This window comes from Schistocerca gregaria, chromosome 2, assembly GCF_023897955.1.
Source record: "Schistocerca gregaria isolate iqSchGreg1 chromosome 2, iqSchGreg1.2, whole genome shotgun sequence".
In the NCBI taxonomy this organism is placed as follows: domain Eukaryota; kingdom Metazoa; phylum Arthropoda; class Insecta; order Orthoptera; family Acrididae; genus Schistocerca; species Schistocerca gregaria.
The window spans coordinates 864468136-864540224 of NC_064921.1; the positions used below are offsets into that span (position 1 = coordinate 864468136).

At 41.9% G+C, this 72089-nt stretch overlaps 1 protein-coding gene across 1 annotated transcript; it reads left to right on the forward strand.

Moving 5' to 3' along the window:
• Positions 1 to 15164: 15164 nt before the first annotated feature.
• On the forward strand, positions 15165 to 58150 carry LOC126336027 (uncharacterized). The gene is made up of 2 exons (XM_049999507.1): positions 15165 to 16119; positions 58098 to 58150. The coding sequence occupies exons 1-2, from the start codon at positions 15165 to 15167 to the stop codon at positions 58148 to 58150; spliced, it is 1008 nt and encodes a 335-aa protein (XP_049855464.1).
• The last annotated feature ends 13939 nt before the right edge of the window (positions 58151 to 72089 follow it).

Below are 72089 nucleotides of genomic sequence, written 5' to 3' on the forward strand. Positions count from 1 at the left end.
ATGCCTATTCCAGGCTACGTTGGGTTTTTTTCCCTCCTGGCTTTCGGGACATGCCCATACAGCTATCTCAATAGTATAATGTCAACTATGACGATATAAACGTGTTGAAGACAACACAACGCCCAGACCCAGAGTATAGAAAAGTATCAGAATTGGACAAGAACCGAACCCGAGACCCTTAGGTTAGCAATCCGCCACCCTGACCATGCACCTACCGAGGCGTCAGGCTATATCGTCTTATCAAAGCTTTCGACTGTGTATTTGTCTGCATGCAAAAATAGTAGGAACTGTGTCATCTATTTCTGCTTCATCATTTTTTGCACACAGACATGTACACCATTTAGGAGAAGTTAGACATGCTACTTTTAATTGGCGAATGGTGACAAGAGACGAGTTGCCACAGAATTTGGGATCAGCCAAAGGAATGTCATTAGCATCTAGCACTGACATTAATTCCACACTTAGCAGCTTTACTATATTAGGCACTCGGAGGGGGCGATTTCGAAAATCGTATGGAATTTTGTTGGTTGCTGTGCATCGCTTGGGAAACGACACTAGGTTTTTTCCAACCTGTGCTCTTTAGCTAAGGAGCAATGTTTATCACGATAATGTAAAGTTACGTACAACATGCAGCAGTGCTATACTGAAAATCCACGCTGGCTTCGTTAAGTAGAACAATAATGGCCGTGAAGCTTAAATGTATGATGCGGCATTATAGGAAACTCCATTGTGCGACCTTACTTCATCCCAAGAATGTGGAACGGAAATAGGTACTCATACTTTGTCAAGAGCATTCTATATGTTCTTCTACTAGAGGTACCACTGGATAGTCGATAGTGTACCTGTATGTGTTTCCGTCACGCCGACTGCCCTGCTCACTCTTCCCCTGTTGCAGCGCAGATATTGAATGAAACGTTTCCTGGCAGTTGAACAGGACGGAATGCTGTAGTGCAGTAGTTGGCCAGGTCTCTTGTTTTGAGTTCTCCTGATTTATTTCTGTGGGGAGCACTGAAAAATACAATCTAGCACGAAGCCCCAACTACCCCAGACGATTTCCGCCGTCGAACGGCCATAGCGTACAACGTCATATCATCCAAATCTGTGGCTTGCACACGATGGAGACGATTTGAGCACTTACTTAAGTAAAGTGTAAAACCATGTTTCGTGAAGAGCTTTTCATGTAACTTTCTATGTAACGATTTCTTTCCTTTTGAATGTAACTCACTAATTTAAAATGTGAACACCCGGGATAGTTGATCCTGCATTGTCCTTCCCGTCAACAGATGGCAGTACTTTTGGCACCCTGGTTTGTCAGTTTGCCGGCAGCTGTGGCCGAGCCGTTCTCGGCGCTTCAGTCCGGAACCGTGTTGCTGCTATAGTCGCAGGTTCGAATGCTGCCTCGGAGATGGATGTGTGTGATGTCCTTAGGTTAGTTAGGTTTAAGTGGTTCTAAGTCTAGGGGACTGATGACCTCTGATGTTAAGTCCCATAGCGTTTAGAGCCATTTGAATCATTTTGTTTGAAAGTTTGCTTCCCCCTTCGTGTTCGCAACTCGGTGCTCTGCACTCGCTGGTGGTACATCGCGTCGTGTCCTCGTGCAGCGCGGCGCTCGGATTCACAGCACAAAGTGTTAAGTGTCCTGACGTTCACTGCATATTTCTTTACCCAGGCAGTCGTCCGTAGTATTCGCTGTGTCGCTTTGCCACTGACTTAGGATTCACCGCACCTACCCCGGCCGTTGTTTTTGAAAATGGAAATTATCGTATGGCATTGTTGGCCGGGAGGTCCCATTCGGAGGAGTTCGGCCGCCGTATTGCAAGTCCTGTGTAGTTGACGCCACTTCGGCGACTTACGAGCCAATGATGATGAAAAGGATGATGAAGGACACACAACACCCAGTCTCCTGCCGGGAATCTAACCCGGGCCCTGTGTGGTAGGCGGTAACGCTACCGCTATGCTGAGAAGCGGACGCTGTTTTTGGGAATTTGTGGTGGTAAGTTCCCATGGGACCAAACTTAACTAACGTAAACTAACCTACTCAAAGGACAACACACACACCAATATCCGAGGGAGGACTCTAACCTCCAACGGGAGGAGCCGCGCGAACCGTTGCAAGGCGCCTGGGACCACGCGGCTACAACGTGAGGTGCTGTTGTCTAAAATGTTATATCGAACTTCGTTTTCCCGTTTGTACATGTACTACTGCTTTTAAAAACTATTTTTAGCTCCTATCTCTTGTTTATTTTCAGTATGACACCTGATGATGGGCATGTAAGAACCCGAAAGTAGTCGTGTTTTAACTACTGAAAAATAAAAAGAACCTTACAATTGAAACGGTACTTTCAACCTCTGCTCTAAAGGTGAAGTTGCTAATGTTGCAATCTGGTATAATGCATTAACTCCAGTTCGATTGTTTAATTCTCGTGATTCGAGGCTTCAAGGTCCTCGTGGTATACGACGGGCCACCGCAGACGTGCGTCATCTGCAGTTCCACAGGACACATAAAAAGCGAGTGTCTGCGTGCCAAACCGCAGCGTCAATGAAGCACGATGAGTAACTAACATACACCCAGGTAGTAGATCCGCCTTCACCAGGCGCAAAGCCGCCAGGGCCGAGTCGAGATCAATGGGGCCACTCGCACTCAACGAGGAGGTAAACAAATTAGCAAGAAACTGCACTCTGGCTGCCTCTAGTGAGAATACGAAGTAGGCAGACGGACTAGTCACACAAACAACAATTTTAGAATGAAGACTCAGGCCTATAGCATACCGTACACAGACCTTTGAGCGGAAGGACGTCGATCGCGTACGATGCGTGGCGGAGGGTACCCTAGTCATGCCCCCTCCTGTTCCACACGCAAATAAAGCGAGGGAAATACGACCGTCTATATGCTTCTGCACGATGCCTAATCTCTCTGACCTTATCTTCGTGGTCCTTACGCGAAATGTACGTTGGCAAACATCCTCACATTGACGCTCACCCTGTCCGCCACATCATTTATGTATACATAAAATAACGGCGATCCCGTCACACTCCCATAGAGCACTTCTGACGATAGCCTCGTCTCTGATGAACACTGGCTGTCGAGGACAACATACTGGGTTTTGTTACTTAAGAAGTCTTCGAGCCACTCACATACCTGGAAACTTATTCCACAAGCTTGTGCCTTTGTTAACAGTCTGCATTGCGGCACTAGGAATATGAAATCCTCCTGTTGCCCTTTATCTATCGTTTGCACGATCTCATGTGAGGGAATGACAAGCAGATTTTCGCACGATCGGTGCTTTGTAAAACCATGCTCATTTGTGAACAGAAGCTTTTCCCTTATAAGTAAATTTGTTATACTCGAACTCAGAATAAGTTCAAGGATTCTGCAGGAAACTGATGTTAAGGATAACGGTCTGCAATTTTCCCTATATGCTATTTTACCCTTTTTATATACAGGTCTCACCTGCACTTTGACGGCTGGGGTGGCCGAGCGGTTCTAGGTGCAACAGTCTGGAACCGCGCGACTGCTACAGTCGCAGGTTCGAAACCATCCTCGGGCATGGATGTGTGTGATGTCCTTAGGTTAGTTGGGTTCAAGTAGTTCTAAGTTCTAGGGGAGTGATGACATCAGAAGTTATGTCCCATAGTGCTCAGAGCCATTTTTCACCTGCACTTTTTTCCGTTCCCTTGGGTCTTTGCGCTGGGCGAGAGATTTGCGATAAATGCAACCAAAATAATGAGTCAATGCTATACTCTGTAAAACCGGGGGAGATCTAATAATTGTAGTTAAATAACGCATAACCCATAGATTATGAATTCCTTTCTATCAAATGTGGATTATTAAACATTACAATGATTTAGTACAATATAACTATTCCCCCAACTTTAGTGTTCTAGGATTAAGAAAGACAGCACAAGAGTTTCCGACTTAGGAAAACACCGGGGCCGAATTTGTTAAGATGAGCGTAGAAGAAAAGACCGATGACTTTATGAACACAGCAAACAACAACCTTCCTAATAGTATAACAGCGTGACCCGATGAGATCGTTGAAGAATAGACGCCTCACATTTATGCAACCATATAATATAGTTACTATTGTCAGAACTGAATGGTGGAATGTCTACGGTAATACTTACGTGTAGCACATGCGAACGTAGCAATACTTCAAGACGTGATCACAGATAAAGTCTCCAACGTTTATGGGACAGTAATAATATATAAGGTGGGCATATCATCACTCGAAAGTGGGAGAGGCAGTGCGGCAAAAATACACGACCTCTTCTTGGTAAATATAGGGTTGTATCAATACCTAAACCGGAAAACTGCCGTATGGATACCCAGTTTTACAGGGATTATGTTCAGACTGTGCGCTGCAAGATTTACGTTGTCAATAGTGTCAGTGTCACGACTTGCTGGTAGGTGCTGGTACTGGTACGGCCTTACAGCTGCAGACCGTCAACATGAGTCTGGACATGGCGAGCAGGACTTACTCGCAGTTTTATCAAATTAACAGCAATAGTTCTGCGGCTCTTCGCCGTTATTGACCCTTTCCTCGTGAGGTGGCCACTGCATCACAAGATCTGAACCCTTGTGACTTCTGGCTGTGGGGTTCCCAGAAGGAAACGGTTTATCATCGGAACACTATCACACATCGGAGGTTGAAGCTCAGCTTGGCGAGGAAGGTAGGCAAAATCCCATGTGATATATTTCGGGCAGCAGTAAAGCCATCTCTAGTGCAGTCCCAGACTATCGTGGATGCAGGTGGTCGTCATATTGAGCAACGTTTGCAAGCCTGATAAGCAGCTAGCAAATGTTACCTCTCGTATGAAAGTCAAAATGTGTTTCTTTCATCGTTTAGCCGTTATTTCTCTTCCGCGCGTCTTTACAAATGTTTCCACAATGTTTCCTTCTCCTACGATCACTCGTTTCTCATGTGGGCTCTCTCAAAGAGCAAAAGTTTAACTATAATTGGTATGTATGCTGGTAAACGCTGCGACTCGCTCCACAGACAAACATGGCAGAAGCGTTTTGTTTCGCGACGAAATAGTGAATCTATTAACGGAAGTGCGAGATAATGCAATTTTAAAAGGAATTTTAATTGTGTTTTGCGTCGGTAAGATCTGTGCCCTAATTTTAATTTCTGTGAAGAAATTTTCAGGGCTATCGTGACTACCACATCACGGCTCACTACTACAAACAACAGCGCCTCCTGGGACTACAGGTCTAGCAACTAAACATGTCGCTCCTAGATGACGAGGTATTGTACCAAACAGTCGCTGAAACATGGACACGATGTCTCCAGAACCAGTCAAGCCAGTCAAGGCATATTATCGGGTGGATTCAAACTGCAAAACCGCAAAGAAGGTAGTGTATTGCCCAGACTGTTGGATGCAATGCTGAAATACTGTTTCTTATGCCTACCCGACCCGTACAATGAACGAACGAATTTGGTAGCAAACAGTTTTCGAATGACACACCAAACCAAAAATTTCTGCTTTGTGACTGCATTCATTGGAAGGCAAAAAAGTGCGATCACGTCTCACAACTTGTATCAGTCAAGAAAATATTACGGTATACCAAACTATAACGAACAAGGACATAGTTACGATCACCAAAGTGCAATTAAGCTTAATACTGAACGGTAGTATATGAATCTTTATCCTGAATCAGAGACCCAACTATGGACGAAGCTTTCCTCTTTAATTTACAACCCATAGTTAATGCGGAGGATATCGAAGGGTTTGTCGAAACATCTCGGAAGAAGAAAGAGAAACAATAGTTACAGAATCTCCACGTAACAGATCAGTTGAGTGTCGTTCAAGATTTTGGAACATTATTGGCTATAAACTGACAATAATTTATAACGAACTGTTGGCACACGATGCATTGTATAGCTTACATACGCGGTTCTTCTATGGGTCGTGATATCTACATCTGCATCTACATCCATACTCCGCAAGCAACCTGACGGTGTGTGGTGGAGGGTACCTTGAATACCTCTACCGGTTCTCCCTTCTATTCCAGTCTCCTATTGTTCGTGGAATGAGAGATTTTCGGTATGCCTCTGTTTGGGCTCTAATCTCTCTGATTTTATCCTTACGGTCTCTTCGCGAGACATATACGTAGGAGGGAGTAATATACTGCTTGATACCTCGGTGAACGTATGTTCTCGAAACTTCAACAAAAGCCCGTACCGAGCTACTGAGCGTCTCTCCTGCAGAGTCTTCCACTGGAGTTTATCTGTTATCTCCGTAACGCTTTCGCGATTACTAAATGATCCCGCAACGAAGCGCGCTGCTCTCCGTTGGATCTTCTCTATCTCTTCTATCAACCCTATCTGGTACTGATCCCCCACCGGTGAGCAGTGTTCAAGCAGTGGGCTAACAAGTGTACTGTAACCTACTTAGTTTGTTTTCGGACATCATTTCCTCAGGATTCTTCCAATGAATCTCAGTCTGGCATCTGCTTTACCGAAGATTCATTTTATATGGTCATTCCATTTTAAATCACTCCTAATGCCTACTCCCAGATAATTTATGGAATTAACTGCTTCCAGTTGCTGACCTGCTATATTGTAGCTAAATGATAAAGGATCTTTCTTTCTTTGTATTCGCAGTACATTACACTTGTCTACATTAAGATTCAATTGCCATTCCCTGCACCATGCGTCAATTCGTTGCAGATACTCCTGCATTTCAGTACAATTTTCCACTGTTACAACCTCTCGAAATACTACAGTATCATCCGCAAAACGCGTCAGTGAATGTCCGATGTTATCCACAAGGTCATTTATACATATTGTGAATAGCAACGGTCCTACGACACTCCCCTGCGGCACACTTGAAATCAATCTTAATTCGGAAGACTTCTCTCCATTGAGAATGACATGCTGCGTTCTGTTATCTAGGAACTCTTCAATCCAATCACACAATTGGTCTGATAGTCCATATGCTCTTACTTTGTTCATTAAACGACTGTATCAAACGCCTTGCGGAAGTCAAGAAACACGGCATCTACATGGGAACCCGCGTCTATGGCCCTCTGAGTCTCTTGGACGAACAGAGCGAGCTGGGTTTCACACGATCGTATTTTCGAAACTCATGCTGATTCCTACAGAGTAGATTTCTAGTCTCCAGAAAAGCTATTATACTCGAACATAATACGTGTTCCAGAATTCTACAACTGATCGACGTTAGAGATATAGGTCTATAGTTCTGCACATCTGTTCGACGTCCCTTCATGAAAACGGGGATGACCTGTGCCCTTTCCCAATCTTTTGGAACTCTACGCTCTTCTAGAGACCTACGGAACACCACTGCAAGAAAGGGGGAAATTTCCTTCGCGTACTCTGTGTCAAACCGAACTGGTATCCCATCAGGTCCAGCGGCCTTTCCTCTTTTGAGCGATTTTAATTGTTTTTCTATCTCTCTGTCATCTATTTCGATATCTACCATTTTGTCATCTGTGCAACAATCTAGAGAAGGAATTACAGTGCAGTCTTCCTCTGTGAAACAGATTTGGAAAAATACATTAGGTATTTCGGCCTTCAGTCTGTCATCCTCTGTTTCAGTGCCATTTTGGTCACAGAGTGTCTGGACATTCAATTTTGATCCACCTACCGGTTTGACATAAGATCAAAATTTCTTAGGATTTTCTGCCAATTTAGTACATAGAACATTACTTTCGAATTCTTTGAACGCCTCTCGCATAGCCCTCCTCAAACTACATTTCGCTTCGTGTAATTTTTGTTTGTCTGCAAAGCTTTGGCTATGATTAACTTTGCTGTGAAGTTCCCTTTCCTTCCGTAGCCGTTTTCTAACTCGGTTGTTGTACCACGGTAGCTCTTTTCCATCTCTTGCGATCTTTCTTGGCACATACTCATCTAATGCATATTGTTCGAAGGTTTTGAACTTTGTCCACTGATCCTCAACACTATCAGTACTTGAGACAAAACTTTTGTGTTGAGCCGTCAAGTACTCTGAAATCAGGATTTTGTCACTTTTGCTAAATACAAAAATCTTCCAACTTTTTTTTATATTTCTATTTACGGTTGAAATCACCGATGCTTTAACCGCTTTATGATCGCTGATTCCCTGTTCTGCGTTAATTGTTTCAAGTAGTTCGGTTCTGTTTGTCACCAGAAGGTCTAATATGATATCGCCACGATACGGTTCTCTGTCTAACTGCTCAATGTAGTTTTCAGATAAATCACTTAAAAACAAGTTCACTATATTCTTTGTCCCTGCCACCCGTTATAAACGTATGAATCTCCCAGTCTATATCTGTTAAATGAAAATCTCCACCCAAAACTATAACATGGTCGGGAAATCTACTCGAAATATTTTCCAAATTTTCCTTCAGGTGTTCTGCCACAACAGCTGCTGAGGCAGGGGGCCTATAGAGACATTCAATTACCATGTTTCAGCCGTGACCTTCACCGAAATTATTTCATATTTCGGGTCTCCGTCAATTCCCTTCGATACTATTGCACTTTTTATCGCTATAAACACGCCTCCCCCTTCACTGTCCAGCTTGTCTCTGCGGTATACATTCCAATCTGAGTTTAGAATTTCATTGCTGTTTACATCTTCTTTCAGCCAACTTTCCGTCCCTAGTACTGTGTGGGCATTGTGACCGTTTATTAATGAGAGCAGTTCTGGGACCTTTCTATAGATGCTCCAGCAGTTTAATATTACCACATTAATATTGTCATTCCCTGTTGCGTTTTGCCTACTGCTACCTTGTCACTTCTCAGGAGGCATCTTGTCACGCCTAGGAAGGGAATTCTCTAAGCCAAAAAACCCACTTGTGCACTCCATACGTACTCCGCTACCGTTGTAGCCTGTAGCTGTCCCGCGTATAGTACACGCCTGACCTATTCAGGGGCAACCTACATTTCTCCAGCCGATAGCGGAGGTCACGAAATTTGCACCCCAGATCTCCGCAAAACCGTCTGAGCCTCTGGTTTAAGTCTTCCACTGGGCTCCAAACCAGAGGACGGCGATCGGTTCTGGGAACGACACTGCAGATAGTTAGCTCAGATTCCACCCCGCGAGCGAGGCTTTCCACCTTCAACAACTCAGCCAGCCGCCTGTATGAACTGAGGATGACCTCTGAACCCAGACGGCAGGAGACTTTGGTGCCGACATGAGCAACAATATGCAGTCGGGTGCACCCAGTGTCTTCTATGCCGCTGCAGTGCTTCCTCCACATCTCGGATGATACCCACCGGCTAGGAGACAGAGTGAACACTGGCCTTCTTTCCCGACCTTTCAGCTGTTCCCCTAAGGGCCTCCATCACCCACCTAACACTGGAGCTCCCAATCACTAATAAACCACTCCCCCCACCCCCACCCATGTGGCTGCTCGGACCTTTCTGAAGGAGCGGCCCGTGGAAACCACAGGAAACAAAACGTTTCTACAGGTGACGCAAAAATGGCAACACTAATAAGTAGGATAGAAGCAACAGGCGAGCATCAGTGGCAACAAAAAGTTCTTTACGAGCAGAAACTAGCCGAGGACTCAATAGAAGTGAAATTACCTCCAAGGTAGCTATACCTCCTCACCATCCAAATGATATTTTACTCGAAGGCAAGGTAAGCAGTGCTTTTAAAAATTGACATGTTTCCAAACGGAAGTTTGCAACCTTTGTAATGTTTGTACAATAATTTATTACGTCAACGATCACTTATATATATTCACATTACCGGTTTCGGAAAAAATTGTCATCCTCAGATGTGCTTACCCCATTAAAAGCTTCACACATACAAACAAATATAGTTAGAACTTTCAACGTGATACAGTCATTTAACATTCCACAGACTGTACCTATCGTCTCATGACAAAAGACTTGCCATGAAAAAACAGAGAACGTAGTCGCATGTCAGGTGTGTTGTGAGAACGACGTGTTCTGTAATTTCCACCTATGATGGAATTTTAATGTGTTTGATATACAATTCGAACAAGGAGCTATGAGTAAAAATGAAGATCACTCAGACCAATGATCTTTTCTTAATTTGTTTCAATTAACATCTCAAAACTCATTACGCAAATTTGTGCAGGTTGCGATTAGGTATTGGAAATACTGAGTTGTGACTTGAGATCATCACGGACAAAGCTAAATATATTGTGAGTCCTCATTTTCTTTGGCGAAAAAGGCATCAGACGTGAGGACATTCAAATTCTGCTACCGAGATTTCGAAGGAAGAGCACAATGTATAAGTGCATTTTCCTTCGTACGACCACAGTCATAAATTTCAATCCCAGCAGACGGGTTGAAATGTCTGTTGTGTAGAAAGAAACTAGAGGACGATGCCTCGGCCTAACAACATAGACGATTTTACTTTGCGGGCAAACATTTTTGTTTTATTTTGGTGGCAGCAGTAGCGACCTGTCGTTGCCATGGTAACCATGCCACGCTCAACAGCGGAAACTATGGTAATGATTGCTGCAATATTATAGTTGATCCAACTGGATCCATGACATACTTTCACCGAACCAATCATCACATTATAGGGCGCTGATGTGCTCGGCGTTTAGCGCCCGTAAGCTCCAAATACACAAACACATTATCGGATTCAAAAACACCAACTACTTTACTAGAATATTTATAAAACGGAATAAGTAATTCTGTATGACATACAGCAACTGCTAACTTTGCCAGCCTCTGGCGTAAAACAGCATTTTATGGCGTTACCTGAACAAAACGATAGTTGAAACTTCCTGTAGGTTTAAACTGTGTGCCGCACCGAGACTCGAACTCGGGACCTTTGCCTTATGCGGGCAAGTGCTCTACTATTCTTTTTTTTAATATCTCATTTTGTTCTATACAGTTCGTTGAATTTGTTCGTGGCGGACGTCCAATGACACTCGTTCAGGTTGCTCGTTGATCCGTTCACTCAGTTTTTTTATTATAGAGGGTAGCTGAACCCTCTAACGGAACACACTGAGCTACCACGCCGGCGATGAAGGATGATGATGAAGACGACACAACAACACTCAGTCATGGTGGGGCTGGAGAAAAGCAAGCTGAGCTACAACAATCTGGAAAGTTTCCATAGTCTGTGGCTAAGCCATGAGTCCGCAATATCCTTCGTTCAGGAGTGCTAGTTATGCAAGGATCGCAGAAGCGCTTCTGTGAGGTTTGGAAGGTAGGAGACGAGATACTGGCAGAAGTAAAGCTGTGAGGAAGGGGCCTCAGTCGTGCTTGGGTAGCTCAGATGGGCCGGAACGGTAGTTCAACGTGTTCGGTCAGAGGGCTTAGCGACCCACTGTAATAAAAACGGAGTGAGCGGATCAACGAACAACCTGAATTGGTGTCATCGGACGTCCGCCACAAACAAATTCAACGAACAATGTAGAACAAAATGAGATCATTAAAAAAAAAAGATGGTAGAACACTTGCCTGCGAAAGGCAAAGGTCCCCGAGTTCGAGTCTCGGTCCGGCACACAGTTTTAATGATGCCAGGAAGTTTCATATCAGCGTACACTCCGCTACAGAGTGAAAATCTAACTCTGAAAACGATAGATGTTTTGCGTCAGGGAGGTACTGAAGAAATCCCAGCTACCGATTTCCTTCGAAGGTCGCAGCTTGAGTCAAAAAAGTGAGGAGCATAGAATGAGAGCAGTCTTCCAGAAACAGGGCGATATCTTACGCTTAAAGTAAAGCCTCCACTACATTGATGTTGCAGGCTCACAACCACCATCGCATACCTCATGGTCAGTCACGGATGCTTCGAAAACCACCTGTTCCACATCAGTCTTACATCACACACGATGTGAGCACGTGCTTCGTGAGAAAGAATTCAATCATATCTTCATCAGTTGTATTAATCAATATGATTCCGCGAATTGCAAGACCTTCTAAAACAAAATTGTCCCCTGCTAGTTTTCATAACTTCGTTGTTATTGGAGAAAAATTAAAGAGTACGAGAAAGCTGTGACAAAATCATACACATCCTCATTTACCCAACACTCGCTCAGATACACCAAGGACCGCAGGATTCGTCGAGAGGAAATATCCCTTGCTTGGCTAAAAATCACAGAAATACAGGCTTAGTTCTTTCGGTCAAAGCAACGTTTGCCATCATGTCCTAGTTCCCACCGAATTCAGCTCTTGGAAGTCTACTGTACCCGTAGACTGATCCCAGAATACCAAAGGGCTAGAGTAGCATTTACAACGCATGGACTCAGTCATTTGTTGGATATATTCCAATCTCTGTCTCCCTCTACATTGTGTGTCCTCTGCGTATCCCTCTAGTGCCATGGACGCTATTCTACGATATCGTAACACATATCCTGTCACAGTGTTCCTTCTTGTACTGTGTTTATAACATATTACTATCCTCGTCTATTCTGTAGAGGTATCCTCACTTTTTATCTATGTACACCTAATTTTCAATATACGCCTGTAGCACCACATCTGTGACGATTCGCTTCTCTTCTTTTCTGGTTTTTCCACAGTCAGTGGACGGCTTCTATGCAATGCTGTACTCCAGACGTACATTCCCAGTAACTTCTTCCTCAAGTTAAGGTATATGTTTGTTACTAGCAGACTTCTTTTAGCGACGAATTCCCTCTTTACCTGCACTAGTCTGCTGCATACTACAAGTTGCTCACTCTTATAAACGTACCCCGCTATAAATACAACAACTGCATATATTGTTCTGTACAATTTTATGATTAGCGCCATAAAATTGTGGTGGACCGCGTCAATCGAGCAATGCAGTCGTCAATGCATGTGTGCCTGAAGTGCCTAAGTAGTTAAGCAGATACCATAGTGTGAACATTTATAAGGCTGATTGAGAATCTATGAAAATACGTATGTGTTCAGTAGAGCTGAAGGCGATTAAATTAGCCGTAATTGTTAAAAATACGGCAATCCGTTGACAAAACGTCATACAGGAGTTGAAATGATTACCACTAGTATTGATAGTGTATGCATATTCCGTGCTACCTTGCTAAAAAAATGTTGTGCTCAGGATCACACAGTTCAGTACCTCAGTATCTGATACAGAAGTACACAGCAGCTCTACACTCTGTCACTCCCACGGTGAGCGAGTAGGACAAATGATATCTGGGAAGTCGTCCTTTGCTGACACCACCATTGACCTCATCGAACCTAACACGTAATTTTTCTGGCTAGGAGGCTAGGCAACCCATAATGCCGCCCCAATGACTATAATTTTCGATGAGCTGCACCGCGCGTTGCTGTATGTACTGATCCACAAAGCAGCCAGCGCTGAGACGTTCCTGCATTTTAATGACAAGCTATCATTCAAGGGCCTTTCGTTTACTGGTCTGTCATCCACACCATGCGATTCCTTAAGGCGAAAGCACTCGTCATTCTACAAGTCGCAGCTTTTTCCGATAATTCTGCAGACTCCGTTGTCTGCTTACTGTGCGATCCGATGTTTACCTGGCGTCCCAGTCTTATTATCAATTGTACCTTATCACATGCCCTCTACGTGACAAAAGATGCCATTGCGACAGCAGAGCGCGGGATGTAAAAAAAAAAAAGAAAAAAATATTGCAGACAAATTCGAGTAGTAGAACTCGCTCTCTGAGGGTCCCTTACAAACTTAATTGCGTATATAGATAGCTGTGGTGGTTTCCATTAATAATTAACATTAATGTCAGCAGTGGGCTCAACATGATCCACATTAGTTCTTCTATAGGTTTTGATGAGTCAACTTGCGAATATAAAACAACGTATATTTCGATTGCATTGACTCAGAAGCTTAAATTTTTTACTCTAGTGTCTTTGTAATATTTTTAACGCATTATTAACTCGAATCTCATATCTCTAGAAATATATTATTCAGTTAGAAAGTAATAGGATGTTTCGGGGATGGAAGCATTCTTAGTTGACTTAACTAAACTACAGACATTTTCAGAATGATTATAATGTATTCACGTGATCGTCTTTGTCACCTCAGATGTGTGTGACTATTGTGGAAAGATAGCTGTTAGTACCGAGAAAGATAACGCTTCTCCATTTACATGCCTTAAGTTTCGATAAAGGACAAACGCCATTGTTCAGGAATGAACATTCACTGCTTGGAAACATCATATTATATTAACACAGATGACGGTATATAGCGTTAAAAGTGGCTAAATGGAACATTAACACAGTAAAAAGAACAGAAAGCTCCTAATGTCCGATTACAGGATTAGTACCCAGCCTGTAGAACACAGAACATATTTTAATATTTAATAGTGTTAAAGAGCGATGGTATATACATAAAACCAGTATTAGTCGGATGGAAGTCTTCTTGGAAGGGTTTGTGGAAAGAGCATACAACGCGCTACTGTAACGAATTTTATAGCAGTGATCCACTGAGGGGAGTCATTATCAGGTAGATATGACTGTATACGTCGAACGAATTCCGGGACGTTCTCCTAGGATCCTAACATATCGGTATAACGCTTTCGAAAACGTCGCAGGCACCTTGGGGAAATAACATGTGGATCTTTGGGAAAAAAACCGGATGATGTTGTTTCGTGGTAAGAAAGACTCCTCCTGTTCTGTAGGACGGTTATAAAATCCCCCTACAGCCAACTAGATTTAGGTTTGTCATGATTTCATTAAACAGCTTTAGGCGAATTCTGTGATAGTGTCTTTGAAATAGTACGGCCGATTTCCAACTGCAGCCTCGTCCAGTAAACTGAACGTTAAACAGCAATATTCCTTCTTTCCTTTAGAAGAAAGGAATCGTTGTCTCGTGAAACCGCGTTGGATAAATTTTGAGAACCTGTGTTCGAAGAAGGCTGTGCGACAATTCTGTCACCGTCATCATATATGTCACGTAGTAATAATAAAAATAAGGTGAAAGAGATTAAGGTGCGTTGAGAGGCTGTAGAAATTTCTCCCTCTCCCAACACGCGACTGAAATAGGACAAAAAATGGCTAATATTGGCACCAAGTACCCTCCGCCATGCACCTTACAGCGGTTTGCGTAATGTATGAGTAAATATAGATATTGCTACAGAACTTGAACATGCACTTACGAGGAAAATTTTTGCTAATCTTATAATAATGGACAGAAGCTATATGATGAAACAACAATGAGATAGTCGCTTTCCTAGGAAACGACAGCTCAACAAAGCTGCAGAGGGTATATAAAGAAACACGCTGCGACCACATTCAGTACAGTTCAGCACAGGGGAGGTCAGCATGGTCGCTTCCCCGTATCGTCGCCTCCCCGTCTCGCCGCCTCCCCGTCTCGTCGCCTCCACGTATCCCCGCCTCCACGTATCGTCGCCTCCCCATCTCGCCGCCTCCCCGTCTCGTCGCCTCCACGTATCCCCGCCTCCACGTATCGCCGCCTCCACGTATCGCCGCCTCCACGTATCGCCGCCTCCACGTATCGCCGCCTCCACGTATCGCCGCTTCCACGTATCGCCGCCTCCACGTATCTCCGCCTCCCCGTCTCGCCGTCTGCCCGACTCGCCGCCTACACGTATCGCCGCCTCCACGTATCGCCGCCTCCACGTATCGCCGCCTCCACGTATCGCCGCCTCCACGTCTCGCCGCCTCCCCGTCTCGCCGCCTCCACGTATCGCCGCCTCCACGTATCGCCGCCTCCACGTATCGTCGCGCCCACGTATCGTCGCCCCCACGTATCGCCGCCCCCACGTATCGCCGCCCCCACGTATCGCCGCCCCCACGTATCGCCGCCTCCCCGTCTCGCCGCCTCCCCGTCTCGCCGCCTCCCCGTATCGCCGCCTCCCCGTATCGCCGCCTCCCCGTCTCGCCGCCTCCCCGTCTCGCCGCCTCCCAGTCTCGCCGCCTCCCCGTCTCGCCGCCTCCCCGTCTCGCCGCCTCCCCGTCTCGCCGCCTCCCCGTCTCGCCGCCTCCCCGTCTCGCCGCCTCCACGTATCGCCGCCTCCACGTATCGCCGCCTCCACGTATCGTCGCCCCCACGCATCGTCGCCCCCACGTATCGCCGCCTCCACGTATCGCCGCCTCCCCTTCTGGCCGCCTCCACGAATCGTCGCCTCCCCTTCTCGCCGCCTCCACGAATCGTCGCTTCCCCGTATCTTCGCTTCCCCGTCTCGTCGCTTCTCCGTCTGGTCGCATCAACTTCCCTGCAGTGCACCGAGCTACAGAGTCCTCAGTTCCAATCAAGGTTTTTGGGAGGTTTTCCTTGATTGTAAGGCGAATGCCGGAACTGTTTACCTCCTCCCATCGATACAGAGATGTAATTCATGTAAATAATAAATTGAGAAATAAATGCTATAAGCGTACTTTGCCTTGTCTTTAATGAATTTTTATGTAAAGGAACTGAATTATAAATGACAGTGTATAGCTGACTGTTGCTCTGAAGCAGAAAGTTTAGTCTGTTCACATGAACCTAATGGTTTTCAATGGGGTAGGGGAAAAGATAGAAATATAACACAGAAACGAAGAGAGAACAAACATTTGCTCACAGAGCACAGAAAAATGTAGTCCTATGTGTTTTATTTTACATGTAAATGAAAGAGAACTGATGTTTAACTTAGGTGCACGCAGACATTCAGTGTTAATACGTGAAATATACAACGCTAGTTGTATCTCTATCGTTTCACTGCGTAGTGTTCCACGTACACATTAGTTATTAGGTGGACACATTATCAGTTATTCAGCTGTTCAGCATTCGTTAGTCGCAAGCAATATCTCTGGATTAGGGAACCTGTGGCAGGCTGGCTGATTGCGTTCACGATTTATTGCACCTGAAAGATATATGCGTTGCTTTTAGCGTCCACTGTGGTTCTTTATATTTACCAAAAGGCTTAACAACTTATCAGCTAAGCACTATAATCTATGCTGGAACAGTAAGTAGAAAATACCACCAAGATATAACATCGCGGTTAACTGATTAATCATAGTGATCTGGTAAACTACGTTCGATCCATATCAGTATGCTGTTGATGAAAGTCTGTGCAACTTATTTTCAAATGTAGCTTATTTTTTAACGGTAGCAGTAAGAGGAGTCCAAAAATATTGTTAAATGTTGCTCGTTTTAGCTTTTCATTACCTTTGTGAAGATCACGAGATATACACTCCTGGAAATTGAAATAAGAACACCGTGAATTCATTGTCCCAGGAAGGGGAAACTTTATTGACACATTCCTGGGGTCAGATACATCACATGATCACACTGACAGAACCACAGGCACATTGACACAGGCAACAGAGCATGCACAATGTCGGCACTAGTACAGTGTATATCCACCTTTCGCAGCAATGCAGGTTGCTATTCTCCCATGGAGACGATCGTAGAGATGCTGGATGTAGTCCTGTGGAACGGCTTGCCATGCCATTTCCACCTGGCGCCCCAGTTGGACCAGCGTTCGTGCTGGACGTGCAGACCACGTGAGACGAAGCTTCACCCAGTCCCAAACATGCTCAATGGGGGACAGATCCGGAGATCTTGCTGGCCAGGGTAGTTGACTTACACCTTCTAGAGCACGTTGGGTGGCACGGGATACATGCGGACGTGCATTGTCCTGTTGGAACAGCAAGTTCCCTTGAAGGTCTAGGAAAGGTAGAACGATGGGTTCGATGACGGTTTGGATGTACCGTGCACTATTCAGTGTCCCCTCGACGATCACCAGAGGTGTACGGCCAGTGTAGGAGATCGCTCCCCACACCATGATGCCGGATGTTGGCCCTGTGTGCCTCGGTCGTATGCAGTCCTGATTGTGGCGCTCACCTGCACGGCGCCAAACACGCATACGACCATCATTGGCACGAAGGCAGAAGCGACTCTCATCGCTGAAGACGACACGTCTCCATTCGTCCCTCCATTCACGCCTATCGCGACACCACTGGAGGCGGGCTGCACGATGTTGGGGCGTGAGCGGAAGACGGCCTAACGGTGTGCGGGACCGTGGCCCAGCTATATGGATACGGTTGCGAATGGTCCTCGCCGATACCCCAGGAGCAACAGTGTCCCTAATTTGCTGGGAAGTGGCGGTGCGGTCCCCTACGGCACTGCGTAGGATCCTACGGTCTTGGCGTGCATCCGTGCGTCACTGCGGTCCGGTCCCAGGTCGACGGGCACATGCACCTTCCGCCGACCACTGGCGACAACATCGATGTTCTGTGGAGACCTCACGCTCCACGTGATGAGCAATTCGGCGGTACGTCCACCCGGCCTCCCGCATGCCCACTATACGCCCTCGCTCAAAGTCCGTCATCTGCACATACGGTTCACGTCCACGATGTCGCGGCATGCTACCAGTGTTAAAGACTGCGATGGAGCTCCGTATGCCACGGCAAACTTGCTGACACTGACGGCGGCGGTGCACAAATGCTGCGCAGCTAGCGCCATTCGACGGCCAACACCGCGGTTCCTGGTGTGTCCGCTGTACCGTGCGTGTGATCATTGCTTGTACAGCCCTCTCGCAGTGTCCGGAGCAAGTATGGTGGGTCTGACAAACCGGTGTCAATGTGTTCTTTTTTCCATTTCCAGGAGTGTAATGAGGTACAGGAAGATGTGAAGGATGTTTATTGAGCAGATACTGTGTACAGTGCGAAGAAGGATATTTACTGAGCAGATATTATGTGCAGTGTGAAGACGGCAAACGTATGTTGTACTGTAGTCGTAAACTGGCATTGTAGTAGTCTATGTTTCGATCAAATAAGTTATCAACATTTCAGTGTGCTGCTATGAAGCATTCAGAATGCTGTCCTGTAGTAATAGGGTGTAACACAGCATTTCATTCAGCCCTCATTAAACAAATTGTTCTTATACTCACATAGTTAGTAGGCTTTCCCACTATATTAAGCCTGAGATTAAGTAGAATCGCAGTACAACTCTGAAAGAGAAAATTACCTAAATTTAAGGGATCGTTATGGACAGAACACATGTAACATAAATTGATGTGAAACACTGGAATTGTTCTCAAACGCACAAACCGATGCTATGATAAGACTGGTGTAATAACACAGTGACGCATATTTTCATTAAAAAAGTCAATACATTACGTTGAATTTTGTACAGATCGCTTGCTTATCTTTAGGATTTGCGAAAGCAAATTATCGAGTGTCTACTGTTTTATGTACTTAAGCATATGAGCTAGTCCATGACAGTAAAGACGAAGAGTTTAATTTTTGTTATGGTTTGATTCTCGCGCAGATAAAAAAGTGGTTTTTACAAAGGAAGACCAGACAGCGGGCTGGGCTATGTTACAGGATAGGAAACAATCCTGGCTGTCAAAAATTTCGTGCCTGCTGACAAGATTTTTCAATACTGTAAGTACCAAAGAATTTGAGGCGAACCCACTGCTCGTTACAGAATTCGTAATCCAGAGGAAGTATTTTTAAGATTCTGATAATCCGTGAACGAATGAGTGCAAATATTTTGTAGTTATCATAAATATAACTTAATTTGCAAGGACCTTAGAACATCCGCATTTGTTAATTGAGCTTTTGATTTTTTGCATCATTTCCATTGGGTCAGGAAACTAAAATATTTTGTATTCGTAAAAACAACGTGAAGCTATGTTCAGGAGTTAACTTATGAAATCCGTCAACTATATTTCGAATACGTTATTATAGAATTAACATTTCGTGTCACAGCTTCATAGTTGACAAAGGATCATCATTGCGGCATCAACCTTTAATATTGTAGTGATTAAGCCGTTCCACTGAACTATGCCAATCAGTAGCGGATCTATTACAATATTAGTTTCCACAAAGAGAGATTCAGTGACAGCGATACTCTGCAAGCAAAGGTATACTACATGGTGGAGATCACCTTAAACATATTTTCGCCCGCCGATAGAGCGTGGGAAAAATTACTGTAAACCTCCAAATGTACTCTGTTTTCCCTCTTTCTTCTCTTGATCCTTGAGCGATACATATGCAGAAGACAGTAGAGTTACTTCCTAAGAATTCTCGAAAACTGATTCTCTAGACATATTCAGTGAAGTTTCAAAACAACAATGTCTCCTTGGCGACAACAATCACGATTCAGTTTCACAAAATAGGTCCTATCTCCGTGTGACCTACAATGCCCCATTTACGATAGAGCTTTGACTTTCTTCGATTTTCTCAGTTAGACAAGCTTTATGAGGGCTTCACACACTGATGTACGACTGCAGAATAACTTGCATTAAGGGGACACGCCCCTGAACTGGCTGCATTTTTAGCATTATCTTCACTCTCATAATGCAGCTGATCTATAAATGAGAGATAGCTGAAAACTCTGAAGTACAATTAGGTCTTTAGTCAAAGCATTTCCCAAAAAATCATTGAGATATTTATTATACTTTGGTACTGACAACAATATTTATAATAGTATAAAACACAGACCACATTTCACTGTGGTACCATTTTCTTTGGAACCACTGACTGACTGGAAAAAGAGTCGGAGTACAGACAACATTCACATAAATGTTTTATGCCTCCAGTTTCCTTCCGTAATGCTGACCTGTGAAAAAGACAACTCATTCATTTTACTACAACAAAGATACTTAAAAATATACCTCAAATATCACCGACATCATCATCATGTTAAAAAATTTTCAGGAAATAGTAGGCAAGGGAGGTGGTGGGGTCATTCTAAATATCTGTACCAATTTTTGTGAGTTTAACTTAGGTCATTTAGGAGAAAAGTGTACCTGAATGCTGAAAATTCAAGTTTTCGGTAAATCGCAAAAGAAGATTTACAGATTTATTAACTTACCACTATGCTCGTTTAGAACATTCCATCTGTATACTCCAGTTGTCCTCCTGTTTCCTTATCCTCCATACTCTTTCTCTTCATTCTTTTCTTTATCCTTGATTCCTTGGTAGCAGCTTCTGCACCTGTCTCTACTTCGATTACCGGCCGCTTATCAATAGCAATTATAGCTGGATGTTTAATGTCTTCGTAACATTGATCCTTGAAATTGAAAAATTATTGAATGTTGTTATTGCATCCACGACACCAATCTTCAGCACTGTCAGCCCAACTAATACAGTTTTGGATATTCTCTCCCATATATGGCTGTTGAAGCTTTCATTTGCATTCTGAGAGAGATCATGCATACATTTCGTAAGTAGATTTTTATTTGCCAGATCCCTATATTAGACTTAACTAACTGCCTACATTACAGCAAGTGGTAACGACTGCTTGTGGGTAGCATTGCTCTGCCAGTAATTACACCACGAATCTTCCCCTTTTGGACACATAGCATGCTGTGGGGTTTCATCTGTTGACACTCTGTGAAACCATGTTGCCCAGACAACTCGTCTCATGTTCTCCAAATCTCCTACATTTCTCCTTATTGCTAGTATATAATATTGAGTCAAAGAATCAGTTTCACTTTTGTAAGACGACCTGGACCACCTATGTGTTTTCCGTCTGACAGTTTTCTTCCACTGAAGTCTTTACATAATTTTCCTAGCCGAGCTCCCATTGTTTTTGTACATGCCCAACACATTCAAGCTTTTCTATCAGAGTGTCCCCATTTGGTCTGTCATTAACAACAGTAATGTGTCCTTTACAACCTCCATCTCCAAGGTAGCCTACGTACCTCAAACTACAACTGACCTCTGATCTTCTAAAAATGTTTAGAACTCCTTTCGTTTCCATGTTTCCACTTGGCCGTTAAATGTTTTTACCCAAATATAGGTTCCAATAAATTTACTTGAACAACCCTGACAGTGGTTTGTTAGACATTCATAATATGGTATCTTACCAGTTTCAATAAAAGTGGCAGTTACAGCCGCATTCGGAGAAGTATGACCTCTCTTCTGCCAAGATCCATCTAATGCTGCCACAATGTCTGTATTCTCAGACAAGATTCCTATTTCTTGTGCTGCTCTTTTCATTGAATGTTCACTTACACCACAATAAGTATTATGTATTAATTTATAGTATCTGTCAAACCTCAGTGGAGGCAGAGGTAAATCCGTCACTGCACAAAAAGTCTGGGCAGCTCTCCTTCCCCTTCCAATACATCGCATTGCATAAGCAAGCTGAACATTTACAATGTAATGTCGACTATCAGTTACTGGCGGTGTCATAGTATCACTGTGCATCTTCACACGAGTTACAGGCACTCACTAACCGACTTTAAAGACCCTTCCTTGCTGAAATGTACTCAGAATCGTCAATACTATCTTCACAATCGCAGTACTTACATTTCACACCACTCTTCAGAAGTATTGACACCATATTTAGATTCAGAATAACATTTCCGTCGTTATTTCTGCTCACAATACTACTAGGCATGTTCTCATTACGTTCAGAAAGTGAAAGTTTACCTCTAGAAGCCCTGCCTGTAGACGCACTTTCCACAGGCGACTTTTGAAGCAACTGATGTGTATTATTCGGTTGTGTTTGAAACTGGGTGCCGCAAAGCTTTCGTCTGGGACTAAATTTCTTTACTCTCGGCGTTTGTAGCACAGGAAATACACACATAGAAAGAAAACAATACACAATAACTACAAAACCACACGCTTGTGAATTTCCGAAATCATATATTCTCAGTCTTCTAGACATGGCTGTGCTTTGGTTCTGGGAGTCAATACCTTCTAGCATACAACTGTGTTGACGATCCGTAACTAATGACCGAAAAATCGGAAGAACAAAATAATGCATTACGTATTCTGACGCACTTTAAACTGACAGATGGGCGCAGCCCTGTGCAACATTACGTTTAATCTCAATTTTAGAACGAACGGAAAATGATAATGCCCATAAACTACACATTTTTGAAATCAGCATGAAATATTCTTTTCTACAGAGCAAGAAATTTTGGTTATTTTCTCGAGCATATCCCCTTAAACGCTTTTGTGTGACTTTCTGACCATGTGAACGTCCTCTCCCGAATTTTAATAGTGAGCCTCTCAATAATGAACAACTCCTCTCTTGTACCGTCTGCCACTGAAGTTTGGTAAGCAACTACGTAACATTCTGGGGTCGACTAAATGATCCCGTAACAAACGCGCAGTTCCTCTTTAGAACTTGTCTGTCTCTTCTATGAATCCAGCCTAGTAACGGTCTAGAACGCGGTCGTCGAAAGCGGCCCGAATCAAGTATTCGTGCAGTCCGCTGTTTTCGGCCGTATTTATGGCAATATGCTTGTGGAAACTAATACCACCATCCAGAAACGTCAACTAACGTTAAGACCTTCTTAAAACTGTATGTTTTTCGCTCAGTAACAAACAAACAAGATACAGAAATAGTAAAATTTTAAGAAGTGCGTAATTTGGCCGTGAGCTAAGTAAAGTCTGTCACTTACGTCAGGAGCAAAGTGTTATGTACCGAGGTCACTGCAGAGTTAAAAGAAATGAGAGGGGAAAGATTTTATTGTTTTTCTTCCAATGCTGACAACATACAAACGTGCGCAAGTAGCAACGACTAGCTGCTCCGGTATACACTGAACAGTCAAAGAAACTGGTACACCAGTGTAATATCGTGTAGGACCCCGGCAGGCATGCAGATGTGCCACAACACGACGTGACATGGACTCGACTAATTTTGAAAGAGACTCTCCACACAGACAACAAGTTTCCAGTCATCAACAGTCCAATATCGGTGTTAACGGGCCCAGGCGAGGCGTAAAGGTGTGTTGTGCAGTCAGGCCTATGAGATCCAAAGTATCCGGACACTTAGTTAGTTAGTTGCGTGTTCCATTGATCATTTGCACGGTACTGTAGCCGTTATGATGTGGAACCTGTCAAGTGCACAAGAAATGCACATGTGAAACAAGATTTCTTTATATATATATTTCAATGCAGAGCTAATTAATAATCTTTCTATTATTTACCCCATTCCGTTAAATAGCACTATATTTATAGATTTATTTATTCCTATTCAAGAATTCATCTTTGGTATACAAGGAGTTGTCAACAAGATATGATTTCAATTTATTTTTGAAGATATTACTACTGTCTGTCAGAGATTTTATTTCATCTGGTAATTTGTCAAAAAATTTTATAGCAGCATGTTTTACGCCATTCTGTGCCAAAGATAGATTGAGTAAAGGATAGTGTAAGTCTTTCTTTTTTCTGGTATTATAATCATGAAATTCACTTTTGTTTTAAACTGGTCCATGTTGTTGAGCACAAATTTCATTAATGAGTGAATGTACTGTGAGGTTGTTTTAAGAATTCACAATCTTTTAAAAAGATGCCTACAAGATGTGCGACTATGAACCCCACACATTATTCTAACCACTTTCATTGAGCAGTGAATACGTTTTGTCTAAATGTTGAGTTATCCCAAACTATTATTCCCTATGACATCGTAGAGTGAAAGTATGCAAAGTATGTTAGCTTACTAATTTCTATATCCTTAAAATTGACAATATTCTAATTTCAAAAGTTGCCGAACCTTGTCGCTTTAGAAGATCCAAAATAAAAATTTTTCAATTGCACTACCCTGTCTACTGAATTCTGTTGATGTCTTATATTTATTGAAGGAACTGCACTTTTTGCAGCAGATAGTTGGATGTACTATGTTTTTTCAAAGTTTAGAGGAAGCCCATTTGCAGAAAACCAATTAATGACTTATCAAGACACCTCATTTGTACCATCTTCAATTGGAGTTTCTTTTACCAGATTAATAACGATGCTTGTATCATCAGCAAACAGTGTCGGTTTAGCTTCCTCTTTCAGATAGGAAGGTAGGTCGTTTTCATATATCAACAACAGAAGGGGACCCATGATTGAATCTTGTGGAACACCTAATGCAGTTTCACCCCAGTTAGGTAAAGTGGCAAACTTATTTAAATCACTTGAGCCATATAAGGAAACATTTTGCTTCCTGTTCTGTATGTACGACTTAAACCACTCCTATGTTATTCCATTTATACCATAGAACTGTAATTTCTGTAACATACTGTAATGGTTCCTAAGATCAAATGCTTTGAACAAGTCACAGAAAATTCCTATTGGTGAAATTTTACTATTTAAAGACTATTATGTGGACATTGAAATTGTATATTGCTGTCTCAATGGAACAGCATTTTTGAAATCCGAACTGTTATATACCAAGTATCCCGTTACTGTTGAGATGGCTAAACGCTCTTGAGTACATTATTTTCTCGAAGATTTTTGAAAACGCTGTAAATGAGGATACTGGCAGATAATTATTGAAATCTGCGGTGTCCCCATTTTTGTAGAGTAGCCTGACAGTGTCATATTTTGACCTGTCTGGGAAAATGCCTTGAGTTCATGACGCATTACATATGTGACTCAAAACATCAGCTGTAATTGCTCCACATTGTTTTAATATCTTATTAGAGATGTCATCTACTCCAACAGAACAATTATTTTTCAAAGATTTAATAATTTCACTTATTTCACAAGAGGTTGTTAGGTGAAACTTAATCTGACTAAATTTTTTCAAAACAGACTCTTCCATGTACTGTCTGGCTTCTTCTTTTGCACTGTTCTCACCGATTTCTTCTCCTACACTTAAGAAATGGTTGTTAAATATATTAGCTACTTTTGTACTGTTGGTTAGGATAGTCCCATTCTCCTTAATAGTAATACTACCTACCCCAGTGGTTACTTTTCCTGTCTCCCTTCTATCAACATTCCATAATGATTTGAATTTATTGCCAGAGTTGTTAATTTCTTCTGTTACATACGTATTTCTTGATTTCCTTACAACTTTTCTCAGTATGTTACAATAATTTTTATAGTGTAAAACTACTTCTGGACTGTTACTAGTTCTTGCTGTCTCATAAAGTTTTGTTTTTCTTTCTGAAGACACTATAATACCTGTAGTAATCCAAGGTTTCCTTGAAAAGTGTGTGGTGTTACATTTAGTAATTTTCTTTAGGAAACAATGTTGAAAAAGGGATATAAATTTATAAAGAAATATGTTGCATTTATCATTAGTATTTGACTCATTATACACATCTCCCCTATTAACATTTCTTAAGCTTTCTTAGAAGTGCTTTATAGATACCGGGTTGAGCGACCATACACTTTTACTTAATGGTTTCCGAACTGTACATTCTGTTAGGGTTTGTAAGTTAAACATTTGTGCATCATGGTCTGACAATCCATTTACCTCAGGGAGAGCATGTGTTTGTTTTACACTCTATCTCTGTACAAATACGTTACCTATTAGTGTGCTACTGTCTTGAGCTATACGTGTAGGGTAATTCATCACTGATTCTAAGTTATATGTTCTTAATAACACTTCTAGTTTACTTTTCCTCTCAGAATTATTTAGAAAGTTTACATTGAAATCACCACATATTAATAACTTCTTCTTTTTGTCTGAGAGACAGCATAAAAGGGTGTCAAACTTTTTTATGAATTGCTCCCAGTCTCCTAATGGGCACCTGTACACTGTTGCTAATATCAATACTATATTATCTAGCTGAAGTTCACATGCACAATCCTTAAAGTGCTGATCAACACAAAATTTGCTTACATCTACAGTTTTGCATTTATATCCTTGTTTCATGAAAATGGCAACTCCTTTCTTCATCGAAGATTTACAAGTGTAAGATACTAAATTATACCCACTTATACTGTCACTATCCATGCCCAAACGTACATGCTGATCAGACAGAGTATATCAATCTTATTCTTATTTTTGAGATCATCTAAACACATTAATAGCTGATCTACTTTATTTTTTATTCCCCTGATATTTTGATCAGGTAAGTTGACACTAACCTCATCTTTACCCCAATTTACTGTACATAAAGTTTCCTCTATTCTATTTACCTTGATTGTTGTCTGTCTGGACTTTGGCTTTAATCCAAAAAAATCTGTCTGCCTGGATCCATTAACTACAGGGAACACCCGTTGTGTGACTTTGGACCCCCTTACAGTTTCTGCTAATAGAGAAGCTAACTTATTTTTCCCCACCCTGTTCAGGTGCAGACCATGTGTAGTGTATCCCCACCTACCAATAGCATTTACTGGAACATCACTTATGTGAGATTTTGTCGGTGCCTGGAGCATCCGGTTCAGCTCAGTGTTAATATGCCTTACAGCAGTGTTTACCCAGTGCTGATCACGGCACTGAAAAACCTCCACAAACCCCACATATGTGTGCTCAGTTTCTGCTCCTATTTTATCCAGGTCACTTCTAATACTGTATCTTGGATTCATAGCCAATTATAATTACCTGATCTTCCTTCCCAAAATCCCTGCATAGCTGACTTCCGTTTTCTGTCATCTGGCTAATGCTAGCACGTGGTTTCACAAAACTTGTGACCTGGTACCCTGCACCTAATTTCTCCTGAAGCTGCTGGCCCACACCCCTAACATGACTGCTGCGTATATGCAGAATTCTTCTTTTCCTGTTCTGGTTTGACCCCGATCTGTCTTTTTTCTTTAAGCTAATATTCTGCTTCAACCTACTTTCAACTACATCTGGATGAGGCCCTTCCTCCACTTCAGATAGCAAGACAAACTGATTTACTAATTGAATTTCTGGAGTTTTTTCAAGTGTTTCCCTGCTTCGCCCTTTGCCTTCTACCTTTTCCTAGTTCCCTGTCTCTTTCTCCTCCCCTAACCTACATAATACGAAGTTCGCGTTTTCAAATTCAGCCTTAAGCGCACAATTTTTTGCCTCCTTTTCATCTTTCTACATAATCTACACTGCCATGGAATGTATGAAAATTATTTACAAGTTCATATCGCCCTCCATCGGTAGTGCTGTAATTAAATATGCTACTGTCCCACCCTTACACTTGATGACAGATTTGACTCTCGCAGGCATACGTTCAGTCAGGTGCTGGAAGGTTTCTTGGGGAATGGCAGTCCATTCTTTAAGGTGTGTTGCCTTGAGGTGAGGTATCGATGTCGGTCGGTGAGGCCTCAAACGAAATCGGCGTTCCAAAACATCTCACAGCTGTTCTGTAGGATTCAGGTCAGGACTCTGTGCAGGCCAGTCCATTACAGGGATGTTATTGTCGTGTAATCACTCCGCCACAGGCCGTTCATTATGAACAGGTGCTCGATCCTGTTGAAAGATGCAATCGCCATCCCGAAATGCTCCTCAGCCGTGTGAAGCAAGAAGGTGCTTAAAACATCAATGCAGGCCTGTGGTAGTGCGAGGCAAAACAACAAGGGGTGCAAGCCCCCCTCCCTCGCCCCCCCCCCCCCCCAAAGGAAAACACGGCCACTCCATAACACCACTGCCTCCGAATTTCACTTTTGGCACTACACACCCTCGCAGATGAAGTTGACCAGGCATTCGCCATACCCACATCCTGCCATCGAATCGCTACATTGTGTACCGTGATTCGTCACTCCACAAACCTTTTCCTACTGTCCAATCGACCACTGTTTACGTTCTTTACACCAAGCGAGTCGTCGTTTGGCATTTACCGCCGTGATGTGTGGCATATGAACACACACTCGAACATGAAATCCAAGTATTCTCACCTCCCACCAAACTGTCGTAGTACTTGCGGTGGATCCTGATGCAGTTTGGTATTCCTGTGTGATGGTCTGGACAGATGTCAGCCTATTACATATTACGACCCTTTCAACTGTCTGCGGTCTCTGTCTGTCAACAGACGAAGTCGACCTGCACGTCTTTGTGCTGTACGTATCCCTTCACGTTTTAACTTCACTATTACCTAGGAAACAGTGGATCTAGGGATGTTTAGGAGTTTGGAAAATCTCGGGTACAGACGTATGACACAAGTTACACCCAGTCACCTGATCACGTTCTAAGTCCGTGAAGCTTCCTATTCTGCTCTCTCACGAAGTCTAATGATACTGAGGTCGCTGACATGGGGTAATTGGCAATAGGTGGCAGCACAATGCACCTAATATGAAAAACTAATGTTTTTGGGAGTGTCCGTATACTTTTGATCACATAGTGTAAGGGTACACGAATGGGCCTTTGGCTCCGAAAGCCCATATCGCTGATGTTTCTTTTTATGGTTCACACACTGACACTTCTTGAACGCCCAGCACTGAAATCTGCAGCAATTTGCAGAAGTGTTGCACCTGTGTCACGTTGAACGATTCTATTCACTCGTTGTTATGCAGGATATTTTTCCGGCCTCAGCGATTTCGGATATTTGGTGTTTTACCGGATTCCTGATATTCACGGTACACTCGTGAAATGGCCGTACGGGAAAATCCCCGCTTGATCGCTACCTCGGAGATTGTGTGTCCCTTCGCTTGTATGTCGACTGTAAAATCACGTTCAAACTCACATAAATCTTTATAACCTGCCATTGTAGCAGCAGTAAACGATCTAAGAACTGCACTCGTTGCCGGCTGATGTGGCCGAGCGGTTCTAGGCGCTACAGTCTTGAACCGCGTGATAGCTACGGTCGCAGGTTCGAATCGTGCCACGGGCATGGATGTGTGTGATGTCCTTAGGTTAATTAGGCTTAAGTAGTTCTACGTTCTAGGGGACTGATGACCTCACAAGTTAGGTCCCATAGTGCCCAGAGCCATTTATTTACAAAGCTGCCATTCGACATCCTAACCATTTGTGTTGATTTTCAATTAATTAAGTTACAAAAATAGCCACTGTTGTGTTATATTTGGCCGAATACAAAAGTCCGATTGAAACGGTCTCCTGCAAGCGGTTGGCAATCTTTCAGATGCTAGGGAATCAAGATTCCTAAAAAATGTGCCCGAAAATCTAAAAAACAACATGGGATCCTATTGCGATGATCCTGTCCACAGTAGCCACTTACGTACGGAAATGTGGTCGCCAATTAAACCTTCAGAAAATTCATGTAATTCCAGTATATTACTTTGTTTTACACTTAAGAACACTTCTTGTGATAGCTTACAATATGTAGATCCAAATGTGTAAGTGGTAGGCTTTTGTCAATAACCATGGTTTAGTGAAATTTGAATTTCTCTTTGAGTGGTCACTTTACTCCCCTCCCTCCCACCTCCCTATGCAGCCCGATGTGTTGCGTTACAATGTCAGTACTGTCTCCTAAGCAAAAAAACTTGACGTCTACGAATCTAGCCTGACGAGCAATGCTCGATAATCGGACCAACAGGTGTTTTCTAAGCCACTCATTTCGTGGATAAATTACATTCTCTTAAGATTCACCCAATGAGTCTGTCTGGCATCTGCTTTTCCCACTATTTCTTTTATGTGGTCATTCTGTTTTAGATCTTTCTGGATGTTTACTTCTAGGTAGTTAATATTCCCAGTGATTTGTTGCCAAAAGTGTAATTGTAAAGACGCAGATTACTTCGCCTTTTGTGCGCATTATGTTATATTTATTTTTCTTCAGCGTCAACTGCCAGTTTCTACATCAATCAACGATCGTCTGCAGGTCTTCTTGCAATTTGTTAGTCATCTAGCGAACCTTCCTTCTTACAGACAACTGCATCATCAGTCAACAGCCTCGTAGAGATTCCGAAGTTACCTACTATATCCTTTGTACAACGTGTAAATAGTACGGTCCTACTACACTCACTTGGGTTATTCCTGAAATTGCCTTCGCATCTTTCGTCTTTGTTCCGATAAGAGCGAAGTGTTGACTTCTATCTGTAAGGGAGCCCTGAATCTATTCACAAACCTGAACAGATACTGGGTAAGCTCACTGCAGAACTGTATAAATGCGTTCCTGATGTCAAGGAGAACAGCATCAAATTGGGCGCCTACGTCTACAGGACTCTGTATCTCGTGGACGAACAGAGTGAGCAAGAAATAAAGATGACCAAGGCACAGCGCATGCCGCCGCTTGCTCTGGCTGTGCTACAGACACTTGGCGGCTGCCAGGGTCAAGCAGATAAGTTGTTCTTATTGCGGCACTCCCTTGTCGCGACACGTCAGGTATGCTGTCGCCTAGACCACACCAAACAGCTTGCCATCATTAGTTCGTTTGGAACTCACCATGATGTCTGAGTTCATTCGTCGTGATCATTTCGGCTGTTTATAAGATGCAGATGCTTTTTTAATCTGACTCTATGTGGAACCTGGAAATGTTCAGCGACCGCAGTTGTTGGTGAAAGAAGGTACTGCATCTGACGTAACTTGCGTTTATTGTGCAGCCCGGTGTGGCCGAGCGGTTGTAGGCACTTCAGTCTTGAACCGCACGACCGCTACGATCGCAGGTTCGAATCCTGCCTCGGGCATGGATGTGTTTCATGTCCTTAGGTTAGTTAGGTTTAAGTAGTTACCCGACATTAACCCCATCGAACATTTAGGGGAGATAAGCGAGAGTTCACTTCATGCATAAAGTCTTGCACTGGCAACACTTTCGCAATTATGGACGATTGTGGAGGTAACACGGCTCAGTATTTCTGCAGTGGACTTCCAACGAAATGAGTCGATGCCACGTCGTCTTTCCACACTACGCAGGGCAAACGGCAGTCAGACATGATACTGGGGGACTGTAATCACCAGAATGGTTCAAATGGCTCTGAGCACTATGGGACTTAACTCCTGAGGTCATCAGTCCCCTAGAACTTAGAACTACTTAAACCTAACTAACCTAAGGACATCACACACACCCATGCCCGAGGAAGGATTCGAACCTGTGACCGTAGCGGTCGCGCAGTTCCAGACTGTAGCGCCTAGAAGCGCTCGGCCACCCCGGCCGGCTCACCTGAATGCATGCTTGTTTGATAACAATTACATATTTATCTGTAGCCACCTACAGGAGGTAGTTCACATTACTACGTTCGATTCTAAAGAATTTTTCTGATTTAAAATCACCGTTTTTAGCGCTTCAGGTTGCCCCGATAAAAATGCATTTCGCCGAAATGGCTACTTATGCCATGACGAATGCCAATGACGAATCTATGACATCACTGGGGCCAGCGGTGAGATGGCAGTAAACGGCAGCCTGAGTGCAGTTTGAACTCTTGACGTGTGTGGTCCAACATGGACAATGCCAAGTAACGGATCAATTGTTATAATTTTGTCTGCTGATATATACCATCCATTTATATGTGAAAATTATATAATTGTACTTTGGTATTAACATGTACACGGTTCCATTTTAATTGGTTAGTGTATTGCCTGTAACACTGAAAATGGTTGCTCACTGATCGAAATATATATTTGCTACAATAAACACAAGTAGGGATGACTGCTGAACCTTCTTTCACCAGCTGAGACTTTAATGCAATAAACATTTTCTCGATTTTCAGGCCGCGTCATTTCGAACCGGTTTCTCAGCATTTCTGAACAGATTCATTTTCTTCTCATACTGTGGCTGAGGGCCAGTGTGTCATATACAGTCCGTCGGTTCAAGTCCGTCTTACAAGTACTCGTTATGGGTGCGCGTCACATGCTTGCGTGTAAATCAGCCGCCAGTAGCCAGCCGCTGTGACCGATAGGTTATAGGCGCTTCAGTGCGGAGCCGCGCTGCTGCTACGGTCGCAGGTTCGAATCCTGCCTCGGACACGCATGTGTGTGATGACCTTAGGTTGGTTAGGTTTAAGTAGTTCTAAGTTCTAGGGGACTGTTGACCTCAGGTGATAAGTCCCATAGTGCTTAGAGCTATTTGAACCATTTTTTTCAGCCACCAGTCACTTCGCCAATGGATCAGCGACGTCAGTGATCAGTTGAATGTGCCGAGCGTAGAATTCTAAAATCTTGAGCACACTTCAGACGACATAGAGGATGATTCGAAAAGATCATGTCACCCCATAGGGAAAGTTTCAAAGTTTTATGTTCGCGCAGACTTATCCAAACACTTAATATGAGCTCCATGATTTGCTCATTTCACTGGTGACTTGACAGGTTCCTGTTTACTGACACGACAGCTTGAACAGTTTGACTTCTTAGCTTTCAATAGCAGTATTTTAAGCACCTCTACAGAAATATTCTCAAGGTGTGAGTACTGGTGACCTGTTAGGCAAAAAGCAAAGAACAAAATCTTATCGTCCACCTCTTCCAGTCCAACGTGGTCGGATGGTGTTGTTAAGATCACGCCAAATCCCAAGGTGAAAATGAAAGAGGGCGCCGTGAAATATCAAGTGAATGGAGCTAATAGAGGATTATTCTAATCAGTTTAATGTGGAAAAGCTATGCGACGTCAGGATAAGACGGAGGATCGACTTTAGTGACGAATTCTTCTAATCATACTGGATCCAGTACTGGAGAACCAAACACATTAATATATTTCTGAGATCGATCTGTCCTCTAGGTCTCTGTAATGTTGTTCAAGCTATTACAGTACGTGAACCGCGCCTTTTTTGTTTCCTTAATATGTCTCCTAGTGTCTGTGTCTAGTGCTCTCTATTATCGCTCTAGCATTTGTTCCCTAAGATATAGTGCTTGGCTAACCTTCGATAAGCCAAAGATTTGAAACAGTCAGTCCCAACGGAAAACTGGCGGTTTCAGAGAATACAACTGTTTTCCGCTAGACTATTAAATTTCTTCTCGCTAGATGTATGCCAAACATAAGAAAGTCGTAAGCTTACCTTGGTGTCCATACAAGAGTTTGTTTCCAGAGTACTTCATGCATTACTTTTGGGTATTTCTTCCACCAGGTATTCAGTATTTTCCATGGACAGTTCGAATAATATCTGGTCCCCATATTTAGCTCGACGCTCAATACTATTTTAGTGGGGATATGGTATGATCACATGGAACATCATAATATCTTCAATTTCCAAATATTGTTAATGTCGAGCGACAGCAGACTCAAGTCCCCAGTAGGCAGTCATTTGAGAGCGAGTACAATTGTTAGAGAGCCAACACTCACAATAAGCTAATCTAGATCTTCAGCAGCATTACAAAGGCAACACGTTTCTGGGTCGTTAATAGCAGTAATGCGAAGTAAATGTCTCCATAAATAGCGGACAGTCGATGGAGTTTAATGAACAGTTGATGCCAGATATTGCTACTGGTCATGATCTTAGGAGGTTCATCGAGCGCAATTGTTAGTACACTGGACTCACATTCAGGAGAACGAAGGTTTAAATCCACGTCAGGCAATCCAGTTTATATTTTCTGTGATTTCCCTAAATCTCTCCACGCGAATTCCGGGACGGTTCCCTTGAAAAGGACACGGCAGGTTTCCTTTCCCATCCTGCATCCTTGACCCACTTCGAGCTTGTGCTCCGTCTCTAACGACATCAATGTCGATAACACGTTATACGCCAATGTCCCTTCCTTCTTTCATAGATTATCTGAATACGGCCATAATACTGTAATATCTCTCTGGTGTTCTATTTATGCAGCTTCCTCAGTTTAGTCATTTGAACATTTAAGTTTCGTTTTCTTTATTTGTAATTGATGGTGTTCTTTACTAATAGTGTCGCTCCCCAATTACCATCTAGCTTACCCAACGTTGCCGGCCAGAGTGGCCGAGCGGTTCTAGGCGCTACAGCTTTGAACAGCGCGACCGCTACGGTCGCAGGGTCGAATCCTGCCTTGGGCATTGATGTGTGTGATGTCCTTAGGTTAGTTAGGTTTAAGTAGTTCTAAGTCCTAGGGGACTGATGACCTCAGAAGTCAAGTCCCGTAGTGCTCAGAGCCATTTGAACCATTTGGAACAACTTTTCACAATGCCATCAGCGTCACATGATCTTTCGTCTTTTAGAATTTTAACAATTCTGTTAATTTCAGTGAAGGTCGGCGGTGCTACTTGTAGTTGCTATATTTAGAACCTCATTGTTGAAAGTACTTGCAATTTGTGAATTATCAGTCACAAAATTGTCATTTAGTTTAACTGTTACGGTATAATGTACACTGATTGGTTGTCCTGTCCCTCGTTTGTCAATATCCTATATAGTTTTAATCTTACTATCAACATTATGTATTTTTATTAGCACGTGCATACTTCTGGGCCTTCTCATGAATTTCCTTAAAATGCTGCAGTACTTTTTGTAGTATGCAACTAGTGTTGTATCTTGACTTACTTTGGCCTGTATATAAATTTCCCTCTTCCTCTTACTTGAGATTATTATATTCACGGAATTCACATATGTAACTACCGTGTTAATGTCCATTTGTGGCTCACTTGTTTTATAGTTTGAAAATACGTTTCTTACCTTTCTGCCATTCGTATCGGTGACTTTATATTTATCTACACACTGGGACACCCAGTTCAATAGATCTTGACGGTGACATCACTTTACAAACTCTAATTGTAACCATCATTATCGTATTTGATAATGGCTTAGAAGTTTGTACGGTTAAAAGGCGTACATATAATTCAGAAATTAGTTGGGGGTTTCACGTTTACTTACAGTTGAGATTGTACATAGTAAATTAAAAGTTATGGTGACTGAAGATGTATTTCTTTCGTCCTAGAAATACTGGTTGGGTATTGGATAGATTTGAGGAGCCATTGCTTACATCAGAGGATCAACAGGTTGAAATGTATCTGGAGGAATCTCTGAGATTTCTGGCAGACAGAATAAAGGGGCAGAAAAGCGGTGTCATATGCGCAGTGGTGCAGTCAGTATAATCACATTGTATTGGCACCACCGTTTAAGTTACGAAAGTTAGATTCAGTGCAATATTTCTGAGTGCACAAGTTACAGAAAAGTGCAGGCCTGTTGACAGTAAGTTACGCTGACGAGCAGTTGCGAAGTAGAATGGAGGCCACAGGGCCGTCGAACCGCTGAAAAGCGTAAACGCAGCAGTTTGCATGGCTCAAGCTACAGGCACAATCTAGGTGTTATGAGTACGTGAAGCGAAGCGGCGCGTTAGCAAAACAGAGGTGCACAGCTGTGTATAAATAGTTGCCGGTTTTCTAACGAGGAGCATTCAATTGTGGCAGCTCTCCTGAATGGTGGGGCGTGTCACACGCAGCAGCAGACGGTGCGCCAGCACTCCAGTCCACAGCGAGTAGCTGATTCGACCATCCGAGGCCAACGTGGGGTCTGCAGCCAGCCAGCGGCGGTCCACTCGGCAGCTCGCTACCACGGACTGTCTTGTTGGCTCCCAACACACGCCGGAGACATCCAGAGGCGAGAGCCGCAGATTTGGCTGTCGAATTGCAGGCGCCTGTTGTCGCCCACGATCTTAACCACGACGGCGAAGAAGCATGCAGCAGGCCGCTCTGTGGCTCCCAACGAGTAGTGCTGAGGCAATCGAGACAAAGGCCGCAGAGTCATCTACCGGCGCATCCTAATGACATCAAAACTCCGCGGCTGTACATGGCTGGGACACCGCAGTACTTTGCAAGGGTCGCTGAGGTAGCCCTTCCGCACCAAGCTGTTTTCCAGATAGCGAAGTGGCGTCCTCGGCCACACGGGACCCTGCGACACAGACGGAGAGGAACGCGGCACTGTAATTGGGAATAATGAAACACTTGAAGATCATGACCGAGTTTTAATATGGAGCACCGTGACAGTTTCCATCCACGTCCAACATTTCTCTACTACACACCAACATGTACATTTGGCAGTGACAGCTACAACATGGACATTGATACTTATTCTGATTACATGACATCAGAGGTTGGATGGAAAAGATGCGATAAGAGAGAGCGAGTTTATTAGAAGTAAATAGATTTCAAAAGGATATTGGAATTTCAAACACGTTCTTGTATTTTTCTGAGGGCAACGAACAGGAAGTAAAGGAAACGGAAGAGAAGTGCGATATTTGTTCCTTTGTGTGAACTGTTATTACTTATAAAATCCTCAATAACCGAAACCAGTTAAGCTAGTGATGTTGGAAAGCCGGAGTCTAGAGCGAATTTGACGTTCCAGTTCATTCAAAGTTATTCCGTTCCGTTCAGGTCGGAACTCCGGCCAGGTCTACCATTTCTGGAATGTTAGTGTCCATAAACCATTGCCACACAGATGCTGCTTTGTAACAGAGTGCATTGTCATTCTGATACTGTCATCGTCTCCGAACGTTTCCTCTTTTGTACATAAAACATGATGATATCCTTCCACATTTTGCGTTTTTTTCAGAGCAACAAGCGTATCACGCCCTAACCATGAATAACAGCCCCCACACTCGATGCCGTAACACCACTTCCTCCATACTTCACTGTTCGCTCTACACATGATGCCAGATAATGTTCTCCAGGTATTCGCCAAACCCAAACCGTTCCATCGGGTTGCCACATGGTATATCGTGATTCATGACTCCAAATCACTCGTTTCCAGTCATCCGTTATCTAGTGGGGTTGCTCTGTACACCACCTCAAGTGTCACTTATCATCGACTACAGAAATGTGTGCCTTATGAGGAGTTGATGACCACTTTAGGCCATTCTTTTAAAACCATAAGCACAGTCAGTGTGCTGGCCAGACTTGGGAATTCATGAGTGATTCCTTCTACTGATTTCATGCGGCTTTTAACAACCGCCCTTCGCAATGCTGGGCAGTCCCTGTCTGTCAATACATGGGGTCGGCCTGGTCTAGGTTTAGCTAAGGGTTTTTTTTTTTTCCTTGACGCTTCCACTTGACAATCACGTCACCGACAGTTGCGTTCGTCAGCTATAGCTGGGGTGAAATGTTTCTGGTTGATTTTTTACTCTAGTGACATCCCCTTATTGTGCATCTTCGAAGTCACGAAGCTCTTCTGACCCACCCATTTTGCTGTTGCTGCTTATCTATTAACAACACAATACCACCGCCTCCTTTTGTAGTGACTGGTCCGCCTCTCGTGACAGCTAGCGGTGAATTTTGTGTTACATATGGGTGTCCAGATACTCGTGATGGATAGCGTGTTTACGACAGTAATGAAAACGGAATGATCTTGGCTGGACATTTAGTATACAAGTTCTTTACTGGAGTCCTTTGCATAAGAGAACACTAAGAAGGTATAATGTACGTAAATACTATCTAAAAAGATGAAAGGGCAACAGGAATGCGTATAGTTGAGAACCATAACACATGAGGAGACCTTTATCTGGTCTTAGATGTCAAAGGGATGGTGGTGGTGCTGATGAAGATGAAGAAAAGAAAAAGGAGATGATGAAGAAAAAGATGATGATGAAGATATGACTGTATGATGATAATGATTTGCCATAAATGTAATACTAGTGACTGAGCTAATATATGTTCCGAATTCGGAAAATGGATTAAAAGTAGAACTCACGAGCAGCTACAGCTACAGATTACTGTTTAATAACGCTGAACAACAAACCTAAATTTAAGATAATCGTCAAATAGAATCGAGGTGGAGTGAAGTGGGATGCTGAAGCACTGAACCAAGTTTGCTGTAGATTCAGTCGACGAGAAACAGATATCTCTAATAAGTGGTGTCATCCTTGGGTAACAGAAGAAATAATTCAGTTGAGGCACTGAGAACCATAAGAGCCCAAAACAAGTACACAGACTTTTGAGAAAAATAGATGTTTGTGAAAACCAAGCCACAATTTCCTACATTTCATATGAAAAAATAATATACCCACTTTGATATAAAATAACAATATTTAGGATTGTATGAAGCGCTAAGACACATAAGGGCCTAATGCACACCATCGTTGATTTTGAGATTGTGGCTTGTACACATACTCTTGACATATTTTGATCCTGTGGTGAGTTAGGTTTGCCTGTGCTATAGACCCACACTGTACACGTGAACATTCACTAAAATCTGTCTAACCGATTTCTCTGACATTCCTTTCTATATGGGCCCGACGATGGTGTGCTTTAGGCCCTTCTGCTTCTCAGTGCCTACATTTATGTTTAATGTTAATTCACAAAATTTCCATATATCTCCTAGTGACAATAGTGTCTTTTTTCAGTTGTAAAGTTTGTCATTAATGTGAAACTAGAATCAGAATATAAGGATCACATACTAATTGCACCACGCATACAGTTGTGTCTTACTACGATGATTCATGGTCCTCGATACCATCATTTTCATTAAGCACGTTCTGTGGTCTGAGGTTCAACTAAAACTACCGATATACCTCCGATTACGAAGTACTACTACTACTGCTACTACTACCACTAAATAATTGATGTAGACACTAAATTATGTTGGCAATCCCAGATAACTATTGGACACAACAGAGAAACAAAATTATGTATTGCGCTTTGGGACCATGTGAAAACCAGTACCAGAGAAATCGGTAAGACAGTTTGTCTTGATTGTTCATGTATACAATGTGGGCCTACAGCATGGATAAAGCTGTTTCACTATAAGGTTGACAGATGTCAGGAGCACGCATACATGCTAAAATCTCAAAACCATGGAAGTCGGGCGTTACATCTTCACTGTGCTCAGCGTCTCGATTGATCGACGAGAGAAGGGACTAAAAAGATGTTCCTGTAAAGTTGGGAATACGACAGTGTAAGTTGCATGTTAATGAAATAAACAGGAAGTGCAGCAAAGCCAAGGCTAAATGACTACGGAAAAACGAGAAAAAATCGAAAAAGAAATGGTCATCGTAAGGACTTGATTGAATATACAGAAAACCCAAAACAACATTGGTGAAATTAAAAGTAAAGGTGTGAACATCTGAACGCAAGAGTAAACCTACTGTTAAACGGAATAGGAGAGAGTGCATACGTGGAAGGTGTGCAATGAAGTGCTCTGAAAGGGGAAATAACTGTCTGATGACGTGATAGAAGAAGAATTGGTAGTTAATATGGAAGACGAAGGGGATGAAATATTAGCGTGAGAGTTTAGCAGAGATATGGTATACTTGCAGTCTAATATGGTGCAATGTTTAGATAACATTGCTACAGATATTCAAAATCAATGACGGATGGTGGCAACCATACGACTAATCAGCTTGGTTTGTAGAATCTGAGTCCAGACACATACCGTCAGCCTATCGGAATAATATCATCCACATTTTCCCGAAGATGGCAGCGACAGTGAAGTGCGAGGACTACAATCAGCGTAACAGTTCGTACATCCAAATTGTTAGAAAGAGTAGTGTACAGAAGAATAGAAAAGAAAACTGAAAATCTGTTAGATGACGGTTAGTTTGACCTTAGAAAAGCAAAGCCTCCAGAGAGGTGGTTCTGACGTTGCACTTCATAGTGGAAGCAAGACTTTAGAAAAATCAAGGGACATTCGGAGGATATGTCGATTTGGGAAATGCATTCGAAAGTATAAAATGGTGCGAGATTGCCAGGAAAATAGGGAACGACAGACAATATACGATATGTACAAGAACCAAGAGGTAATAATAAGGGTGGAAGACGTAGAATGATGTGCTCGCATTAAAAAGGGTGTAAAAGGGTTTTTAATTTATTATTGTTACCATAACTTCCTTCATATTTTATTATTTCATAGAAATGTCAGACAAATTTTGCATCTTTAAAAGCAAATGAAGCTTTGTACTCCATTGCTACGTAACTTGGTAAAAGTATTTACAGACTAGTGTTGGTGCCATTCTGCAATATGACGGATGCCCGTCGCCGACAGCGAGAAGCTACCGAATAGATCAGGTTGTGGCAAGTCTTGCACACTGCATGTACGTGCGTACGTTAAGCCAGAACACACGACAACACGGACATTATTGTCTCAGCAATGCTGTACCAATTCTTACGCTCTGTATTTCTGGCTCGCTTCTGTCGGCATTATTACCGAAATAGCACTGGTTACTGTTCTCATTTTCTATACTAACGCAATATTTCAAACCAATATAAATTTCACGAATAAAAATTACTCCCCTTTTAAGAAAGGTTTATTTAAAAATAAAAAATTTTAGCACTGCTGATATGGCTAATTGATATTTCGGATTTTTACTCGACTATAAACAAAAAATAAAAATACACGTTATAGCCGAAACGAAACAAATACCGGTTATTCAGAACTAAACTACCGGTATGTGTTTTAAACGGTCGGTTTCCCTCATGCCTGGCTCCCCATTAGATCTTCTCTGTCATATTAATGCTAAATGGTAATTGCCCCAGACTGATAATCGGTCTCAAATGTCTTTTCCAAGGCACTTCTTTTGTGGATGAATGACGTTTCCTTAACATTCTACCAATTAATCTCAGACTGGCATCCGCTTTTCGTACTGTTTGTTTTTATATGGTTATCCACTTTAGGTCGCTCCGAATGGTTACCCCTACGTATTTTACGGTAGATACTGTTTCCATTCATTTGTCGCCAATATTGTAATTGTACAGTAGTGGATTTCTTTTATTATGTGCGCGCTGTGTCTTACATTTATCTACGTTCAGCCCCTGCCCACTTATCTATCCTCTGCAGCTCTTCTCTTATTGTTACCTTCTTACACACAACTACACTATCGAAAACAGTCCCAGGCAGATTCAGACGTTGTCGATTAGTTCATTAATGTAAATAAAGCGGCATGATACACTCCTTTCGAATACTCCAGAAATTACTTTCAGAATTCAAAATTTTTGGTAACATTTTTGGGAAACAGCGATCTTATGAGCAATATAAAATCAATGAAAAAATATGCTGGATCGCGATGTTATTTTATTAAAATGGCCGGCTTCGGCCTAGTCTTAGGTCATCTTCAGACAGTACCATCAGCTGCGTACAACACTCAGTTGTACTCAGTCGCTGAAATTGATGAGCAGGAATGGTTAAGTGCGCATTCTTTTTATTTGGCCAAAAGGTACGACACCAATCCGTGCTCGGTATTTTCAGTTTGGTGATAGTGTGCCCAGGTTTCACGTAACAATTCTGTCCACGAGCCCATTACTTTCAACCTGGAAACGACGCAAAAGTTCCTCACAGGTACCGATGCAACGATCTTTCAGTTCAACAGTCAACTGACGTGGCGCCACCGTTGCGCACGCTGTATTGTTTGCAGCACTTCGTAGACAAATGATGTGCTAACCAGCACTAATATCCAAAACAGCGACTAATTAGTTTAAATTAGTTTACAGTTTTCCTTCACAACAGCGGTAATGTATTCGTTCGTTACTGTGCTGTGTCCCTGAACTGGCCACAAAAAATTTTCCTCTTTTACACTTTCTACACCACTCGTACACTTGCTGCAAGGGCAAACATGAATAACCGTACTGTACTTCCATCCTGCGATATATTTCCACGTGTTTAACAGCTTCACCACTCAACGAGGTATCTCAGATTGCTGTTGCAAGCGGTGCACGTCGATAAGGTGTTGGCCACCTTTATAATGGCACAGTTTTCTTTTCTATGATACAGAAACAGGCTACTAACTGCTCATCATTTGTCGAGATGCAAGGATAACTTCTGACAGCTTCCAGACCAATGGTACAACGTTTAGGAATTTTATGGCTCTCTTAAGGATTTCATTTGGATCGCCCTCGCAAATTGGTTGTTTCTTCTGATCTCAGAGGTTAGCCTACGATGATTTGGTTGGCGTCGCCCTTCAGCCACACTCACACGAAGCTATTTCTACCCACTGCAATCGATGATGATCCTATCTAAATTTTCCACGACGGAAACGAAGGATAAACAGTATCACTAGAAAATTCCGTTATATCCTCTAGAATCGTACAGCGATCGTAACGGTATGTTCGTGCATATTTACAGATTGTGTCGTCCCTCATGGTGGTAAGAAATACGCAAGATTTTGTTCCATTTTGCACAAATTTGCACCCGCAGATGGTGGTGTAGCTCTGCATACGGATCAGCCATATTTCTTTGTACTTCGCATTGGTATCGACAACTTTTTCCTCCGACAACATAATAGTGTTTATGCGACGTTGCGATTGCACGAGGTGCTCCATGTCTGCAGGCCACGTAATTTTATCACAAGGTTGTGACTGTGACTTCTTTGATGTTGTCTGGACAATTAAGCACGGCAGCTGGACATAATCTACGTAGAACGCAACGGAACTATAAGATGTGTCGTGGAAGTCAAATGTCCCCTATTAAGTCCCCCGTTTCTCATAAGATATTTTTCTGCGAGTTTAGTTGGCCCTCACCTCTCGAGATGCTGTAAATATTTACGGGGCATGACAGGCTTACATTATCGTATTCCAACACCCCCGTAAGCAGATTCCTTGAGATAAATAAATGATTAAACGTATATACAAATCTGGGTCAGGATTAGAATTACAAGACGCTCTGATGCGTCTTTAGCATAATGCAGCAGCCCCCTCCTCCCAACCCCCCCCCCCCCCCCCCCCGTCATTTCCCCCCTCTCCCGCCACCCAAAATCTCAACTGGATGCTTTCGCCACTGTTCAGCAACGGTGGATTCTTCTGAAGAGAATAACCTGTTACATAAACGTCAAACATTAGTTGTACTGACATTTGAGAAACGACAACTGGTAAAATTCCTAGGACATTCCTTAACTTTTAGCTAAAAAGTCTATGATCGCGCCTTGCTAGACACAGTGAACTGATGGAAAAAACACAATAAATAACGTCATGTTGGTTGAAAGCTTAACGTAGTGCTTGTGTGGATGTTTAACGAAAGAAATGATTAAGTACAAGATACAAAGTGATTTTTGACCTGAAACCGCGCTGACCTGAAATTTGTTACTCAATGATAAATTCGAAACCTCTTGTGATAAAACGCGATAATTTTCATAGAGGTAAAAGTCACTATACACCGTGCCACACAATATGGCACTAAGGAGACTGGAACAGGGGTGAACATCCAGAAATTGGTTAGAACTTAGGACTGTGGACGAAGCAATTTTACCACGACATGTTAGGAAGCAACATGCATAAAAAAGCCGTCTTCGTGGTAAGCACTAACACTCAGCGTCACCGCTCGAATCAATGATAAGAGTAAGGCCTCAGACAAGGCCAGCCGTTTCGGCACTTGTTTAGTAGGTCATTTGTGTAAATTTGGGGTACGTTCCTATGGGACCAGACTGCTGAAGTTACCGGTCCCTAGGCTTACACACTATTTAATGCAACTTCAAGGACAACACACATACCCATGCCCGAGGGAGGATTCGAACCTCCGACGGGAGGAGCGACGCGAACCGTGGCAAGGCGCCTGAGACCACACGGCTACAAGCTAAAACGAAGGACTCTACGATTTTCTGGCCAAAAAAGAAAAGAAAAAATCACAGTACCGGAAAATAATTAATGTAGAGTAATGAAATTCGGGAACACATTTCTCTAGATAACATATTTAAGTGATTACCATTGCAAGATCACAGTTCAACGTAAATGCGAGATAAGGCATTGCAAATGTGAAATTCTGGAACAGTAATAACAGGCTTAACCGCCACAATGTTGAACGCAAGAATGCAAACTTGCAGGAATTGTGTACTAAGGGTTCCAGATGTCAGTTTGTGCGATGGAATTCCACGCCTGTTGCACTTGGTCAGTCAATACCCGAACGGTGGACACTGGTTGTGGATGATGCTCGAGTTGTCGTCCGATAATGTCCCATATGTTATTGATTGGAGACAGATCTGGTAATCGAGCAGGCCGAGACAATATATCGATACTCCTTAGAGCATGTTGGATTACAACAGCGATATGTGGGCTTGCGTTATCCTGCTGGAAAACACCCCCTGGAATGCTGTTCGTCAGTGGCAGCACAACAGGTCGAATCACCATCATTAGCACTGAGGCTGAAACAACTTTCACCAGAAAACACAACAGACCTCCACCCTGCCTTCCAATGGGCTCTCGCTTGACACAACTGACATCGCAAATGGCGGTAGTTTAGGGTCGGTGGAATGCACGCTACAGGACGTCTAGCTTTGAGCTGTTCTTGAGGTAACCAATTTGTAACAATTCGTTGTGTCATTGCGGTGAGAACCGCTGCTCTAATTGCTGCTGCAGATGGAGTGCGACGCGCCAGAGCCAAACGCCGAACACGACGGTCTTCCCGCTCGGTAGTGGTACGTTACCGTCTGGAGCCCGGTCTTCCTGTGACCGTACGTTATCGTGACCACCGTTGTCAGCAGTCATGTACAATGGCTACAATCCTCCCAAGTCTTTCTACAATATCATCAAAGGAACATCCAGATTCTCGTAGCCCTGTTACACGACCTCGTTCAGGGTCAGTGAGGTGTTGATAATGACGTCTTTGGCACCTTAAAGGCGTTCTCGGCTAACATCAACTCACTACGTCCAATCTCAAAGCTAAACATCCCGGCATTTGCCTGAAGCGATTTAGAGAAATCACGGAAAACGTAAATCAAAATAGTCGGACGCTGGTTTGAACCGTCGTCGTCCAGAAAGCGGGTCCACTGAGCCACCTCTCTCGGTCGTGAAATTTGAATAGACATAATCTGTCAAACGTTTGTTTATGTCGCACAACTTCATCTACATCTACATCTACATACATACTTCGCAATCCACGATACGGTGCGTGGCGGAGGGTACCTCGTACCACAACTAGTATCTTCTCTCCCTGTTCCACTCCCAAACAGAACGAGGGAAAAATGACTGCCTATATGCCTCTGTACGAGCCCTAATCTCTCTTATCTTATATTTGTGGTCTTTCTGCAAAATGTAAGTTGGCGGCAGTAAAATTGTACTGCAGTCAGCCTCAAATGCTCGTTCTCTAAATTTCCTCAGTAGCGATTCACGAAAAGAATGCTTCCTTTCCTCTAGAGACTACCACCCGAATTCCTGAAGCATTTCCGTAACACTCGCGTGATAATCGGACCTACCACTAAGAAATCTAGCCGCCCGCCTCTGAATTGCTTATATGTCCTCCCTCAATCCGACCTGATAGGGATCCCAAACGCTCGAGCAGTACTCAAGAATAGGTCGTACTCGTGTTTTATAAGCGGTCTCCTTTACAGATGAACCACATCTTCCCAAAATTCTACCAATGAACTGAAGACGACTATCTGCCTTCTCCACAACTGCCATTACATGCTTTTCCCGCTTCATATCGCTCTGCAGTGTTACGCTCAAATATTTAATCGACGTGCCTGTGTCAAGCGCTACACTACTAATGGAGTATTCAACCATTACGGGATTCTTTTTCCTATTCCTTTAAATTATTTTACATTTATCTATATTTAGAGTTAGCTACCATTCTTTACATCAATCACAAATCTTGGCCGAGCCATCTTCTATCCTCCTACAGTGACTCAACGACGATACCTTCCCGTACACCACAGCATCATCAGCAAACACTCGCACGTTACTATCCACCCTATCCAAAAGATCATTTATGTAAATAGAAATCAACAGCGGACCTACAACAGTTCCCTGGGGAAGTGTTTTTGGTGTTGCGATTTTTTTCCGTCACTTCATTTTTCCCTATCAATCCCTAACCCAGTTTCTTGGAATACCGCCCTCAAGTTCATAAGTGCAATCGATTCATAATTGGCAGCAACAATGGCTAATTGAAATCTGAGCAGTTTTCAATATCATCGTATACTGGACCTGCAACGTCCGAGAAATAGAGAAAAGCAACTTTCATGATTGCAGCCAATGTAAGGAATGGTATCATAAAAGTGATAGTCAAAACTTGCCAAAAAGATGATACCCCCAGTCTGTCCATAAGAAAACCACACCTATCACTAATGTTCCTGCCGTTAGTTATACTGCCATTGTTTAGAAATAGTTAGTCATCATTTCTTTTTCCATTAGAAACTTCATTTTCCAGACTGAAACACAGTTCTGGAACATTTGTCTCATTTACGCAAGTATTGACTATCTGCCAGTCAAATTTGTGTAAGATACATAGAAAATAGTGCTCTGTTTGCTAAATTATTCATTATTGACACATTTGTTATTTGGGTATAATTATTAATCAGTCATTATTCCTTAAATACGAAACGCTCCATTCCAAAATACTGTGTTATACAGATTCCTTAAAGTGATGCACTGTCGCCTACGACCAATCCAACAGGCACACAGCGGTGTAGCGCGGGATGCCGCACCTAACACACGCCAGGAAAACAATATCGGGAGACCACAATCCAGCACTAAACTCACTGCTGAAAATAAAAGGTGCCAAAATCATACATGTGAAAATAAGTTGTGCACCATCTTGAAGTTAGTTTAGTAAACAGAAGTATTGTTGTTGTTGTTGTTGTTGTGGTCTTCAGTCCTGAGACTGGTTTGATGCGGCTCTCCATGCTAGTCTATCCTGTGCAAGCTTCTTCATCTCCCAGTACCTACTGCAGCCTACATCCTTCTGAATCCGCTTAGTGTATTCATCTCATGGTCTCTCTCTACGATTTTTACCCTCACGCTGCCCTCAAATAATAAATTGGTGATCCCTTCATGCCTCAGAACATGACCTACCAACCGATCCCTTCTTCTAGTCAAGTTGTGCCACAAACTACTTCTCATCTCCCTAATCCTATTCCACACCTCCTCATTAGTTATGTGATCTACCCATCTAATCTCCAGCATTCTTCTGTAGCACCACATTTCGAAAGTTTCTATTCTCTTCTTGTCCAAACTATTTATCGTCCATGTTTCACTTCCATACATGGCTACACCCATACAAATAATTTCAGAAACGACTTCCCGACAAATCTATACTCGATGTTAGCAAATTTCTTTTCGTCAGAAACTCTTTCCTTGCCATTTCCAGTCTACATTTTATATCCTCTCTACTTCGACCATCATCAGTTATTTTGCTCCCCAAATAGCAAAACTCCTTTACTACTTTAAGTGTCTCATTTCCTAATCTAATTCCCTCAGCATCACCCTACTTAATTCGTCTACATTCCATTATCCTCGTTTTGCTTTTGTTGATGTTCATCTTATACCCTCCTTTCAAGACACTGTCCATTCCGTTCAACAGCTCTTCCAAGTCCTTTGCTGTCTCTGACAGAATTACAATGTCATCGGCAAACCTCAAAGTTTTTATTTCTTCTCCATGGATTTTGATACCTACTTCGAACTTTTCTTTTGTTTCCTTTACTGCGTGCTCAATATACAAATTGAATAGCATCGTGGAGAGGCTACAACCCTGTCTCACTCCCTTCCCAACCACTGCTTCCCTTTCATGTCCCTCGACTCTTATAACTGCCATCTGGTTTCTGTACAAATTGTAAATAGCCTTTCGCTCCCTGTACTTGACCCCTGCCACCTTCAGAATTTGAAAGAGAGTATTCCAGTCAACACTGTCAAAAGCTTTCTCTAAGTCTACAAATGCTAGAAACGTAGGTTTGCCTTTCCTTAATCTAGCTTCGAAGATAAGTCGTAGGGTCAGTATTGCCTCACGTGTTAAAACATTTCTACGGAATCCAAACTGATCTTCCCCAAGGTCGGCTTCTACCAGTTTTTACATTCGTGTGTGAGGAATTCGCATTAGTATTTTGCAACTGTGACTTATTAAACTGATAGTTCGGTAATTTTCACATCTGTGAACACCTGCTTTCTTTGGGCCTGGAATTATTATATTCTTCTTGAACTCTGAGGGAATTTCGCCTGTCTCATACAGCTTGCTCACCAGATGGTAGAGTTTTGTTAGGCCTGGTTCTCCCAAGGCTTTCAGTAGTTCTAATGGAATTTGGTCTACTCCCGGGGCCTTGTTTCAACTCAGGTCTTTCAGTGCTCTATCAAACTCTTCACGCAGTATCATATCTCCCATTTCATCTTCATCTACATCCTCTTCCATTTCCATAATTATGCGCTCAATTACATCGCCCTTGTATAGACCCTCTATATACTCCTTGCACCTTTCTGCTTTCCCTTCTTTGCTTAGAACTGGGTTTCCATCTGAGCTCTTGATATTTATGCAAGTGGTTCTCTTTTCTCCAAAGGTCTCTCTAATTTTCCTGTAAGCAGTATCTATCTTACCCCTCGTTAGATAAGCCTCTACATCCTTACCTTTGTCCTCTAGCCATCCCTGCTTAGCGATTTTGCACTTACTGTCGATCTCATTTTTGAGACGTTTGTATTCCTTTTTGCCTGCTTCACTTACTGCATTTTTGTAATTTATCCTTTCATCAATTAAAGTCAGTATCTCTTCTGTTACCCAATGATTTCTACTAGCCCTCGTCTTTTTACCTACTTGATCCTCAGCTGCTTTCACGATTTCATTCCTCAAAGCAGCCCATTCTTCTTCTACTGTACTTCTTTCCCCCATTACTCTCAATTCTTCCCTTATGCTCTCCCTGAAACTCTGAACAACCTCAGGTTCTTTCAGTTTATTCAGGTCCTATCACCTTAAATTCACATCTTTTTGCAGTTTCTTCAGTTATAATCTACAGTTCATAACCAGTAGATTGAGGTCAGAGTCCACATCTGCCCCTGAAAATGTCTTACAATTCAAAATCTGGTTCCTAAATCTCTGTCTTACCATTATATAATCTATCTGAAACCTTTTAGTATCTCCGGGGTTATTCCATGCATGCAACCTTCTTTCATGATTCTTGAACCAAGTGTTAGCTATGATTACGTTATGCTCTGTGCAAAGTTCTACCAAGCGGCTTCCTTTTTCATTTCTTAGCCCCAATCCATATTCACCTACTACGTTTCCTTCTCTTCCTTTTCCTACTGTCGAATTCCAGTCACCCAAGACTATTAAATTTTCAACTCCCTTCACTACCTGAATAATTTCTTTTATCTCTTCACACATTTCATCAATTTCTTCATCATCTGCAGAGGTAGTTGGCGTATAAACTTGTACTACTGTAGCAGGCGTGGGCTTCGTGTCTATCTTGGGCACACTAATGTGTTCACTATGCTGTTTGTCGTAGCTTACCCGCACTCCTATTTTTTATTCATTATTAAACCTACTCCTGCATTACCCCCATTTGATTTTGTATTTATAACCCGGTATTCACCTGACCGAAAGTCTTGTTCCTCCTGCCACCGAACTTCAGTAATTCCCACTATATCTAACTTTAACCTATCCATTTCCCTTTTTAAATTTTCTAACCTACCTGCACGATTAAGGGATCTGACATTCCACACTCCGATCCGTAGAACACCAGTTTTCTTTCTCCTGATAACGACATCCTCCTGAGTAGTCCCCACCCGGATATCCGAATGGGGGACTATTTTACCTCCGGAATATTTTACCCAAGAGGACGCCATCATCATTTAATCATACAGTAAAGCTGAATGCCCTGGGGAAAAATTACGGCTTTAGTTTCCCATTGTTTTCAGCCGTTCGCAGTACCACAACAGCAAGGCCGTTTTGGTTAGTGTTACAGGGCCAGATCAGTCAATCATCCAGACTGTTGCCCCTGTAACTACTGAAAAGGCTGCTGCCCGTCTCCGGGAACCACACGTTTGTCTGTCCTCTCAACAGATACCACTCTGTTGTGGTTGCACCTATGGTACGGCTATCTGTATCGTTGAGGCACGCAAGGCTCCCCACCAACGGCAAGGTCCATGGTTCATTGGGTGGTTGGGGGGGGGGGGAGGGGGACAACCTAATCTACCGGAAATGTCACGGCGACAATCTCCTGGGATTGTGATGGCGTCATTCTCATGGATGTGATGCCAAGAGTGTCAATCATCATATCAGAAACATGCGTGAAGGCTCTCAATAAACTCAAGAACTGTTTCCATCGTTTTCGATCGGACGAGAATCCAGCAGAAATTACTGTCCATTTTCTAGTTATCAACAAAAAAATTTGGACAGTACGAATTTTGCTAGGCCGTTTAAGGTTCAAAATGGATTTTGCAGCAGTATTTGCCTGTTAATGATAACTATTTATTCATAGATGTTAAGTGTTACATATTATATATTGGGTGTTCCATAAATAATGTAATATTTTTTAATTATTAAACACATACTTTATTTGTAAACCACTAGAATTTTTATGTCAATAGTCAATACGGAACACAAAGACTGAGATTAAACATGAAACAGGCAAATGTGTTCCATCACGCTTCGTCTGCAGACATCCACAAAATTTTCAACTATACGAGAGCAAAGTTTCGCTTAAATTTTTACCAACGACGCGTCTAATTTCTGCCTTGGGTTGAGGGCTGGTTCGTGGATTGATCATATAAACACGAGATTTGACATGGAGTCAAATTCGGTGGCCAGTTCTGATCGCCATTGCGAGAGATGAGACGAGCAGGGAATCTTATTCTCAACAACCTTGATATTCAACGGTAGTGTGGGGTGCTTTCCCTCTCCTGGTGGAACTACATGCATTACATATTCAATTCTTGCAATTGTGGTCATAAAAACTGTGTTATCTATGGCGATAACGATCAAAAGCCACAACTGGAGGCAGATTGTGATACCCACTACACATTGTATGTCAATTTTCGTTGCATTACGACGAGCGGTTTCCAATGTATCAGTAAATAATATGCAGTCAGCACTTTTTATGGCAACTAAAACTCCCAGAAATCACTTGAGACCAATAAGTGTGTAAAGTTTCCCAATTTCATTTGTTCCCCGATATCCGCTCATTGCAGGGTAGCAACCTTACGTATTATAGAAATGTATGTACGTGTGTATGTTCTACATCTCCTCCTTAATCACTGGAGCGAATTCAACCAAACTTGGTACACGTATCTCTTACTGTCATTCAACGATCTCTGTGGGGTTAAGAACGACTTGCCGACTATAGATCAGTAGATATGACATAATAAACAATGAGATGCGTGAAAAACTGCAGCACCATCGGTAAAGTTTTAATATATCTATTCTTTACTACGAAGACATTTCCAGAGTCGAAACAACTTAAGGAAATCCCTGACACCTGGCTGCATTTTTGACAGACTTCAGGTGCGAAGCGCAAACAGCTGCAGGCGAAAACAAGTCATAGAGATGGGAAGCAGCTTCGCCCTTTGGGCGGAAACTGTCTAATTTGGATACTGTGCTTATGCATTTGTACGTTATGCATATTTCCTTCTGCGACTGCTTCGTAATGTCAAAGATGTTTTCAGAAATACAAGGAAATGAAATTTTTTGATATTACACTAAAATTACTGTTCATTTTTTGTTTTCTTTGTTAATAGATAATTGGAAAATGAATACCCTGGCAATGCCTGTTTTTCAGCTACTGTAACAATAGAACACCATATATAATCATCCTCTTGGTTCAGATAGCACATCAAACTTTGTGTCCCCGTATAAGTGGCTGGACGTACCGGTTTTCAGGCCAGAGGAAGAGAGAACCATTTCCACCATGATCACGCCATTAAAACAACGATTATTAAAAAATTACTATTATATGGATTACCGTATTAAACATAATTTGTGACAGGATTGAGGATTTCTTGGTGGGGAGGACGTAGCTTGTTATGTGATTTCTGGTTTTCTCGGCGTAATTGGTTAAAGGTGTGGTTCTGGATACACAGCCGAGTTGTTGTTTCCATTTTACGCACAATATTTCGACGACCTACCTAGTCATCATCTTCAGGTGTCGCGAATTTTCTGTTATGTGCACTCGCTGGCTAGACTCCAGCCACTCTGGTGGGAGTCCAACCAGCGAATGCAGATAAGAGCAAAACTCACAGAACATGAAAATAAGTACTGGGCTGGTCGCCGAAATAATGTGCATAAAATAGAAAAAACTCTTATGTGTACCTGCAAGACACCATGTTATCTTGGATGGACAGTCATCGACCGAAGTGAAAGTAACTTCAGACGTTCCCCAGAGGTGTGTGCGAGCAGCCTTGTTAGTCAAAGTGATTGCAATTTTGACAACTTGTTTTAAATCTTCATAAACGTAAAAGCGTTAGTTTTGGAAACATTCGACTCCAACAAACAACTGGGTGTAACAATTAGTAGGAATGTAAAATGGAGTTATCAAATAGGTTCGGTCGTGGGTAAGGTAGGTGGCAGACTGGTGCATTGGCGGAATACTAGGGAAATGCGGTCAGTATACAATGGACATTCATTATACATAACTTGATCCCCGTTTTGGTCTATTGCTCGGGTGTGTGGCATACATATCAAATAGGACTAACAGGAGGAAATGAACGCAAACATAGAAGGTTTCTTTGTACGTGAGAGTGACACAGATATGCTGAAATGGCACTCTTGAATACATATGTTAAGCATCCCGACAAAACCTACTTACAAAGTTCCAATAACTGGCTCTAAATGTTGACTCTAGGAATATGATACAACCCCCTATCTATCACTCGCATAGGGATCAAGAGGATAAGATTAGATTAATTACAGAGACATTTTAACAATCATTCTTCCCACGCTCCACACGTGAACTGAACGTGTAGAAACCCTAACATGTGGTACCATTCTAAGTACCCACTGTCATGAATTTCGCAGTGGTTTTCATTGCATATCCGTAGATGCGCATGCACTGTAATTCTGAAGTCAAATTTCGGATTAAGCACAGCAATACTTAACTCTGGGATTAAGCACAGAGTACTACACTACGTTGCGAGCCAACCGCATGAAATGAGGATTTTGACTTTCTACTTTAAGGTATTTACTCTGGCTATCTGGGACCAAAAATGTAACGTGATCCTCCATTTTATAGTTACGAATGAAATGACGTAGTTTCAGACACTTTACTGGTCTCATACAGATATGATTTTATGTATATAGAATGAAGTGGCGAGTGAAATTTTGTACCAAGGCTCTAACGTGGATCTATTGCTTACTAGGCACTTGTGTTAGCCACTAAACCACCCTGGCACAGAGGTTCACACAGTTGCACGGTTTACCCTCGCATGTCTTGCTCCTCCACCAGTGCACGAAGGCGTCTTAGTGGATAACAAGCCTCAAGCCTGCGTAGTGAGTGGAAGACCCAGGTTCGATTCCCAGCCCTGGTACAAATTTTCACTCACCACCTCAGTCCGTACATAAAATCATATCTGTATGAGACCTGTAAAGTCTCTGAAACTGTGTCATTTCGTTTGTGTAAGTACCTGCTTCTGGGTTTCGTGCTGGATGCCCCATTTACGTTCGATGCTGAGGTTTTATTCCAGAACATGGAGGGCCTCCGCAATTCTGTTCATGTGTAAGGGGGAGTTTAAAGTAGACTGGGGCAGCAGTGGTAACCTGGATCGAGGAGAGAGGCATGCCAGGGTAATCCGTACAGTTATGTGAATCGCCGTGCCAAGGCGTCTTAGTGCCTAACGAACCTACCTACTAAGCAGGAGCCCCGGGTTCGATTCGTGACCTGGGTACAAATATTCGCAGCAGCTTCAGTCTGTACACATAAAATTTTATGATTGCTCTTTCACTATGCATGCAGGGTAGTACTGGATTCTGAAATTATTGTGAAACATTTATGCCCTATGATTTTAATAGACTAAACCAAACAAAATAATCTATCCGGAATGACCACGTAGTAACGAAGTTACTTCAGCTAGCATTCTTAGCAAGACAATTTTTAAACATGTTTGGTGTACACAGTGGTGACAAAAGTCACGGGATAGCGATATGCACGTACACAGAGGGCAGTAGTATGCGGACTGAAGGCAATAAACGGCAGTGCATTGGCGGAGACGTGATTTGTACTCAGGTGATTCAAGTGTAAAGGTTTCAGACGTGATTATGGCCGGGAGAAAGGATTTAACAGACTATGAATGCGGAATGGTAGTTGGAGCAAGACGCACGGGACATTCCATTCCCCAAACCGTTAGGGATTTTAGTATTCCGAGACCCACAAAGGCAAGAGTGTGCCGAGAATACCAAATTTCGGGCATTGCCACTCACCATGGAAAAACACTGTGGCCGACAGCCTTCAGTTAATGACCGAGAGCATTGGCCTTTGAGTAGAGTTTCAATGCTAACGGACAGTCAATACTGCTTGAAATAAATGCACAAATCAATAGTGGAGGTATGACATACGCCTTTGATACTTTAGTCTTCAAAGGCAAAGAAGTATAGGTGAACTTAATGACTGTTCGCGGTAGCGACCTGTTTAAAAGAAAAGTCCCCGAGCACTATGAGACTTAACTTCTGAGGTCATCAGTCCCCTAGAATTTAGAACTACTTAAACCTAAATAACATAAGGACATCAAACACATCCATGCCCGAGGCAGGATTCGAACCTGCGACCGTAGCGGTCGCGCAGTTCCAGGCTGTAGCACCTAGAACCGCTCGGCCACCCCGTATTAGGAGGCACCCTATGACTTTTATCACCTCAGTGTGTAAAGGAATGGAATTCTGAATAATCTTAATGGTCTAGAGATTTAGCATTCAAGAATCCAGTTATTTAGTGACACTGTTTAGCACTGAACAGGACATTATCAGCACTGTTCATTGTCAAGCTGTAATAGCTACAGTCCCATAGTTATATATGACGTGGGGGAATATGGTGAATTTGTATGACGATCAGCTATGGTAAGCCTCACTGAAACATAAGGTTTATAATTTATTTAAGGATAGGTTTCTGTATCATACACTACCTTCGACTGCCAGATCAACAGTGAAGCATAAGAGTGGGAAACTGCGACTACCACAGACAGTAAAACTTTGCAAGGATTCATTTAATGGCAAAATGGCTGCCAAATAAATAACATTGGCTGATGACCACATGCTACTCTGCACATGGTGAGAAATACTATACTTACTCGCCATCATGATTAAGATAAAAGGAATTAATGCTACACACATCAAATGGAATTTATTGATTTTAAATGGGGAAGATGGGTACAAGCCTAATGATGACTACATGGAGCATCTACACAAACAGATACAAGGACCTCTAATAAATAGAATTTTTGACACTAAGCTTCACTTGATGTAACAAATTTCACATGAAAAAAGTTATTTTAATATAATCATTCCCTTTGCCTGAAGGTGCAACAGGTTTAAACAGATCCTAACTCATAAAATCCAAGTCAACCTAGAGCTACATCTCCACATTTCAGTGGAGCATCAATACTCACAAGCTCCTCTCAGCAGACTCTCCACTCACAATCTTTTTCTCCCAAAACCAGTCACAACCCTCAGCATCAGTACTCTACGGAGAGAGTGGCAAACTGACCAGTAGCCTACACCCACCATAAAGCATGAGATGTTAACACAATTAGGGTTGGAAAAAACATGAGTATCTATTGCCCTCTTCTTTCTGAACAGAGAAGACTTAGAGAAGATTCTACCCAGAAGGCCACAGGACCAATCAAATGGCACAATTTTAAGAACAGTGTGAAAGTTCCGTTCTTCTGTTAAGATGTGATACTGCCAATTAAGTTTGAAAGGAAAACTAAAAGACATACCCCTGGCCTCCCAAAGGAGGAGGAATGGAAACCTCCACTGGGTAGCAGCTTTGCTGGCATGGAAATGAGAGTATGGCATTGTGATCTGGGAGTCCCCCATTCGGGGAAGTTTGGCCGCCAAGGGTAAGTATTTGTTTCCATTTCATGGAGGTTACTACCCCAGGATTTAGAAAAAAAGGAGACACATGGCTACCAAGCACAAAAGACTGTAGATAGAAATAAAATAAAGTTCCACAGAAACATTCCTCCAGGCATTGGCAGGAAGATGAATCACATGATCATTATTAATAAATAATACAGTTAAGTCAATGAATGGCAACATTATGGAGAAAGGGACAAAAATAATGTATGTCTTTCATCATTCCAATGCCTGAAGTGAAGTTTCCATAGAGACTCAAGGTTTGATATGAAGGATGAGGTTAAAGGAAATTTTGTTAGGCCCTGGGTGGATGGGAATGTATACATGTTTATAGGGGCTTTTTGACAGAACTCTAGGTCCATAGTCAATGCTCTCATCTTTCTTTTGTGACACATCATAAACTAAGTTACAGTTAATTAGTAAACACATGTAATAAGCCTCAAAATGTTGCCAATGTTGCCCAGATGAAAGACACAAGTACACTCTTAAAATTATGAGACTTGTATTCCAGGATTAACCGACAAATATATTACCCCCTTTTATGCACAAATCACATAGAGAGATAGTTGGCTGTACACGAATAGGTATTATTCTTATACACTATATACAAACTAAATAGGTAGGAGAGGAGGGTTATGCACCTCTGCTACACACTTATAGTTTGTTCACAGTGTCCTGACTGAGATTTCGGGAAGGTGTGGGGAGAGGAGGACGAAGCAAGCTCCACCTACTGGATCCCAACACATTGGCAGCTACAGGGACAGTGGTAGCGCAGGGATAACAAGTTGCACTTTCCTTACAAATTTCTGGCACTTCACGTGTGTTTACTGGTTTGGCAGAGTACAGCAAGGCAATCACTTCGGAAGGGCTACAGTAACATAGGTACTGTATTTTAGATCACTAATGTTGGCAGCAGCCAGGCACAAAACGTTTATGGCCTCTTGTCTGTGGCCTTCTAGTGGCCTCAGTTAATCAGGAACTAGGAAGGACATTGTGAGACAACTATGCTGGTGCTTGTGAGGACAGATGTATACATAGACTCTGTGATGCATGGGTACACATATGGACTGTGAGCATTCTTTTGTGATTTGCAGTTCCTTTAAATCCCATCTGGTAAGTAATGATCAATACCTATTTTAGTATAAATTATCAAAATTGAGTAAAGTATCCTTACCCAACATGAGCTAAACAGTTCTGTGCAATTAAATACACTAACAGGTTAATTATAGCAGTATACGATACATGACCTAAAATGTTATACACTTCATGGCATGAACAGTGAAGACAGTTTGCTCTGATCTGTGTGCTGTGGAGGGGCCCATGGGATGGGCAATGTTATAGCCAGAGCAGGTTGGAAAAGGCTAGTGTCCACTCTGTCTGCTTGCCAGGAGGTTCTAGTCTGAGATATTGAGGAAGCTCTGCCGGCAGTGACTGAGCACACTGGGTGCAGTCGGCTGCAAATCATTCCTCATCTCAGCACAACTAATGCCTGCTGAATGGGTTCACAGGCCATCCTTAGTTTCTACAGGTAGCAGGCTGAGTTTGTGAAGACAGCAGGTCATGCTCACAGAGTGAAAACAGAGCTAACATTGTACAGCGTCACTCCCACAAAAGACCATGGTCCTCCGGTTTGGAGGTAATAGGGAGGCTTAAAACAGAGGCTCAGACAATTCCTTGATCATTGTGGATGTGGATTTCTTGAGATCTGCTGTTGGGTGAAGAAGTATACAGCCCCCTAGGTCAGGTGTGTGCACTACTTGCAGGAAGCAGCTACCAGGATAGCGGTGTATGTGCACCAGGCACATGTGGATTTCTCAGGATAGAGAAATCCCTCTACACACCTGATAAGACACTTTCTGAGTGCACACAGAATAGCATTCATCATAGAATATTGGAGAAACAATATGTTAACACTGTGTAAGCTAATAGGAAGAGCATCTATGGAAAGGTGCCCCAACTAGTCTCATTTATAAATAGTAAAAAGTACCCACACAATACGAACAACAAATAGCTGGCTGAAACTGCATGTCAACAGCAATGAAATCTAGACTCCAACTGGAATGTATATCATAAAAATACACTGAATGCTGGTGGTAAAGATGTGTTTATAGCAATAAAAAAAAACAATAATATCTAGTGAGATGAGTACTGATTCAGACTGTGAAAATTTTGGGTGAAGGTAAGTGTTAAACATGGATCAAACATGGTCCCTGGATGCTTTTATAGACTCCCTGCCTCAGCAGCAGCAGCAGCAGCAGCAGCAATGGTGGAACACCTGAGGGGAAACTTACAGTTTCACTGAATATGGCTGTAAACAGGAATACAAAGAAAGGTAGGAAAATCTTTCTGTTTAACAAGGGTGACAGGAGACACATTCCAGATTGCGTGACAGGCAAACACAAAAAATTCATTTCCAGCTCTGATAGTGTTCTGCATCAGTGGACAGATTTGAAGAGTATCATACAATATGCTTTAGACAGGTATGTGCTAAGTAAAACTGTGAGGGCTGGAAAAGACTCATCATGCTTGGACAACCATGTTAGTAACCATAATGGCTTTGAAACAGGGGATGTCACAGAAAAGGCTGAGATACTAAAAGTCTTTCTAAAAACTATTTCACAGAGAAAGATCACAAGGTAGTTCCTCCTTTAAATCATTGCATGGATGGGAAATGACAGTTATCATAACAATTAACCAAGGAATAGAAAAGCAGTTGAAATCACTTAGAAGAGGAAAGGCCACTGGACCTGGTTGGATACCTGTTCATTCCTACACTCATAGCAGAAGTGAACCCTAGGTCTCATGAGATGTGAAGCATTGCTAATGATTCGAAAAAGCTCAAGTCGTTCCCATTTTCAAGAAGGGTCAAGGAACAGATGCCCGAAATTATAGGCCTATATCTTTGATGTTGATCTGTTGTAGGTCTTTGGAACACGTTTTACGCTCATATATTATGACATTTCTATAGATCAAACATCTCCTCTGTAGACATCAATATGGGTTCCAAAAACAACAACCATATGAAACCCTGGTAGATGCTGTGTTCCTTGACTTCCAGAAGGTGTTCAATACAGTTCCACACCGCTGCCTAATGAAGAAAATACAAGTGTATGACACACACACACACACACACACACACACACACACACACACACACACATATATATATGTGTGTGTGTGTGTGTGTGTGTGTGTGTGTGTGTGCGTGTGTGTGTGTGTGTGTGTGTGTGTATCTGGAAATTGAAATAAGAACACCGTGAATTCATTGTCCCAGGAAGGGGAAACTTTATTGACACATTCCTAGGGTCACATACATCACATGATCACACTGACAGAACCACAGGCACATAGACACAGGCCACAGAGCATGCACAATGTCAGCACTAGTACAGTGTATATCCACCTTTCACAGCAATGCAGGCTGCTATTCTCCCATGGAGACGATCGTAGAGATGCTGGATGTAGTCCTGTGGAACGGCTTGCCATGCCATTTCCACCTGGCACCTCAGTTGGACCAGCGTTCGTGCTGGACGTGCAGACCGCGTGAGACGACGCTTCATCCAGTCCCAAACATGCTCAATGGGGGACAGATCCGGAGATCTCGCTGGCCAGGGTAGTTACTTACACCTTCTAGAGCACATTGGGTAGCACGGGATACATGCAGACGTGCATTGTCCTGTTGGAACAGCAAGTTCCCTTGCCGGTCTAGGAATGGTAGAACGATGGATTTTGATGATGGTTTGGATGTACCGTGCACTATTCAGTGTCCCCTCGATGATCACCAGAGGTGTACGGCCAGTGTAGGAGATCGCTCCCCACACCATGATGCCGGGTGTGGGCCCTGTGTGCCTCGGTCGTATGCAGTCCTGATTGTGGCGCTCACCTGCACAGCGCCAAACACGCATACGACCATCATTGGCACCAAGGCAGAAGCGACTCTCATCGCTGAAGACGACACATCTCCATTCGTCCCTCTATTCATGCCTCTCACGACACCACTGGAGGCGGGGTCTGACACACCGGTGTCAATGTGTTCTTTTTTCCAGGAGTATATATATATATATATATATATATATATATATATATATATATATATAAGACATACCAAGCGGGAAAGTGCCCGTAGATAGGCAGTGAAAATCAGAATAATTAATTACTCCTGGACAAATATTTTCAACTATAGTTTAAAGAGATAACCTGGAATAACATTTATAATTAACCAAATTTCAACATAAAATTTAATCTACCCCATGGTAAATTCATATTATTATTTGAAAATAGGTTTCTGCATAAGCTAATCAGAGAGGACATTATACACCCATGTATGACACCATGGATCACTAGGGGGAGTAAAGTATCTTGTGAAAGGAAACGAGATGTATATCTATTGGTGAAAACAAGAAGAGATCCTGTAGTAGTTGCACACTACAAAAACGTCTCAAAATTACTAAGAAAACTTATTAAAAATCAAGGAACATCTTTAAAATGTCACAAATCAATGATTCCCACAACTGATGCAAGAATATATAGAAATAGTGAAATGAGAAACAGGGCAACCAGCAACAGAACAGGATAACATCACTATTGAGCTGAATGGAAAGGCTATAAATGATGAGTCACAGATACAAAATATTTTTAATAATCATTTCTTAAATATAGCAGAAAGTATAGGGACAAGCAGTACAAAAGAAAACTCACAGCAGTATGCTGAAAAAACGACTTTCTCAAAATTCAGTCATATGAATATAACACAAACTTCTCCTTCTGAAATTAAGAAAATCATGTATCCTCTAAAAATTAAAGCTCATCTGGATTTGATGGTGTTCCCAGTAGAGGACTAAAGATTTGTTCCCATGTCTCAAATCTGTAATCCATCACTAACTCAAGGCATCTTTCCAGAGAGACTGAAATATGCCCTTGTTGAACCCCTCTTTAAGAAAGGTGTTAGAACAGATGTCAATAACTACTTAATTATTTCACTACTGACATCATTTTTCAAATTTTTTGGGGAAGGTGATAAATTAAAAACAGCATCTCACTTGATCAATTGTGATATCCTCTGCAAATCACAGTTTCGATTTCAGAATAGTTGCTCTCCTGTGAATGCCATTTACAAGTTCAGTCGGCAAATATTACAAGAATTAATCAACAAAATAGTGCCAATTTGAATTTCCTATGGCCTATCTAAGGCATTCGACTGTGTGAATCACAATATTCTCATATAATTTAATTGGACAGTTAAAATAATGAACTCACCAAATGGCAGCAACACATGTGAATAAGGTATAGATATGCAAGCTTTGGCTTCTTCTTCTGACAGAAGGTCTGAAAGGTAAGGAGAAGGAGTGAAGGAAGAAGACTTGTGAGGTATAGAAAATGGGGTAGAATTTGGAAAAGTCACCCTGAACCCCAGGTCAGGAGAGACTTGCTGGATGGAATGAGAAGGAAAGACTGATTGTTGGTGACTATAATGCACAAGATCTGAAAACCTGAGAGCTGAAAGGTGGAAGATACGGTAAAATACAAGACAGAGATTACTGTCAGAACGTCATACATGAGTTAGTAAGAGCAAAAACCTAAGTGCATTGTTTATGATATATGTGGGAGTGTGAAGGCAAAAATAGATAGATCAAGAGTGAAAGATGTAGAAAACTGTGTTTCCCAAGTCTCAGTCTTATATCTACTACTATTCCTCATATATTTAAATTATTTTCCATCTGTTGCACAACCAGCAGAATTAGGTCCTTTTGCAGATGTCTGTAGTATTGTACTCAATCCAAGCATACACGCAGAATCAGAAGAAATGGTAAACAAGCTTCTTAAACATATCATTGACTGGTTTCCTGCAATCGGTCTCATCCTCCATTTTAAAAAACAAAACCATTTCTGCATATCTAGGGGTACTGCACCAATAAGTGTAACTCATGATAGTCAGGGAGGAAAGTAAAAATTGTTAGGTGCGCACACTGATGTGAATTTAAACTCGAAAAAGCACTTTTGGAACTCCAGAAACAACATAGTTCAGCCTTATTTGCACTCAGAATCATTGCAAATCTTGGAGAGAGACAAAACAGTGAGCTGATATACTTGTAGAAATCTGTTTAAGGTGTAGGGTGTCCTGTCTATTGCTTCACAGTCTGTTTATTCCCTCATGACGTTTGCTGTAAATAATCCACTGCAGTTAAAAAGGAATTATGATATGCATAGCTGCAATACCTGAAGAAAAAAATTGCTTTCATTCTCCACATTAATGTTGTCTTTAGCACAAAAGGGGTGCACATTGCCATAAGTAAAATTTTTGATAAATTACAAAGTGATATAAAATGTCTGACAAACAGCAAAGTAAAATTTGGAAACAAACTGAAGAAGTTTCTCCTTGACAGTTCCTTTTATTCTATAGAAGAATTGCTGTTACTGTAATGTGTAAAAGATGTTTGGTAAGAATTTATAAGCAATAAAAAATAAAAATAAATAAATAAAAATAAAACAACTTTAAAATGTTCAGCATTTTTCCATATTTACAAATTAATTTGCAGTGTAAATGTAAAATGACTCAGTCCATACTATTAATATTTATTGTGCAAATGACCCATGCAACATGAAAATAAATTACTAAGTTCTTTGTAGCAATTTCACTAAGTTGTTATCAAGATATATTTTGAAAAGAGGGAATTTATATCCCCTGGCTGGAAATTTATTCCGTGGTCTGGGGTAGCTTCAACATTTCCCTTACATCCAAAATCCTGGCCAGAACCATCCAGGGGGCTTGTTGCAACTCTTCCTGTGCATCTAAGACCACCTCACTCTTAAACATTCCAATCTTATTATTCACATCACAGGTGAAAATTTTAAAAATTCTATTCAAAGATATTCTATTATTCTATTATAAGATATGAATTACGATCATGTGATGTGTGTGTGTGCACTGTGACGCTGATAAAGACAGTAAATGATTATTTCAGTGTTCACTGAAACCCATTAATTATTAAAATGTGCATTCAGATAACATGTATACATTCAGTGTATCAAATAACATAATAATCAAACAGATAACAACAGTGTGGCATATGAGACAACTGTACTTTCTAATCAGCTTTTCTTGATGTTATAAGAACCATACTAAAATGCATCCAATTCAAAACCTTTAGTACTTTGTCAGGAGCAGTATCCCACAATAGTGATTTACATTATAAACATTTGGGCAATAGTTATTATTTATCATATACTACCACATTAATCATTGTTTGGTACTGAATATGCTCATAGCTATTTAACTAGTGTGATTTGGTCCCTCTGAGTTTCAATTAGTAACTACGTGATTTCATAGGTCTCTTTTGTGTAGTTCATATATAACATTCACAATCAGAACTAATATTATTCATTGTGTTTTAATTAATAAGGGGAATTTTTTTACATGAACTTTTTACTCAATTAATCTCCTGATTGGGACCTTTGTAGAACATTAATTGTTTACCCTGTAACATGCATTGGTGTTATATTTTCGTTGTCTGATACTTATCAATTGTCTTCATATGCTTTACACATTGACTATAACATGTTCAAATCAACAATAGTTTACAGAAACTCTGGGTGCACTTTGACATCATGCCCATGGCCCAACAGACATGACCACTTTTCCCAACAGCATACTTTGCTAAAAGTTCAATTTTGCAATGTTTCAATATCTAGTTTCAATTAGTCATTATAGCCTGATATACAGGTATTGACTTTCAAGCCATAGCAGCAATAAACTTCAATTTCTTTTGTATAAAATCTAGTTAATATGCTCTCTGACAAATGTAAAATGTTCTCCACTTGTTTAATTGCTTATTCTGCTACATTACCAGCTCAAGTTCATTATTAAAATTTACTTACCTTACAGGTGTGTCAAATGCTGAGATTTATGTATGACCGGAAGTGCTGCAACTGTTACATCTTAGGAACAGGCCCATAAAGAACACTTCAATACTATGACAGAATGGGTGCTAGGAAGTGAACAACAAAAATCATCGGTGGTAATTCTGCTGCCTGAAGTCTCAGCAGATAATGAACAGGTTTTCTGATGTTCAGATGGACAATGAAATTTATTCTTTCAAACATTGTGTCAGTAGGATATAAATATCAAGGAAAAGAGAAATTTACAGTACCTTAAACAAATATGTTGCCATTGAGCAGCTATATGTAATAGGAATAATGCGCAGAATAACAGAAATCGGATTGAAGCTCCATATAATACATCATAGACTTCTGTTGTCAAACCTCATCACAGCTCTTCCAATCCACTTGATTGAGCTTTTGTTTCTGATTGGTTGGAAAGAATGAACTGACAACACTGATAAATTACGTATCTAGTCTGACTGTAAATATTTTTGCATGTGGTCATCACTGTTTTCCTTCTTGGTTATTTATGAATTTCATGAACAGAGCATAGATTACAAGTGTGAATAACTTTTACACACATAAAAGTGAATGAGTGAAAGATGCAGTCAAAATATTTTGTACGTATGTAGAGTTCACTTCAATTCATTTTTAGCTGTGTTTCTCTGTCACTCTAATAACCCATCATTTTCTTTGTTATTCATCCAGTGTCAGCAGTTGCTCCATTTCTGCTGACCTTGTTATCAGTTTCATGTGCATATTTCTAATATACCTCTCATGTAAGATGGGCAATTTTGAATGAATTATCATGTGATACTGGGCAACAATCTAAGGAAGTGAACTAAGAGTCGCCCTCATGTACCTCATCAAAGTTCTTATAGCACTTGTCCTAAATTAGAAATCTCCATTGGTAATACCAGTTAATTCTCTTCCTTTTTGCTGGATAATAATTTTTATAAACAGATGCATTTTCATTTTCATTATTTATTAAACAAGTAAGAGTTTGTACTATCAATGTCTGTAAATGTGAAAAAAAAAACAGATATTCTCACCAGTGTTTGCTACTGTACACCATTATGGACTGGAAAAAGCTGATAAACATTATTTTACCTTACCACTCAGTTTGTAAATTGTTATGCATCTGACTGTACCTTCTACTTTTATTTCTCTAAAAATTTTTCCACATATTAAGTAAAGTTTCTCACTTTGCCATCACAACTTGCATCACCTAATTAAATGTTGTTATTAATGAGGATTTCTGACTTTCTGGCTTAATAATTTATTACAGGTACCTCTATAATTTTAATTCCATTCACTTTGAGGAAAAATATCCTTGATCCTACCTTATCTGATACATTTACCAAACATGCTTTGCTGTAAAACTGAGCAAGTATGACTTTTGTGTGAGTGCAGGTTGTGCCTAGTTGTAGTGGACAATAAGACAAATTTCCTGACATTTACAAGTAGTTTTCATCATTTACAGTCTCCAAATTATGACACTGATGTTGTTCTGTTCTGATGGAAGCATATATAGGTTTTTTCTGTGACACTTGAAAGAAGCTTCTAAGAGAACTTCAATGATAGCATGTACGGGACTTGATCAAATATTATCGAAATAACAGCACTGCAAACCACTGTATCACCAACAGGAAAAGAGGTTCCACCAACATCTGCCCTGTTATACTGACTGTGAGCAAACACAAAACTCAGGTATGGTTCTTGTGTTTACCTAAGTGCATAAAGCCCACCAGTCTGTGTTCTGCTGTTGTAACAATCAGACAACTTGCTTGTAAATCTATTGAGACATTCACATTGTGCATTGAGCATTGTTTATGATGAATGTTGTGAAACTGCTAGAGAAGTGGTGCAGTTGTACACTGAAGAGTCTCCAGATTGTGCCAAGCAGTCAGACTCTGTCTTTGTAAATGTTATAAATAAAGTTACAGAAACTTGAAGTGTGGAGAGTAAAATATGCCAATACAAAAGAAGGGCAACTGATGAAAGATATTAAACTAACATTTTAAAGGATTAACACACAATGAAAATGTCACTAACTTGTAGTTCGTAAGTACGAGAGGTATCAATCAAATGAGAGTTCTGCAAACACTGCATTCCATCATATTTCATCTTCTTCCAATTTCACTACATCTACAGCTTCATGGCAGTAAGTATCTAAATTTGATTACAGCCCTCTGAATGTTATCTACAAAAAGTGCAAAGTGAGGTGGCATATCTAAGCAAAATTTTGTTTAACGAAGATGCATCATTTACCAACCATACGCAAGTCTGTCTTCAAAATATGCACTAATCATCTGTTGAAAATCCATGCTGACTCAATGAATGCTCTTGGTCTTTCAATATTTGGTGCATGTTTTTCAAAACCCACAACACTACTCTCTGTGTTGTTGATGGAATTCTAAATACATTCAAGTAATGTATGTTCCTAAGATATACTGCTGTTGCATTTATTGGGTGACACCCCACTGAACATAAGGCAGTCAGTGTGGTACCAACATGATGGATATCCCTCTCATTCCACTCATATGTTTACAGGCCCTCTTTAAGAGGACATTTGGAGACCATTGGAGCAGTTGTTCAGGAAATGCAAAGTGGCCTATGGACTCACCTAACTTAACACTTCTACACCTTTATCTGTGGTGAGATTTAAGACAAGAAGTCTATTATGAAACACTGAATGACTCCCAAAGAAATGAAATGCCTTGTAATGTATTGAGTCTAGATGAAATTCGATGTGCAGTGCTGTTTCACCAGAATCACTTTATAGTGTGCAGCAATGCTCAGGGTCAAAATTTTGAGCACATGGTATGATAGCCATGATAATACACATAAAAACCATACCCCGAGTTCTGTCCTTGCTTACATTTGGTGTAATAGGGCAGAAATTCATGGAACCTCTTCCTCTGATGGTGAGAGAGGTCCATGGTGCTGTTACCTTGATCATGTCCATGGAACCTCTTCCCCTGATGGTGAGACAGGCCCATGTTGTTGTTACCTTGATGGCTGGCCACAGTGGTTGAGTGGTTCTAGGCACTTCAGTCTGGAACTGTACAACTGGTAGGGTCACAGGTTCTTATCCTGCCTTGGGCATGGATGTGTGTGATGTCCTTAGGTTAGTTAGGTTAAGGTAGTTCAAAAGTTCTATATGATTGATGACCTCAGATGTTAAGTCCCATAGTATACAAAGTCATTTGTTATCTTGATACTGTTTGATCATGTCCCATGCATGTTATGTCAATAAAAGTTACTTGTGAATATTGGGAAATACACTGTATTGTCTGCTATAACTTGAAAAAAGTAGCATCTCAATATATTTATTCATTCTAATCATGCAGCAGTTCAAAACAGAATTTAGAATTTATTGGACATTCGTTGAATCCATATGCATGACCTGACCAGTGTAATTTCTGCAACTCTTCATTATGACTTTATTTTAGTTCCCACTTTTTCTGAATAAATAATTTCTAATGGAAACTGTTTCTCACATTTCTTAGAATTTCCACTGAGGGAAATAGTTCCCATATCATTTTTTATTCTACATTCATATAACACCATTTTACTGCCTGAGTATTCTTTGTACAGTTAATGTGAATTGAAAAGTAGCATTTCTCAAATAAAGGAAAATCCAGGTTGATCGCAACCTTATAATCCTACCTGCTGACAAAGGCTCCACTACTGTTGTTTTGAACAGCAAGGATTACTTGGAAGATGGACTCCACCAGCTGTCAGATTTATCCACCTACAAATCCTGCCACAGTGACCCCATTTCAGATATCCAGCAAGAGCTCCAGTCTCTACTCAAATCCTTAGGCCCATCCCAGAACTTCTCCACAGACTCCATCTTTCTCCTGAACCCTACCATTTCCCACACTTCTACCTTCTACACGTCTTCCCCCTCCCTGCCCCGAAGACAATCTCTGGTGTTGTAGACCAACACCTACAGCCTATTACCAGCAGCCTATCCTCCTGCATAAAAGATATCAATCATTTCCTCCACCAACTCTACATGGATCCTGTCACATTACCACAGCACCTTGCTCGTCACTGCTAATGCACCTCCCTTTACACTAACAGCCCTAATGCCCAAGGCCTTACCGCTATTGAACACTACCTTTCTCAACACCTGATGAATTGCAAACCATCCACTTCCTTCCTAGTTGTCATGACCAACTATATCCTCACCCACAATTACTTCTCCTTTGAAGGCATTACGTACTAACAAATCTGGAGTATGTCTATGGGCAACCGCATGTCACCATCCTATGCTAACTTTTTCATGGGCCATCTAGAGGAATATTTCCTAAACACCCTGAATCCCAAACTCCCCATCTTCATCATCTGGATGGGTGCTTTCAAACGTGGCTCTGCCTTTGATCGTGTACACCTTCCGGGTTACAGGACTGGAGTAGGTGGTGGTGGGAGGGTGTGAAAGCACCCACGTGATTTACCAACTGACCTGCCTACACTGTGACGCTTTCTATGTGGGAATGACCAGCAACAAACTGTCCATTCACATGAATTGACACAGGCAGACAGTGTTTGTTGGTAATGAGAATCACCCTGTGGCTAAACATGCCTTGGTGCATGGCCAGCACATCTTGGCACAGTGATACACCGTCCGAGATATCTGGATACTTCCCACCAACACCAACCTATCTGAACTCCAGAGATGGGAACTTGCCCTTTAATTTATCCTCTCTTCTCGTTATCCACCAGGCCTCAATCTCCGCTAATTTCAAGTTTCCGCCACTCATACCTCACCTGTCATTCAACATCATCTTTGCCTCCACACTTCCGCCTTGACTTACATCTCTGCCCATACTCTTTGCCTTTAAATATGTCTGCTTGTGCCTGTGTATGTATGGATGGATATGCGTGTGTGTGTGTGTGTGTGTGTGTGTGTGTATGTGTGAGTGAGTGTGTGCGCGAGTATATACCTATCCTTTTTTCCCCCTAAGGTAAGTCTTTCCGCTCTCGGGATTGGAATGACTCCTTACCCTCTCCCTTAAAACCCACATCCTATCATCTTTCCTTTTCCTTCCCTCTTTCCTGACAAAGCAGCCGCTGGTTGTGAAAGCTTGAAATTCTGTGTGTGTGTTTTATTCATTGTGCCTATGTACCGGCGCTTTCCCGCTTGGTAAGTCTGGGAATCTTTGTTTTTAATATATTTTTCCCATGTGGAAGTTTCTTTCTATTTTATTTACTATACCTGTTAATGTGTTTGAGGTTGTCCTATCATGCTTTTTAACCACCTGATGAATTTTACATTCTCATTAGTTGTCTTTTGGTGGTGCATGCAGTGTCTGAACAAGCAAACCTAACGCAACCCTATCTGATTGTTTTTTAGGGGTGAAATATTTTTTGCCATAGGTAGGAAGTAATCCTTGAATTATGTGGCCAATGATTTAAGTATCACTTTTGGTAGAGCTATTTTCTTAGGGCTCACTTTCATTTGGGACACAGTTTTTAGTTTGTTCCTTGTTAATAATGCTTCAAATAGTTGTTGTCTTATTCTTGTAGCACTTTATGATTTGAGCGTAGAACATGTGTTTCACTTTTCTTAATAATGAACTTGAGGGTTTTACAATGCTGGGGTAAGGAAGTTTCAACGTTTTACTACAGATTGGCCTTCTGTTTTGCACTCAGGCATTGCTGAAAGTTAAAACTGGTTCACTGAATTAAGTTAATAAACAACAAATCCTTCCATCAATATAATCAAAACATTGTATCACAAGGAAAGCATACAGTTCTGTTAGTCTAGATAATTAGATTGCAATAACTGTTTGGTTTTGTGGTGTGCCCTTCTCATCCTGGAATCTGAGCAACTTGCTATGCCTTTCTAACCTGCAGTGGCTAAGCCTACTTTCCTCCCTGAAGAATAGACATGAGAAGCTCAGAAAGCTAGAAATAGACCTGTCTTCTCTCTCTGTATTGACAGTGCATAGAATTTTGTCTAAAGAAGGGAAGTATTGGCCAGTGACACTGTCTCACTGTAATTTAACATTGGTGTTACTTTCTCATCAACCATATATGGGAGTCATCTTGAAAGTTTCAAAGTAAGGTATGTTGGGTTCCAGTATTTCTCTTCTGACATACTGCCTGACAAAACGTGGAGCACCGAGATTGAGAAGCAGGAAACAAAATGAGACTTGTGAAAAAATCTTCTCGAGCTTCCATGGGGGTAGCTGCATAAAAAATCCATGACGTTTTGATGAGTGTCATTCTCATCATCTTCTGGGGAAGCGTCGATGGGCTGTGGCCTTCCTCTATATATAGCTGGTTGGTGGCAAGCGGCGGTTGTGCCTCCCCACCACTCCTACCGGCGCTGGGCCAATGGTGTTAGGGGGGGGGGGGGGGAGAAGCTATGTGGGGCCGGGTGACACCAGCTGCTTGCTGCGTTAGTCTAACTTCGAATCACGGAACGTTAGCAGCTGAATACAGTCCCAGTGTATAGCTGCTATTGCAGGGTTCCATTCCAAACTTAAATGGTGGCCCTTATCCCTGTTGACGAGATTGTCATGTAATCTTATTTTGACCGATTCCTTGATGACGCTCTCCCAGAAGCCACTGGCTCAACAATGCATTTTTGTTTCTTCAAATTGGAAGCTGTGTCCCTCATCAAGGCTGTGTTCTGCCAAGGCCGATTTGCTCTTGTACCCCCGCCTTAAGCATCTAATGCGTTCCTGACAGCACTGCGAGACGCAGCGTTGTGTTTGACCAATGTACTGGAGCCCACACTCGGAAGGTATACTGTATATACTGGGAATCGTCTAATGTGTGCTGTGCTGTAACCATTCTGATGAAACACATCCTTAAAGTGCTGCAGCTCATCTGGAAGGCTATCTTTGTCACAGATGGCTCTTGCTCTGTGAACCAGCATTGTTAGAATGGTGTTTTGGTGTGCTGGGGGATGGCAGGTGGAAGCATGGAGATATAGGTCCATGTGGGTCTTCTTTCTGTATACTGCATGTCCTATCATGCCATCAGCTTTTCTCCTTATAAGAATACATAAAAATAAAAGACATCCATCTTGTTCCAACTCCATTGTGAACTGTATGTTTCTGTGAATGCTGTTCAGGTGTTCATGGAATTCATTCAGGGCTTCTCTTCCATATTCCCACACAATGAATGTGTCATCAACGTAGTGGAAGAAGTGTTTAGGTTTGAGCTGTGCCATTTCTAGTGCCAACTCCACATAGAGATTGGCAATCCCTGGAGCAAGTGGTGAACCCATGGCTACCTCATCAACCTGTTCATAAGATTCCTGGCAATTTGAGATGGTATGTGATGTTATTTTTGGTGATTCCAGAATCAAGTTGAATTTACAAGGAACTTGGCAGTATGAGCCTATTTTTATATAACATTGCACTCTCTCTAGCCTGGATGCATGCACTGATTCCGTTGGGAGGGCTGTCATAAAGCCTTTGTATTGTGTGCTGAGTTAAGCTGGTCTTGATATCCTAGATACTGGCACTGAGATGTAGTTGACATCCAAGGTTGCCCCACAAATTTTCTATTGGGAATAGATCTGGGTGTCATGCTGGCTAGAGCAGTACCTAAGCATCATGCAGACAGTTTATAAAGAGACATGTCATGTGGACAACTGTTATCCTGCTGAAAATTGGCACAACACCACTGTTGCTGAAGAGGTAACACATTAGGACACAGGATGTTGGATGAGAGGTAACTTAATCAGTAGCACCTAAGTCATACTTGATGAATCCACACACTATGATGCTAGGAGTAACACAAGAGTGGCTCTCCAAATCATTGGAAGAATTCCATCTCTCCCCAGATTGCTGCCAGATTCACTGACAGTGCCCATCCAGACTAGTGCAGAACCACAGTTCATTACTGAATGCAATGTGACAACATTCATCAGCAGTCTATGCTTCCAAGTCATGACATCACTCCAGAAGCAGCTGTTTATGTTTTGGTACTAACCATGGCCTACATATGGGATGGCAACTCCCTAATCCGCCTGCTGCTAGTCTCTGATCAATGGTGTAGGTTGGCACAAAATCTTTCTGGAAGTCAGTCAGTCATTGTCAAGTGGCAGGCACAGACATGAAGAGTTACAATATCGTGATCCTCCCTCGTCATGGTCAGATGTGGTTGAGCGGAACATTGATGACACCTACGCCTGACTTCACATTCCCATGCAGTTCAAAATTGGCCCACTGTCACATCTGAATGCCTCACAAATTGGGATACTGGACAATTTAGCAAGCTACACAAATTGAGTCCCACAACACTGCTTCTTTCGAACTCCATCATGTAGCAATCGCCCTGTCTGACACAAGTATGCAGCAGCTCTGAGTC

Coding starts and splice junctions, on each gene's coding strand:
- LOC126336027 (XM_049999507.1), top strand. CDS start 15,165: ATGGTCGCTTCCCCGTATCGTCGCCTCCCCGTCTCGCCGCCTCCCCGT. Junction 16,120..58,097: donor AGTCCTCAGTTCCAATCAAG/GTTTTTGGGAGG, acceptor ATGCTTTTATAG/ACTCCCTGCCTCAGCAGCAG.